Source organism: Rattus norvegicus, chromosome 8, assembly GCF_021556685.1.
Source record: "Rattus norvegicus strain SHRSP/BbbUtx chromosome 8, alternate assembly SHRSP_T2T, whole genome shotgun sequence".
NCBI classification, from domain to species: Eukaryota; Metazoa; Chordata; class Mammalia; order Rodentia; family Muridae; genus Rattus; species Rattus norvegicus.
In genome coordinates, this window is record NC_141541.1 from 45007513 (window position 1) to 45065427 (window position 57915).

Consider the following 57915-nt stretch of genomic DNA (forward strand, 5'->3'; position numbering starts at 1 on the left):
TTCCACAAGTAGATTATTTTTTCTCTGATATGGAGAAGGATGCAAGGGTGGACTTCAGATATGAGGGGGTGCTGGATATCAACGGAGTTGAGCTGCATGATGCGAAATTCACAGAGAACAAATGAGAAGTTTAAAAAAATTAAAATGTGCACATTGGGGATAAAGAATTGAATGCTTAGCATGGAGAGGATTGGCAGTAGACTGGGTATTTGTGGGGGTGGGATGTATTTGGGTGGGGTTCTGGCATGGTAAGAACAGTGTCTGTTCTGGTCCTTCCAGGGAAACTCCTTCTCCCATCCCACCTCTGCCTCTATCTCCACCTCCAACAGCTGAAACTGCCTCCTACTACAGCAGCAGCTTCTGGGCATCTCCCTCTCTGCTCAAGCTCTTCTAAGTGCTCAGGGGTGATACAAGCTTTGAAAAGTCCGGGGCACCAGTCAGGCCATGCACACTCTGTTGTCAACCCGTCGGGGCTCAGGATTTATGGTGCCCGAGCGGTTGTGGCGGCATTTTGATGCTGCAGTGGGTTGTCTGTCGAGCCCCTCATTCTGGACCTCCCATGTCCCCCCTGGTCCTGTCCAGGTTCCTAGTTGTCACATTCCTGTGTGATGGTGAACTCGTTTTCATTTCTGTGTCTCATGACAAGAAAATTTAACAGTAAACTATATAGTCTTCAACTCCATTTGAGACCTGAGAAGGAGAAATGTTGCCTGAAGAAACAGGAAATTCAGAGCAAATAGCTTCCAATTCTAAAGAAATGACAGAAATTGTTGGCTACCGTGACAGACAGTCAGCAAATATTCTTGTGTCATTGTGGCATCCAGTGTCAACTGAATGGGCCAGGGGTGCTGAAAACAATCCTTTGAAGTAGGTCATTTGAAGGACTATCCTCACTTTCTCTCCAAAGCCTGGGACAATAGACTTCCCCATGATCCCCTTCTCCAGAGTCTGGACAGCTTTCTGGCAGCAGTGGAGGTAAGTGGGTAGTATTTCACCCCATGGCCACTTTGCCACATTTGAAGGGAACTCCAGTTAGGGTTCTTTAGTGCCCATCATTTTCTTCAGAATAGCATGAGGACACTGCCCGGACTTGAGGTCTCTCCCACTGTGAAAAGCCTTTGACCACTAGGACATCTGAAATGGCAGATTCTTTAGATCTCTAAAGAAGTAGAGAACCATCTTTTTATGTAAAGTCTATCTCAGTGCACAAATGTGGAATTTTTTCAAAGGATTTACTGTTTAATTTGAATACATATACAAGAAGCTAAATAAAGCTTATTTCTGTACCTAACCTATCAAGTACCTAACATCACTAGAACACTGATTATTTATGGTTGGATAGTACTATTTGCATTCCTTAATTATCAATGGCAGTGTACAGTAGTAATTTTATACAATTAGAATTCTACACCGTATTGTGAATAAGATGCATATACTTATATCTTAAACAAGAGTTTAACCATTTATTCAAATATAATATGAAATTCTATCATCATTCAAATTCCATGTCATCCTAAAATATTTGACACTTGGTGTTGCTTTCTAGTATAAAAAAAGATTGAATAATCTATGCTTTTTGTCATGTTAGCCCCTTTCTCCTGCTTCCCAAAACCCTAGATAGGAGAGAGAAAGGGTTGAGGAGAGAAAGAGAAAGTAAGTAAGATGTCCCTGATTCTATTCTCCTTTACTGTTTCCTCACATTCCATGACCAGTAAAAACTTGCATCCAACCCACTAAATGACAATAAACATCTCTAACCCACTGCTGACAAATGAGCAGCCACCCATCCTTCTTTTGAGAATGAGGATGTCATGTTCTCTAAAGTTGTATCCCTATGAGTGTGGGGTGACAACAAGTTTTGGTGACCTCGCAATAATTGGGATATTTTCCAAATCCTGTGATATCTTACAGTTTCCTATGCTTTCAGGCCCTGAATGTGGAGGGAATAACTGAAGTCTTTGCTACATTAACAATTGAAAATACAAACACACATTCATACAATTTGAGGAAGGTCACTCACTATCTACCTCTTGATGTTTGCTCAAAATAATTGGTCAATTACTATTTTATATAGCTTCATTCATCTTCTTAGTATACAGGCAGAAATAAGATAGATTGTTTGCCAAAATACCCAAAAGATGCCCCAACATATAAAAAAGACACATGCTCCACTATGTTCATTGCAGCCTTATTTATAACAGCCAGAAGCTGGAAAGAACCCAGATGCCCTTCAAAAGAGGAATGGATACAGAAAATGTGGCACATCTACACAATGGAATGTTACTCAGCTATCAAAAACAACGACTTTATGAAATTCGTAGGCAAATGGTTGGAACTGGAAAATATCATCCTGAGTGAGCTAACCCAATCACAGAAAGACATACATGGTATGCACTCATTGATAAGTGGCTATTAGCCCAAATGCTTGAATTACCCTAGATCCCTAGAACAAACGAAACTCAAGACGGATGATCAAAATGTGAATGCTTCACTCCTTCTTTAAAATGGGAACAAGAATACCCTTGGCAGGGAAGAGAGAGGCAAATATTAAAACAGAGACTGAAGGAACACCCATTCAGAGCCTGCCCCACATGTGGCCCATACATATACAGCCACCCAATTAGACAAGATGGATGAAGCAAAGAAGTGCAGACCAACAGGAGCCGGATGTAGATCGCTCCTGAGAGACACAGCCAGAATACAGCAAATACAGAGGCGAATGCCAGTAGCAAACCACGGAACTGAGAATAGGACCCCCGTTGAAGGAATCAGAGAAAGAACTCGAAGATCTTGAAGGGGCTCGAGACCCCATATGTACAACAATGCTAAGCAACAAGAGCTTCCAGGGACTAAGCCACTATCTAAAGACTATACATGGACTCACCCTGGACTCTGACCACATAGGTAGCAATGAATATCCTAGTAAGAGCACCAGTGGAAGGAGAAGCCCTGGGTCCTGCTAAGACTGAACCCCCAGTGAACTAGAACGGTGGGGGGAGGGCGGCAATGGGGGGAGGGTTGGGAGGGGAACACCCATAAGGAAGGGGAGGGGGGGATGTTTGCTGGGATACCGGGAAAGGGCATAACACTCGAAATGTATATAAGAAATACTCAAGTTAATAAAAAAAATAATGTTAATTACTTCTATGCCAGTCACCAATAGAATTCCTGCAATCTTTGAAGTCTTTCAAAGAAGCTCTATTTTGCACAATACTCACAATACTAATGTCTCCCATGTGGCAAACTAAAATGGACTGTTATGATCTGCTTACATATTTCAAAAGTTTTCCCACTCCAAAGTCTTACACCCTCCTCCAAAAAACAAGAGATTCCCCGCAAAAAAAAGTCCACTAGTGCCGGTTCCAGTTTATATATCCGTCACATATCTATTACTGCAAAATCTACCATGACCAAAAACATCTCAAGGAATCCAGTTTTTCACATTGTGGTAACCCACCCCCAATTACAAAATCATGTCATTGCTAAGTCATAAATGTAAGATTACTACTCTTTGGAATTGTAATGTAATTATCCTGTATAAAGTATGTCTCATGAGTGATTGCCCTGAGAAGGGGTTGCAAGAAACAGATTGAAAACTGCATCTCGTGTGTGGAGGTGGTGGTGGTGGTGGGTTTTTTTTTTTGTTTTGTTTGTTAGTTTGGCCTCTTTTTCAAAAACCAGAGGCTGATGAGAACATACACCAATAACTGGGTCTTTTATATAATTCCTATAGACTTTGTGTCTGTTCTCATGACATCAACAGGCTGGGTTTCTTTTTTACTATTCCCCAAAATGAACTTGAAATTATTAAAGGTGATGCATCCTGCAGTGATGTACTATTTTACTATTTAGCAGTGTCTGACTACCCTGCTCATTTGTGCTTTCATTGTTTGAGATTTTTTTTTCATTCCCTGAAAGTCTGCATCATAATTAGGATGGGATGCTTTTAAACTTGTAGATGATTCTGGTAGGATTTGATATAACAATATTAATCATACTGATGCATGAAAATGAAAGGTCTTTTCATTTTCTGGTTTCTTCAATTTTTTTCTTAATTTTTGTAATGTTTTCATTGTAACACGTCTTCACTTTCTTAGATTTATTACAAGATTTTTAAAGCTATTCTGAATGTTTTTGTTTTTTTTGGTATGTTTGTTGATATTTATTGTTGCTATACAGGAATTTTATTGATTTTAATGTGATTTCAGTTAGTGGGTCCATGAGCTGTAGGAGCTTTCTAGTGGAACCGTAGTGTTCTTTACATATAGATCATATCACCTGCAAATGAGAATACTCTGACTGCTTTCCTTCATATGGACATGCCTTTCCATCTTTCTATTTTATGTTTTGGAGAAGACTTCACATACTACTTGGATTAGATGAAAAGATTGAACACCTGTGACTTATTACTTATTTTAGTGAAATGCATTAAGATATTCTCCAGTTAGGATGCTGTTGGCCTTGTATATTGCCATTATATTGTTAAGGTATATCTTCTCCATATCCCAGATTCTCCAGGACTATTTCATGTATCACTGTGAAGTTTTGCCAAAGAAATTGTCTGCCTCTAGTGCAATGATCATGTGTTTCCTGTTCTTGGTTTCATGTGGTGTATTGTTTATTCATCTGTATTTGTTGAAACATTCTTGCTCTCTGGAGTCAAGCCAGCTTGATCATGGTACCTGATATGTTTGGTATATGTCTGAATTTTATTTGCCAGGATTTTATTAAGAAATTTTTTCACTTATGTGTTCCTTCCAATCTTTGTTTGTTTTATAGGCTGCGAAGAGATACCATGAGCAAGGGAACTTTTCGAAGAAAGAGTTTATTGGGGCTTACAGTTTCAAGGATCATGAGTCTGTGATCAGTATGCAGGGGTACATGGCAGCAGGTAGGTCACCGTGTTTCTAGAGAACTAGCTGAGATCTTACATCTTATCTGCAAGTTGGACACTGAGAAAATGAGACTTAAGTGTAAATGGTATTGAATTTGGAAACCTCAAAGGCCAATCCCAGAACAATCCTACAAAAAACAAAACAAAACAAAACAAAACAAAACAAAACAAAACAAAACTATATCTTCTACTTCTTCCCGAACATTTCCTCTAACCAGGAACAAACATTCATACATATGAGTTTATGGAGACCATTATCATTCAAAAGACCACATTCTATTCCCAATTGTCCATAGGATCTTAAACATATCATAATGAAAAATGCACTTAGCTCACTTTGCAAAATCCCTATAGTCTTTACCGTCTACACAGTTTATTCAAAGAACTTCATAAAACTGCAGGCAGTCCCTTAATTATTCCCCCTATGAAATCAAATGGCCAATTACACACATCCAATGTGTAATGCCAAATCACATATGTTATCATTGCAAAGTGAAGGTGGGAAGGATAGCGAGCCAATTCAAGGCATAATCGCAATAGCCCACACTCCACATTCTTTCCTTCTGACAGAAGAGAAAGAGATTAGATGGGTTCACTCCTCTGGCTTTGCTGATTGAAACATAATTCATAAACTTTTGTTGTATCATAAAGATCTGTGGATGGTGGTTGTGTTTTCAATGTCACTCATTTCTCGGAATTTTTCATTTTTCCTTATTTATTTCTCCCCTTACCCTTTCAGTAGTATATTGTTTATGTTACTTACTTTCCATGAGTGTCTGTATTTTCTGTACTTTTAATTGTGTGATACCAGTTTGATTCCTTTGGGCTCAGATAGAACGCACGACATTATTTCAACGCTCTTATATTTTCTGAGGCTTGTTTTTTTCCTACTCTCTGGTCAATTTTGGAGAAATGTCCACAGGCTGATAGAAAATATATGTATAGTACACTGTAGTTTGTTAGTTCCATTTGCCTGATGATGTCACTTAATTCTGCTCCTCCTGTTTTGTTTATTTGCATATGAAATGTTAACTGGTCAGAATGGAGAAGCAAAAGAAATCACAAACACTATTAGAATGAATCTGTAGTTTCATAGCTATCTGATAACTTATATTTTTAAATTTGGGAAGCCTGTGTTAATATGCATATATTTAGGATTGTAGTATGTTTTAGTAATGTCAAAGTATGAAGTGAATTTCCTTACATCTTTGGACAGGATGAGTTTGAAATCTATTCTGTCAGCTAGATAGAGAAACTGCATAGGATTGCTAGAGGGACATGTTTCTTAGTTCTGTTTCTCTAGTATAACCTGTATATCTCTCATGATGGTAATCCTGTTTCAGGCTAAATATATGATTGTTTACTAGGGAATTGAGTTTAGTGACATGAAAATATTATTTAAACCTCTGTGTTAACTGTTGTCAGTTAGTTAATTTATGAGATTTTTGTTGACTACTTTTGATTGATTGTCCTAGTGGTATAAATTTATTTCCTGTGTCCTCTGGTATTTTATCCTTCCCTGCAAATAAAGTATTCCTATTAGGATCCTCTATAGAGCTGGCTTACTGGTTATACATAGTTTTAAAATTATTTATAATATCCCTTAATCAGCACAGTAGCTGGGCAACTGCCTGTCCTGCATGGAAATAGGTCTCATTTCCAAACAATGACTCTGAACTCTTACTTACTATGCAGCATCTTGGCTGCTCTTTGTTCCACCTGGACAGCCCTCAGGATCAGGCTTTCCTCTGCCTTAAACCATGGCTGCTGTCCTGCTTCCTCCTTCCTCACCATCGCATCCATTAGTCCTTTCTTCTTTGGCAGCTATTTCTTCCTTCTTCCCTCCTAGTGACCCTCTCTAGCAAAGCCCTCAAAAACTCACCTCCACAATCTCTCTGCTGTGCTTCTTTATAATCACAATTAACTGGGAGCAGAATCACTTTTTTGGGGGGTTTAACCAGTCTTACATTCTACCAATCAGCATTAAAATACAAGCAGAATTAGGTCAGTCCCCTACAGGGTTTTCTTTTCTTTTCTTTTCTTTTTTTTTATTGGTTTAATTTTTCTTTACCTTTTTACGTTTTATTTGATTTTTGGCTATCTCTTATTAATTGTTTATTTTATTTATTTACATTTCCAATGTTGTTCCTCTCTCCAAAATCCCCTAATGAAGCCTATCATCACATTTCTGTTCAGCTTTCCCTATATAACAGTGCTCCCCACCTCACACATATCCATTCCCACCTCACACCTCTAGGATCTCCATTTGGTGGGGCAACAGGCCTAGCAGAGTGAAGGTCCTACAACCACATTGATACAAATTAAATCAATCCTCTCATACACAGTACGTAGGACCATAGACTCATACTTGTATACAAGTTGGCTAGCAATTAAATCCCTAGGAGATATGGGTTTGGTCACAGAGTGTCTGGTTAGATATTAAAGACCACAGCTCAGAGCCAATGATCATCAGATCCCTCAGTCTCACTGGCTGTGAGTTAGACCCACATCCTTCTCTGTGAAGGGAAGCATTGGGCCTGATGTGGGCTGTGCAAGCTGACTCTCCTGAGATGATCAATGCTATTCTTGAACCTGGGAGAACTGAAGACAAATGAGCACACAGACTTCTGGGATAGATTCTGCCTCTGGGTCCTAGGGTGGGACACAGTATCCCTTGCCATGTGCCTCTCCTCATCTGAGCAGTCTGTTCCCATGTGTCAGCTTCTATGGCAGTGGGTCTCAACACTCCTAGTGCTGCAACTCTGTAATACAGCTCTTCATGCTGTGGTGACCCCAGCCATAAAATATTTTCCATTACTACTTCATAATTAATTTTGCTGTCCTTATAAGTCATAATATGCAAGGTATCTGTTATCAAGGTATCTGATATGCAATCTGTGTGAGAGGTTGTGCCTCACAAGTTGATAAACATTGCTTTATACAATTTATTTTTAAAAGAAAGGCCTTCATATAAGGAGGACCTGAGGCAGTCCTAAGTGCAGAGAGACCGTGAAGTAGTGACAAGTTTTAGCAGGCTCAAGGCTGCTTGCATTATCGACATCAGAGATTTCTGGCTAAAGGCACAATGTGAAATCACGGTCTCCATTACTTTTCTTACCTCAATTTTCTCTGTTACGTCTGTCTGCTTGGACGTTTGTCCAGGAAGCTAGTCTCTGTAGTCTCTGATAAAGGCAGAATGCTAAAGGCAGGAATGGTTTCCCTCTTTCGGCCCACAGTCACTTTTATAGAAGTAAGTTCAAGTCCCCCGTGGGTAACTGCGTGTCTCTCACATAGTGGATGAAAATTGAAATATCACCTGTTTGAGTTGACAAAAACCAACTCCCACTTCAGATTTAGAGCTGACCAACAATTACTTCCAGGAGAATGAAGAAGCTGGCCAGGCCTGGATACTCAGATCCCCTCCCTGCTGGGATAATCCCACCTACAGTAGACTTCAGCTTCACCTAGCAGGTGTTACAGAAAAGTTTGTCCTTAAGATCCCGAAATCCACAATATGCACAAACCCTATATTTGTTAGGTGGCCGATTTGGGGGATTTCTCCAGGTTATAATCATTCTGCCCTCTTCTCTCCCCTTGGATGCACTCTGTTCTCTCTTGTCTGTTGGTCCTAGAAGGACCTGGGTCAACTCATGGGCTTCTAGGGGAGGAACTTTTGTTGTAGGAGTGAACATGGATCAAGAATGCAACCCTATTCTGACTGGGCAACTAAGCTCCAGAAAATTTCCCCAGGCAAAGACTTGGGTCATGTGGGAGCCTACACTGTTTAACAGGGAGATCTGGTTGCTTTCTCCAGGAAGAAGCACTTGGGGGTTGAGTATCACTTCTCAACCTTCTGTTTTAAGTCACTTCTCAGAAGAGACACTTTGTTCTAACTCCTCCATGGGACCTACCCTTCAGTGTGGCTGGAGGATCCTATGGTGTTAGAGCTCTGAGCTGGGAGTAGGAGCACTCAGACTGACTTGGAGAAGCCTATTTTCAAGTTTGTCTAGATGTGAGGAACAGGTGCTTTTAAAGAAGCATGTGAAAGTTTTTCCTGCAGGAAAGCCCACTCTGCTGGCAGAGTCAGGCAGGACAGGGAAAAGCGAGTTCATTTGCTGCCATCACAACCTACCAGACTTTCTATGGGGTGAAGTATTCCCTCACCTTGGTAACAAGAGCATGTAAGAAATGAAGTTTTGCCGCTCTCTGTAGTGGAGCCGATGTCAAAATCTCACTGAGAATCATGCATAGCCTGGATTTAGGCTGTATTAATGTAGGCAACAATTTCAGTGTTATCTGCAAGGTACCATGGGAGAGTAGTAACCCAAGTCTGCATGCACCTTGACAGTTTTCACTGTAGCCTTCTAATTCATTTTATAAAATTTTATAGTGAGTTCATGGAAGAACAGGCTCAAACATAGACATGAACAATCACAGACACCCACATACACACACACACACACACACACACACACACACACACACACACGCCCATACTTTACTGACATGGTGCATAATTTTTGCACACCGCAAATATGGTGAGCATTAATGAAAATACAGTAATTATTAAATCAATGGAGGAAGCTGTTGTAAAGCTGGGGCTTAGAGTTACTTAAAAGGTAGGTCCTATGAAGGCTCTTCTTTTGCTGGAGGCTAAACTTCAATGCAATTGGGGTTCCCTATTTTCTTTTTGCATAGTACATAGGACTAGGGTGGAAACCAGGGTTTTCAGCATGTTTGGCAAGTACTGTAACATTGAATTAAATCCTTAGGCTGGAACATTATTAATGTTACACAAAATTACAGGGCAAGCTGGATGAAGACACCTAGCTGACAGTGTGGACATCTTAAGATTTGTACTGGACAGTGACAGACTTTTCTGAAGACTGGAAATGTTTACAATGTCAGAGAGAATGGAAGGCCCCTCAGACTACAATTTACTCTAAGAACAGTTTATTCAAGTAAGGGATAACTTGAACTATTGTCTCCTGTCACAGATGTCAGTAGAAATTATGCAAGGTATTATATGCCAGTGGTAGCATTAGCAAGACAAAGCACACCTTGTCTTGAAGGCTAATAAATTAGGAATATGTATAGCAAGACGCAAGCTCTTCCAGGTCCTTTCATAGTAACTGAGAACCTCAAATACAGTGGCAATGTGAAAGTGTGGTGGATATCTAGTTACCACTAGCTTCTGTTTTGATACAGACGACCCTTTCTGTGGCATGGTCAGCTTCTAATGAATGACTAAGGGACCTATGCTTGAGAATAAACAAACAATACATTGCTTCTCTAGATGCTGAGCTCTTAAAAGCCTTGGTGTCACAGCAACTGTTTGTGGACATTCTGGATCATTCCTTCTGAACTTTAACTTTCTGAGTAACTCAGACTCTGAGTAAGTCAGTTCAATTCCATAAATTGGAAATCAGTCACCTGGAAAAAAATGCTTTTACAACAGGAACCCAGATTTGCCACGGAAAAAGGGCAGCTTGAACTGGCCCACCTAGGTTCTGGGTTTGCACAGGCTTGCTATCCAAAAGAAATATGTGTTCCCAGCTGTAGGCTGCATTGACTATGGTTGCTCCTGAGGTTCCGTCCTAAACTGCTTAGATTAAGATAGTTTTCGTAATATCTATCAAAAGAATTCGTTATGTGCAGCAGGCCTACAGGAAGATAGTTTCCATTCTGTATTTTATAATGTCATAGTAGATATGGTCATCATTGATACTAGGTGAAGGATCTGCTCTAATATGGAAACTAAGTGATGCTGGAGGAACATCCTTAGTCCTCAATGATCAGTGGGGCCACCTGAGCCCTGTATGGATGCCTGGTAGCCTAACACATTGAGCCTGCACAGCTCAGTAAGAATACACATTTCCTGAGATCTCTCTGTTTAATTTGAGGTACCCTGTCCACCTAAGGGAGCACATGCCCTGGAAAGACAAAAGCCACCTGCAGGATCTGTGGTGATGCCTCACAGTTTAGAACCTGCAGGATCTGTGGTGATGCCTCACAGGTTAGAACCTGCAGGATCTGTGGTGATGACTCACAGGTTAGAACCTCTGCTGCTCTCTCAGAAGAAGCACATGGTTCCCAACAATCATCTACAACAGGGAATGTGATTCCTTCTTTTGGACTATGAGGGAAATTCACCCAGGACAGGCCACAGACATACAGTAGAGAAAAAGACCCATTGACATAAATGATCATTCTACGCCTAATCCACAACAATAAAAACACAGCATATGTATGGTCTAGGACAACAGCATTTATCAAAACCTTTTTCCCAACATGACTTTGGAGGTCATTATCTGTGGGGGTATATTGACAGTGTATTGCAAGAAAGACTGAAGCATATGGTTCTCCATTAGGATTACTTCCATATACCTTTGGAAATGTCAATTTTTCTACAGCTCTACAAATAAGAGTGTTATTAGTCAAAGGTGCTACACAGGATCAATACTGAACGTGTGTTGTAGACTGCTTTATTAAGATTAGCAGAAAACATTACTGCATGGATAAAGTATGGCAGTGATCACATCATAAAATGTGCATCCAAGAAAAGAACACATTATCCACACAAAACGCACTATCACTCTAGGTAACCATTGGTGGCTTTGAATTTACTATTTAGCCTAGGAACTCTGGACCATGCAGAATCCATCATTAGCTGTCAGTTCTAAGAGCACAAGAGGGGACAGAACACTTGAATAAGCAAGATGGTCTCAAGAGTTAAGAGTTACAAATCAAGTTTTATTCATAAGGAATACAATTTAAAACAAAAATGATTAAAATGAATATTAATATAAATATCTAAAAGTATTTTCAGATGTGAAAAATATTAACACGAACATATAACTATGAAATAACAAAACAAAAACTTCATTTAAGATCATAACAAAAATATTTCTAAACAGCATATTCTTAGTGAACATTTAGAAGCACAGTTATATTGCTGTTTCTCCTCTAGCAGGCAAAATGGCAATGCAGTTCCCAAGTGGTCTCTCAAGTGGTGTTATCCTAAACAGAAAGAGAATAAGATATCAATCAGTCAGACTGGCTTAGTGAAAGATAAATTTAGTGTTTCTTAGCAAAAAATGAATTAAACTATGAGGGAGAGTATTCATCCAAAAAAGGTTGGTATTATTCAGGATGGCGGTCAGCAGGGGAATCCTGAGAAAGCAACCTATTCTTCAGGAGGCTCTCTTCCTGCTGTGTGTCCCATTCCAGCTCTTTTGCAATTTCTGAGACCAGGGAGAGGAAGGCAGTTATTCAGAAACTGATGTGTTGGGGACTTGCATGCCAGCTGTCAGGTTGCTGCCTTCTACCCACTCAGCTCTATTTTAGGTCACCATTGATGTGTTAACTGATAACATTGCTGGTGTGTCTGTGGGCAGGGCAAAGTCTACAGTAACCATGACAGTAATGTGGGCTGCCCATCTGGGCCTCAGACTTTAACCAGTGCAAACCAAGAACAGGGCAATGGGAAGAGACCTCATTGGGTTGCAGGATGAAAGGAGAAATCAACCTGTCACCAAGATTAAAGCCAATGACAAAGAATAATTTGCCATTTGCACTCGGTTCTTATCCCTGAAAGGTGCTTCCCAACTTGGAGGTCACATGACCACAGAATATCATTTATCACAGGAACAAAACTTGTTCAAAGCGCTACATAGCATCCATTCTATCACAGGGACATGCAGTAATATGATTGGTTATTCATTTGTCACCATTTCCAGACTGCAGCTTCAAAAAGAGCACCAAAGCATAGTTGTTAATAAGTCAGTTCCTGAAAAGTGGTTGTCTTCCCAGAATACTCGTGCACAGAGGAATGAACATTCCATTGCATGAGGTGGTTGTATTGTTGGAGTGTACATTATTAAGGTGGTAGGGAAAGCAAACATGTATCAAATTGGCAAATGGAATCAGATAATTTTAGGCTGACACAGCTGCTTGTCCCTACCAGATGTTGCTTGGTCTGGAGGTTGCTGGTTTTCTCCTGTTCGTCTTTATCTTTCTTGTTCAAATCAAACAAAAATTTCTGTAGCAGCGGTGCAGAATCAAGCTGTTCTGCTTTGCTCTCCTTTCTGAATGGGAACAACTTCTTCTGCATACATATCTTGTCCATATGGATCCGGCTGGGCAGGTTGCTGGAAACACACACTGCATAGTTAGATCCTGCACCCTCTTCCTCCCATTCCTACTCCCAAGTCCCACATACTCGCTCTGGACCCAGATACCAGTGAAAACTTCATAGAATACATCTTGATACACACAAGGCTGCTGCACAAACATCAAACAGCCAATTCTGGGAAGACTAAATTGTTTCTGTGACCCAAGTACCAAAAAGCGTTCATTTCTCTCCAAAACAACAGGGGATATACATCTATCCATGGAAGCAAAAGGCATGGGGGCAACATTAATAAACAGTGGGCAAATACCCTCAAAGGAGGTCAGTAGAATTAAGGGAAGTTCATGTTATCCATGTGGTCCACACACTGAGTTTTGTTAAACCTGGTGTGACTGCAGAGGCCCAGTTCAGCCTATTAGCCATTTGATGAGCTGAATAAGTACTGGTCTACCTAGAGCCTTCTGAAGATGCCTAGACACTCTGGGTATGAGTAACAGTCTCCTGTGGACCTAAAAACTGAGTCCAAAAGGCCCAGGACACAGTGATGTTTAAAGAGCACAAGACATGGAGCCAGAGCTGCTAGACCTCCAATCAGAACAAAGGATGGCACCTGTGGGCAAAGCAGAGTTAATGGCCTCTCTGACCAGTGCTCACCGATAGAAGTTAATTTCCTTCTGGAGCTCCTGAAATTTCTCACAATGCTCGATGTTCCTCATCTCTAAGTTGTGCAGTAATGACATGACCTCCCTCTCCTTTATCTTCAATTTTTCATAAAATGGATTTGACCTGACATAGCGGCTGGCCCTAGGAGAGTAAAACCCAATGAACATCTGTGTTTAGGAATGTATGAACTCAGGCTGGGTCTTCTAGTACCCCAGCCATGGGAGGACAATTTCTGAGTTCTACATATTGGGAGCTTCTTCAGCTTCAGAAACTTGTTATTCTGGTCCCAGTACCCCATAAGCTCTGCATCGAGATAAAGGGTTCCCAGTTTCCCTTTCTTCTCTCAGAAGTGCTGAATCTGCAGTCAAGCTAATTATGCTAACAAGGGCCTAGGCCACAGCTCTCCCACATCCAAGACCTAGAAAACTGTGATTTCAATTTTCCTGTTTTGACAACAGGAATTCTACATCATGAATAATTAATATTGTAGAGACACACAATTCACACAATTATGGAGTTGAGACCATAAATCGCCACAAAATTATAATCTGCCCAAATGGCACAAATATGCAGACAAATGTGACCACATTGGCAAAGAAGTGTGCAGTTGAAAGAGGGGCTCCCAAAAAAATGCACTCACATCACCATGAAATTGTTATACATGAATATACTCAGGAAAAAACATAGACCCCTAGATTCCAACTGTGGGGGGAAATATAAACATAAAAATTGCGCATATGCATTAGGTGTGTACACACACAGACACAGAAACTGGGACACACACACAGGAAAAGAAAAGTAAACAGTAAAGAATGAAAAAGGGAGCGAAATATGCAAACGGAGAACACAATCAGAATCAGAAAAAATGCATGCCACATTATTGGCTCAGAGGTAAACAAAAAAGAAGGAAAAGCCCTGTGTCTCTGGCCATCTAGTCAAACATTGAGATGAACAATTTGGGATCTGTCACCTCAGGCTACTGCAACAAGAGTCCAGCACTAAGTCACCTTCCTAGCACACACCCAGACTCACAGCACCTAGAAACTTGCAAAGCTACCACCTGTCAAGGGCTTTCCAAATGCACACTGGGAACTCATGCTCCAGTGACGTTATCCCTGAATCCTCACTAAGGCCACAAGTTCAGATTTTCAGCTGGAGGCAGCAGATGAGACCATTTCCCATCTCACTCCTGACCAAGGGTCAGGTTCTGATCTCCTCTATATCAGAAATGAGGTTTAGGACAAGTTCTTTGGGAGGCACAGCTTTCTAGAACCCAACACCTTAATAGAATAAGATGTAGGTGACACTGCAGATCCATGAATGACACAAGGCAGTTTGGAGCAATGCGTACCTGTTGTTCCTGTATCTCTCTGTCACATAAGTCAGGAGATCTCTGAGCTCATTTCTCTCCTCAGTAGCTGACTGCAGCTGTCTAATCAGTCTCTGTTCTTCTGTGTTCTCCGTGTTGGCGTCCTTGTTGATTACCACAGGGCCAGGGGATGATGTCAGTCTCCCATCCTCTGTAGGTAGAAGAACACAAATGAACATTTTTGGGGAAACTGATGAGTGTGCATAGACCATGGCAAGCCCCAAACAGGAGGAGAGCATGTGTAGAACACAGCGTCACCACAACGAGTTTGTTGTTGCCTAAGAGACCTCCTCAGTGGAAGTCAACTCTCCCAGCACTCTATAGAGACCAAGAGATGTCAGATGCCGGGTGTTCCCTATGCCTGCTGACCCATGCTACATGTACCACAGAGATGGCTACTACGGGATTGTTATCAAGTTAACAGGGTACAACTTTCTTTCAGGACCCTCACCGCTGTACTTTCAGAAGTCAGATGATAAATTCAACCTCCAAAAGACTTGAGTGATTGGAGATACTCAGATGTCCTGCACTGATACTCTAGGCCACACCATTTGGAATTTAAAAGCATTGCGGGGGATGTCATGGTCAACGGACTTATCAATTCCCCTAACTGAAACACCAAATGCCACAGAAGTGCCAATTGGTTACAGGCTGAATCTTGGTCTACCTGCTACAAATAGTTTTAGTACTGTAAAAAAATGTTTGTAACACACAAACTCTAATTTATAATGCTAAGGATGTCCCATCTCTGCCAATTAGAAAAAGTCAGAGGAGTTCTAAGAACATAAGGCCAGAAGCATAATTCTCTCCCTGATACTAAAGACAGAGATCTACTTTATTTAAAGAAGCAATGAGAGTGAAGTAGATTGATGCCCTGTCTAAATTCAATAAAGTTGGACACTCAGTGTCTCCTGATCGTGTTATTATATCAATGTAACATATCATATGCATGTTAAAAGTGAAGGCCAGAAGTTCACAGAATAATAGCATTGGCCTTATCATATCCTCCCTTTGGGGATGGGCAAACTAATGTTCTGAAATCCTTGACTTTTAGGAATTGTGATCTTCATGGAAATTCAATTCCTTTGCAGATACTCCAGTTGTTCTGGCCTATTGCTAGACAGGTCAGCATAAGCCTATTCTCCCTCTGACAGAAAGCGCAGCATACAATTCAGAGAACTTACTCAGCATTCCCCAGGCCAGCTTTCGTTGTCCATCTTTTATTTTTGATGAAAGGCGCGATTCCCTCACTCCAGTCTGTCCAAAATCGGCGTTCACTCTCCCAAAATTCTTGCGAAGCCGGGAAAACATGTCTTCCTGTGTATCTGCCAGGGAGGGACTGAGAAAACGTAGGGCACTGGTGGTTACTACAACACTGGTGACATCACAGAGGATGCCAAGAACTCTCTAGGACACAATAGAATGTCCAAGAAGGTCCCTGATGTCATGGTGAACAGACATTTCCTCCCTGCTAATAATCTCCCTGTACAGTGCATAAGCTGAGGTGCCCTTTCCTGGAGACCTTCCCAGGGCATAGCCACTGAGCAACTCCTGCTTGCAAGACCAAATTTTCGTCATGGCTTGATTATAAAAACCTGAGTAATTCCTATGTACTTTAATGAATTTTTCCCTCTAAATCCTGCCCAAAAATATCTCATCTTAAGTCAAATTATCCTTACTCATCAATATCAGCCATTAAAAATTCCTGAGAAATAATACCAGTTGGAATAAGCAGTCAGAAGGTTCTCCTGTCTCCTTATGTACACGTGCTTGAAATCACATCAAGAAATAGCCTGTAGGTTAGGTTGCGACATGGGTGTGCGTTATGGGAACACTCCTGAAGCCTTGTCCTTAGCTTAGCATTCGACAGTTGCCACAAAATTCCTTAGGAGAAAGAGTTGAAATCATTATGTTGTTAGGAACAGTGTGGAGTCCAATTGCCAAAGGAAAGTGAAATGTAGGAGCCACCAATGGAGGCACCCTCATGCTGCTTGGGGGTTCTCCTCTTTTTACTAATGTCACCAAAGGAGCATTGCTCACAGGCCTCTGTAAGCTCTACCATGAGATTCTGTCTGACAGTTTGTGTCTTCGGCCTTTCACAGGGCATGCACTATCTTCTCTAAATTTAACCCCATTCTTCTAGTTTTGAGACCCAACCGGTGATTATCTCTTAACCCCTATGCCCTGTTTTGGTCCATATCACTTCCCTATCATGTCTATTCTGAAGCTCCAACTTCAGCTTTCCTCACCCTATGTTCCTCTGTAAGCCTGGAGTTCTGCCCACATACTTTCTGCAGCATATCTTGGCCTTCAGATCTTTATTATGTCCAATCGGCAGTTAGACAACACCTAAGAGATCTCTCAGTTTGTGTTGAGCTGGTGAGAAGGACAAACATCTACAAAATAGCAAACTTGATGATGGACCGTAGAAATGACAAGACAGTAATCCTGCCAGCACTTATCTCTCTGCCAGTAAAGAACTAACAATTGAAAGTTGACACACCTTAGTACAAAGGGAGCTCACCTCATCATTTCCCCTTTTACACCAAAAAAAAAAAAAAACTTTATCTTTAACACTGATCAGCTAGATAAAATTAGAAAATTTATAGGATGCATCAGAGAAGAATGACTGTCACAACATTTAGTCCATTTGTATTTGGCAAAATTGGAGAAGGTACTTCATGAACTAAATTATATTAGTGTAAAATTTTGTACCTGCATCATTTTCTCTCCCTTTTTAAGCTTTTTTATTCTCTATTTATCATAGCTTGCACTTATTAGCCATAACAACTCTCCTGAAATGAAAAACAATTTTGTTAATTTTAAATAATTTAAGGGTTTATGTCTTTCATCTTTATAATTTTACACCTCTTTTGTGGACATATTGCCATTTTTTTTCTTTTTTCAACTTCCACAAGTAGATTATTTTTTCTCTGATATGGAGAAGGATGCAAGGGTGGACTTCAGATATGAGGTGATGGTGGATGTCAACGGAGTTGAGCTGCATGATGCGAAATTCACAGAGAACAAAAAAGGAGTTTAAAAAAACTAAAATGAGCACAGTGGGGATGAAGAAATGAATGCTTAGCATGGAAATGTTCGGCAGTGGACTCTGCATTTGTGGCCTGGGCTGGGTTTGGGTGGGGTTCTGGAGTAGTCAGAATGTTGTCTGTTCGGGTCCTTCCAGGGAAACTCCTCCCTCTTCTCTCATCCCTCCTCTGCCTCCACCTCAACCTCCAACTGCCATAACTGCCTCCTACTACAGCAGCAGCTTCTGGGCATCTGCCTTTCTGCTCAAGCAGAAGTGCTCGGGGGTGATACAAGCTTTGAAAAGTCCAGGGGAGCAGTCAGGCCATGCACACTCTGTTGTCATCCCTGTTGGGGCTCAGGATTTATGGTGCCAGAGTGGTTGTGGCGGGCATTTTGATGCTCTAGTGGGTTGTCTGTCGAGCCCCTCATTCTGGACCTCCCATGTCCCCCCTGGTCCTGTCAGGTTCCTAGTTGTCACATTCCTGTGTGATGGTGACCTCGTTTTCTTTTCTGAGTCTCATGACAAGAAAAGGTTAAGAGTAAACTATCTAATCATCTCCATCTGAGACCTGAGAAGGAGAAATGTTGCCTGAAGAAACAGGAAATTCAGAGAAAATAGCTTCCAATTCTAAAGAAATGACAGAAATTGTTGGCTACCAGACAGACAAATTTTTCCATGTCATTGTGTCATCCACCCTCAGTTGAACGGGTCATGGGCTCTGACAACAATCCTTTAAAGTAGGTCACTTGAAGGACTATCCTCTTTTTGTTCTCCAAAGCCTGGGACAATAGACTTCCCCATCATCCACTTCTCCACAGTCTGGACAACTTTCTGGCAGCAGTGGAGGTAAGTGGGTGGTATTTCACCCCATGGTCACTTTGCCACATTAAAGGGAACTCCAGTTAGTGTTCTTTAGTTCCCATCATCTTCTTCAGACAGACCTGGGACACTGCCAGGAGTTGAGGTCTCTCCCACTGTGAAAAGCGTTTAACTATTTGGACATCAGAAATGGCAGATTCTTCAGATCTCTAAAGGATTTGAGCACCACCTTTTTATGTAAAGTCTATATCAGTGGACAAACGTGGCTTTTTTTCAAGGGATTTACTTTCTCTGTACCTTTGAATACATTTAAAAAAAGCTAAATAAAGCTCATTTCTGTACCAACTGAACTACTACCTAACATCACTAGAACACTGATTATTTATAGTTGGATAGTACTATTTGCATTCCTTAATTATCCATGGCAGTGTACAGTAGTAATTTTATACAATTAGAATTATACACCACATTGTGAATAAGATGCATATACTTATATCTGAAAGAAGATTTCTATCATTTATGCAAATACAATTTTAAATTCGAAATCCATGACATCCTGAAATATTTGAGACTTGGTGTTGCTTTCTAGTACAAAAAGAGATTGAATAATCTATGTTTTTTTTATCATTTTAGCCCCTTTCTCCTCCTTCCCAAAATTCTAGATAGGAGAGAAAAGGGTTGAGGAGGGAAAGAGAAAATAAGTAAGACATCCCTGATTCCAATCTCCTTTACCCTTTCCTCACTGACCATGACCAGTAAATACTTGGAACCAACCCACTAAATGACAATAAAAATCTATGACCCACTGCAGACAAATAATCAGCTACCCATCCTTCTTTTGAGAATGAGGGTGTCATGTTCTCTAAAGTTGTATCCCTATGAGTGTGGGGTGACAACAAGTTTTGGGGACCTTACAGTAATTGGGATATTTTCCAAATCCTGTGAGATCTTGCAGTTTCATATGCTTCCAAGTCCTGAATGTGGAGGGATTAACTGAAGTCCTGGCTACATTAACAATTGAAAATACAAACACACATTCATACAATTTGAGGAAGGTCACACAATATCTACCTCTTGAAGTTTGCTCAAAACAATTGTTCAGTGACTTTTTTATTTAGCTTCAGGTATCTTCTTAGTTACAGGCAGAAACGAGACAGAATGTTTGCTAAAATAATGTTAATAGCTTCTAAGCCAGTCACGAATAGAGTTCCTGCAATCCTTTGAAGTCTCATTAGAGAGGCTCTATTTTGCACACTACTCACAATTCTTATGTCTCCCGTGTAGCAAACTAAAATGGACTGTTATGATCTGCTTACATATTTCAAAAGTTTTCCCAAACCAAAGTATTCCACCCTCCTCCAAAAAACAAGAGATTCCTCACAAAAACAAGTCCACTCCCTCTGGTACCAGTTTATATATCAGTCACATTTCTGTTACTTCAAAACAAATACCATGACCAAAAGCATGTCAAGGAATACAGTGTTTCACGGTGTGGTAGCCAACCCCCAACTACAAAATTATTTCATTGTTAAGTCATAAATGTAAGGTTACTACTCTTTTGAATGGTAATGTAAATATCCTGTATAAAGTATGTCTCCTATGTGATTGCCCCAGGAAGTAGTTGCAACCAACTGGTTGAAAACTGCACCTTATGTGCGGAGGTGGTGGTTGTGGGTTTTTTGTTTTCTTTTGTTTGTTTCTTTGGCCTCTTTGTCAAAACCGAGTTGCTGATGAGAACATACACCAATATCTGCATCCTTTATTATCTTCCTTTAGACATTGTGTTTGTTCTCATTGTATCAACAGGCTGGGTTTTTTTTTTTTTACTATTCCCCAAAATGAACTTGAAATTATTAAAGATGATACGTCCTGCAGTGTTTTACTGTCTTACTATTTGGCAGTGTCTGACTGCCCTTCATTTATGCTTTCATTGGTTGAGATCTTTTTTTCATTCCCATGAAGCCCTGCATCAAAATTAGGACGGGATGGATTGTAGATGATTCTGGTAGGAATTCGATAAAAAATATCAGTCACATTGATACATGAAAACGAGAGGTGTCTTCATTTTCTTCTTTCTTCAGTTTTTTCTTATTTTTCTTAATGTGTTCTTCGTAGCAAGTCTTCAGTTCCTTAGATTTATTACAAAATTTTTAAGGCTAGTCTGAATGGGTTTCTTTTCTTGGTATGTTTGTTGATATTTATTGTTGGTATACAGGAATTTTATTGACTTTAAAGTGATTTTAGTGAGTGGGTCTATGAGCTGTAGGAGTTTTCTAGTGGAAACATCGTGCTGTTTATATATGGATCATATCACCTGCAAATCAGAAAATTCTGACTGCTTTCCTTCATATGGACATGGCCTTTCCATCTTTCTATATTCTGTTTTGGATAAGACTTCACATACTACTTGGATTAGATGAAAAGATTGAACACCTGTGACTTATTACTTATCTTAGGGAAATGCATTAAGATATTCTCCAGTCAGGATGCTGTTGGCCTTGTATATTTTCTTCATAATGTTAATGTATATCTTCTCCATATCCCAGATTCTCCAGGACTATTTCATGTATCACTGTGAGATTTTGCCAAAGAAATTGTCTGCCTCTAGTCAATGATCATGTTTTTCTTGTTCTTGCTTTCTTTTTTTTTTAAAGATTTTATTTATTTATTATATATCAGTACACTGTAGCTGTCTTCAGACACACCAGAAGAGGGCATCAGATCTCATTACAGATGGTTGTGAGCCACCATGTGGTTGCTGGGATTTGAACTCAGGACCTCTGGACGAGCAACCAGTGCTCTTAACCACTGAGCCATCTCTCCAGCCCCACCAGGACTGTTTCATGTATCACTGTGAGATTTTGCGAAAGAAATTGTCTGCCTCTAGTCAATGATCATGTGTTTCTTGTTCTTGGTTTCATGTGGTGTATTGTTTATTCATTTGTATTTGTTGAAATATTCTTGCCCCTCTGTAGTCAAGCCATCTTGATCATGGTACCTGATATGTTTGTTATACGTCTGAATTTTATTTGCCTGTATTTTATTGAGAAATTTTTCACTTAAGTATTCCTTCCAATCTTTGTTTTATAGGCTGTGAAGAGACACCATGACCAAGGGAACTTATAGAAGAAAGAGTATATTGTTGCTTACAGTTTCAAGGATTCTGAGTTATGACTATTATGCTGAGGTACATGGCAGCAGGTAGGTCACCATGTTTCTAGAGAACTAGCTGAGAGCTTACATCTTATCTGCAAGTTGGAGACAGAGAAAGTGAGCGTTAAGTATAAATGGTATTGAATTTGGAAACCTCCAAGCCCAATCCCATAATACTCCTCCAACCAATACATATCTTATAATTCTTCCTGCACATTTCCTCTCACAAGAAACAAACATTCATACATGTGAGTTTATGTGGGCCATTATCATTCAATTCACCATATCCTACTCACAATTATCCATAGGATTTTAAACATATCAAAATAAAAATGCATTTCCCACATCCTTCAAAAATCCTTGTAGTGTTTCACAGTCTACACAGTTCAGCCAAAGAACTTCATAAAACTCCAGGCAGTCCCATAATTATTTCCCCCCTATGAAATCAAAAGGCAAATTACACACTTCCAATGTGTAATGCCGAATCATATATCTTATCATTGCCAAGGGAAATTGGGAATGTGATGAGCCACTTCAAGGCATAATCCCAAGAGCACACACTACAAATTCTCTCCTTCTGATAGTAGACAAAGAGATTAGACCTATTTTAAATTTTCCTTATTTATTTCTCCCCTGACCCTTTCAGTTGTTGTATTGTTTATGTTACTTACTTTCCATGAGTGTGTGTATTTTCTGTACTTTTAATTGTGTGATACCACTTTGATTCCTTTGTGCTCAGATAGAATGCATGACATTACTTCCACTTTATTATATTTCCTGAGGTTTGTTTTGCATCCTTATATGTGGTCAATTTTCGAGAAAGGTCCACAGGCTGATAGAAAGTATATGTATACTTCAATGTATTTTGTTAGGTTCATTTGCCTGACGATGTACCTTAATTCTGCTCCTCCTGTTTTGTTTATTTGCATGTGATCTGTTAGGTGGTCTGAATAGACAATTTAAACAAATCACAACCACTATTATAACTAATCTGTTGTTTCATATGTATCTGATAATGTATATATATTTTTTTTATTGTTCACACTTTTTTTTTTATTAACTTGAGTATTTCTTATATACATTTCGAGTGTTATTCCCTTTCCCGGTTTCCGGGCAAACATCCCCCTCCCCCATCCCCTTCCTTATGGGTGTTCCCCTCCCAACCCTCCCCCCATTGCCGCCCTCCACCCATAGACTAGTTCACTGGGGGTTCAGTCTTAGCAGGACCCAGGGCTTCTCCTTCCACTGGTGCTCTTACTAGGATATTCATTGCTACCTATGGGGTCAGGGTCCAGGGTCAGTCCATGTATAGTCTTTAGGTAGTGGCTTAATCCCTGGAAGCACTGGTTGCTTGGCATTGTTGTACTTTTGGGGTCTCGAGCCCCTTCAAGCTCTTCCAGTTCTTTCTCTGATTCCTTCAATAGGGGACCTATTCTCAGTTCCGTGGTTTGCTGCTGGCATTCGCCTCTATATTTGCTGTATTCTGGCTGTGTCTCTCAGGAGCTATCTACATCCGGCTCCTGTCGGTCTGCACTTCTTTGCTTCATCCATCTTGTCTAATTGGGTGGCTGTATATGTATGGGCCACCTGTGGGGCAGGCTCTGAATGGGTGTTCCTTCAGTCTCTGTTTTAATCTTTGCCTCTCCCTTCCCTGCCAAGGGTATTCTTTTTCCTCATTTAAAGAAGGAGTGAAGCATTCACATTTTGATCATCCGTCTTGAGTTTCCTTTGTTCTAGAGATCTAGGGTAATTCAAGCATTTGGGCTAATAGCCACTTATCAATGAGTGCATACCATGTATGTCTTTCTGTGATTGGGTTAGCTCACTCAGGATGATATTTTCCAGTTCCAACCATTTGCCTACGAATTTCATAAACTCGTTGTTTTTGATAGCTGAGTAATATTCCATTGTGTAGATGTACCACATTTTCTGTATCCATTCCTCTGTTGAAGGGCATCTGGGTTCTTTCCATTTTCTGGCTATTATAAATAAGGCTGCTATGAACATAGTGGAGCACGTGTCTCTTTTATATGTTGAGGCATCTTTTGGGTATATGCCCAAGAGAGGTATAGCTGGATCCTCAGGCAGTTCAATGTCCAATTTTCTGAGGAACCTCCAGACTGATTTCCAGAATGGTTTTACCAGTCTGCAATCCCACCAACAATGGAGGAGTGTTCCTCTTTCTCCACATCCTCGCCAGCATCTGCTGTCACCTGAGTTTTTGATCTTAGCCAATCGCACTGGTGTGAGGTGAAATCTCAGGGTTGTTTTGATTTGCATTTCCCTTATGACTAAAGATGTTGAACATTTCTTTAGGTGTTTCTCTGCCATTCGGCATTCCTCAGCTGTGAATTCTTTGTTTAGCTCTGAACCCCATTTTTTAATAGGGTTATTTGTTTCCCTGCGGTCTAACTTCTTGAGTTCTTTGTATATTTTGGATATAAGGCCTCTATCTGTTGTAGGATTGGTAAAGATCTTTTCCCAATCTGTTGGTTGCCGTTTTGTCCTAACCACAGTGTCCTTTGCCTTACAGAAGCTTTGCAGTTTTATGAGATCCCATTTGTCGATTCTTGATCTTAGAGCATAAGCCATTGGTGTTTTGTTCAGGAAATTTTTTCCAGTGCCCATGTGTTCCAGATGCTTCCCTAGTTTTTCTTCTATTACTTTGAGTGTGTCTGGTTTGATGAGGAGGTCCTTGATCCACTTGGACTTAAGCTTTGTACAGGGTGATAAGCATGGATCGATCTGCATTCTTCTACATGTTGACCTCCAGTTGAACCAGCACCATTTGCTGAAAATGCTATCTTTTTTCCATTGGATGGTTTTGGCTCCTTTGTCAAAAATCAAGTGACCATAGGTGTGTGGGTTCATTTCTGGGTTTTCAATTCTATTCCATTGGTCTATCTGTCTGTCTCTGTACCAATACCATGCAGTTTTTATCACTATTGCTCTGTAATACTGCTTGAATTCAGGGATAGTGATTCCCCCTGAAGTCCTTTTATTGTTGAGGATAGCTTTAGCTATCCTGGGTTTTTTGTTATTCCAGATGAATTTGCAAATTGTTCTGTCTAACTCTTTGAAGAATTGGATTGGTTTTTTGATGGGGATTGCATTGAATCTGTAGATTGCTTTTGGTAAAATGGCCATTTTTACTATATTAATCCTGCCAATCCATGAGCATGGGAGATCTTTCCATCTTCTGAGGTCTTCTTCAATTTCTTTCCTCAGTGTCTTGAAGTTCTTATTGTACAGATCTTTTACTTGCTTGGTTAAAGTCACACCGAGGTACTTTATATTATTTGGGTCTATTATGAAGGGTGTCGTTTCCCTAATTTCTTTCTCGGCTTGTTTCTCTTTTGTATAGAGGAAGGCAACTGATTTATTTGAGTTAATTTTATACCCAGCCACTTTGCTGAAGTTGTTTATCAGCTTTAGTAGTTCTCTGGTGGAACTTTTGGGATCACTTAAATATACTATCATGTCATCTGCAAATAGTGATATTTTGACCTCTTCTTTTCCGATCTGTATCCCTTTGATCTCCTTTTGTTGTCTGATTGCTCTGGCTAGAACTTCAAGAACTATATTGAATAAGTAGGGAGAGAGTGGGCAGCCTTGTCTAGTCCCTGATTTTAGTGGGATTGCTTCAAGTTTCTCTTCATTTAGTTTAATGTTAGTAACTGGTTTGATGTATATGGCTTTTACTATGTTTAGGTATGGGCCTTGAATTCCTATTCTTTCCAGGACTTTTATCATGAAGGGGTGTTGAATTTTGTCAAATGCTTTCTCAGCATCTAATGAAATGATCATGTGGTTCTGTTCTTTCAGTTTGTTTATATAATGGATCACGTTGATGGTTTTCCGTATATTAAACCATCCCTGCATGCCTGGGATGAAGCCTACTTGATCATGGTGGATGATTGTTTTGATGTGCTCTTGAATTCGGTTTGCCAGAATTTTATTGAGTATTTTTACGTCGATACTCATAAGGGAAATTGGTCTGAAGTTCTCTTTCTTTGTTGTGTCTTTGTGTGGTTTAGGTGTAAGAGTAATTGTGGCTTCGTAGAAGGAATTTGGTAGGGCTCCATCTGTTTCAATTTTGTGGAATAGTTTGGATAATATTGGTATGAGGTCTTCTATGAAGGTTTGATAGAATTCTGCACTAAACTCGTCTGGACCTGGGCTCTTTTTGGTTGGGAGACCTTTAATGACTGCTTCTATTTCCGTAGGAGTTATGGGGTTGTTTAACTGGTTTATCTGTTTCTGATTTAACTTCGATACCTGGTATCTGTCTAGGAAATTGTCCATTTCCAGAAGATTTTCAAATTTTGTTGAATATAGGTTTTTATAGTAAGAAATGATGATTTTTTGAATTTCCTCTGAATCTGTAGTTATGTCTCCCTTTTCATTTCTGATTTTGTTAATTTGGACGCACTCTCTGTGTCCTCTCGTTAGTCTGGATAAGGGTTTATCTACCTTGTTGATTTTCTCAAAGAACCAACTTTTGGTTCTGTTGATTCTTTCTATGGTCCTTTTGTTTCTACTTGGTTGATTTCAGCTCTGAGTTTGATTATTTCCTGCCTTCTACTCCTCCTGGGTGTATTTGCTTCTTTTTGTTCTAGAGCTTTTAGGTGTGCTGTCAAGCTGCTGACATATGCTCTTTCCTGTTTCTTTCTGCAGGCACTCAGCGCTATGAATTTTCCTCTTAGCACAGCTTTCATTGTGTCCCATAAGTTTGGGTATGTTGTACCTTCATTTTCATTAAATTCTAAAAAGTTTTTAATTTCTTTCTTTATTTCTGCCTTGACCAGGTTATCATTGAGTAGAGCATTGTTCAATTTCCACGTATATGTGGGCATTCTTCCCTTATTGTTATTGAAGACCAGTTTTAGGCTGTGGTGGTCCGATAGCACGCATGGGATTATTTCTATCTTTCTGTACCTGTTGAGGCCCGTTTTTTGACCAATTATATGGTCAATTTTGGAGAAAGTACCATGAGGAGCTGAGAAGAAGGTATATCCTTTTGCTTTAGGATAGAATGTTCTATAAATATCCGTTAAGTCCATTTGGCTCATGACTTCTCTTAGTCTGTCGACATCACTGTTTAATTTCTGTTTCCATGATCTGTCCATTGATGAGAGTGGGGTGTTGAAATCTCCCACTATTATTGTGTGAGGTGCAATGTGTGTTTTGAGCTTTAGTAAGGTTTCTTTTACGTATGTAGGTGCCCTTGTATGGGGCATAGATATTTAGGATTGAGAGTTCATCTTGGTGGATTTTTCCTTTGATGAATATGAAGTGTCCTTCCTTATATTTTTTGATGACTTTTAGTTGGAAATTGATTTTATTTGATATTAGAATGGCTACTCCAGCTTGCTTCTTCTGACCATTTTCTTGGAAAGTTGTTTTCCAGCCTTTCACTCTGAGGTAGTGTCTGTCTTTGTCTCTGAGGTGTGTTTCCTGTAGGCAGCAGAATGCAGGGTCCTCATTGCGTATCCAGTTTGTTAATCTATGTCTTTTTATTGGGGAGTTGAGGCCATTGATATTGAGAGATATTAAGGAATAGTGATTATTGTTTCCCTTTATATTCATATTTGGATGTGAGGTTATGTTTGTGTGCTTTCATTCTCTTTGTTTTGTTGCCAAGACGATTAGTTTCTTGCTTCCTGAGGCTCAAGTTCGCTCGTGGGGTGCTGCCCAGGGGCTGTCTGCAGCGGCAGCAACCAGGAAGACCTGTGCCGCCCCTTCCGGGAGCTTCAGTGCACCAGGGTTCCAGATGGTCTTTGGCTTTTTCCTCTGGTGTCCGAGATCTGTGTGCAGGGAGCAGTCTCTTCTGGTTTCCCAGGCTTGTCTGCCTCTCTGAAGGTTTAGCTCTCCCTCCCACGGGATTTGGGTGCAGAGAACTGTTTATCCGGTCTGTTTCCTTCTGGTTCTGGTGGTGTCTCAGGCAGAGGGGTCCTGCCGCTCCTGGGCCCCCCCCACGGGAGCCCAGAGGCCTTATACAGTTTCCTCTTGGGCCAGGGATGTGGGCAGGGGTGAGCAGTGTTGGTGGTCTCTTCCGCTCTGCAGCCTCAGGAGTGCCCACCTGACCAGGCGGTGGAGTCTCTCTCTCACCGGGTCTGGGAGCAGAGAGCTGCTGATAATGTATATTTTTAAATTTGAGAAGCTTGTGTTTAATATGTGTATATTTAGAATTGTAGTATCTTTTTGTCATTGCAAAGTATGAAATGAATTTCCTTACATCTTCTGGACAGGATGAGTTTGAAATCTATTCTGTCAGCTACATAGACAAACTGAATAGGGACATGGTTCTTAGTTCGGTTTCACTAGTATACCTTCTATATCTCTCAGGATGGTAATCCTGTTTCTGGCTTAATATATGTCTGTTTACTGGGGAATTGAGTTTAGTGATATGTAAATATTTTTCAAACCTCTGTGTTAATTTTGTCATTTTTTTAAATTTTTGACTTTTTCATCCATTTCATTTGATTGACTGTCCTAGTGGTGTTAATTTATTTCCTGCGACCTCTGGTATTTTATCCTTCCCTGCAAACTATAGTATTACTATTAGGATCCTCTATAGAGCTGGCTTACTGATTATACATAGTTTTTAATTTATTTATAATATCCCTTAATCAGCACAGTAGCTGGGCAGCTGCCTGTCCTGCATGGAATTAGGTCTAATTTCCAAACAATGTCTCTGAACTCCTACTTACTATGCAGCATCTTGGCTGCTCTTTGTTCCACTTGGTCAGCCCTCAGGACCAGGCTTTCCTCTGTCTTAACCCATGGCTGCTGTCCTCCTTCCTCTCTCCTCTCCATCACATCCATTCTTCCTTTCTTCTTGGCAGCTCCTTCCTTCTTCCCCCCTCATGATCCTCTCTAGCAAAGCCCTCAAAAACGCACCTCCACCATCTGTCTGCTGTGCTTCTTTATAATCACAATTAATGGGAGAAGGGTCACTTTTCTGCGGGTTAAACAGTCTTACATTCTACAAATTAGCATTAAAATACAAGCTGAATTTTATCAATACACCACAGGATTTTCTTTCGCTTTGTTTTGGTTTAATTTTTCTTTTAACTTTTAACTTTTCATTTCATTTTTGGCTATCTTTTATTAATTGGTTATTTTATTAATTTACATTTCACATGTTATCCCGCTTTCCAGACTCCCCTCATCAAGCCTCATCATCATATTTCTTCTCAGCATTTTCTATATAACAGCCTTCCCCGAACTACACATATCCATTCCCACCTCACACATCTAGGATCTCCATTTGGTGGGGCCTCATTCCTACCAGAGTCAAGGTGCTACCACCACATTGATACCAGATAAGTCAATCCTCTTCTACCCAGTACCTAGGACAATAGACCCATACTTGTATACACATTGCCTAGTTATTTACTCCCTAGGACCAAGGAAGATTGGTGAGAGAGGGTCTGGTTAGATATTTAAAACCAATGATTGCTGCTTTCTCTTCTTTTTTTGGTTATTGGTAAAAATATGTTTGTATACTTCTCTTTTTTGTAATTATTGTGAGATGATTAATTTCTTGGATTTTCTTGGATAATATTTAGTTCATTGTCTTGGAGTTTTCTTCCTATTATCCTCTGGTGTGCTTTATAGAGAAAAATATAGTTTAAATTTGATTTTGTCATGTAATATCCTGGTTTCTCCATTTATAGCGATTGGGAATTACTCAGTGTATAGGAGCTTGGGTCTGCATTACATCAGCCCAAGATTTTCTGGCTTTTAGAGTCTCTCTTGAGAAGTCTGGTGTAATTCAAATTGGTCTGAATTAATTTGGTACTGGATATTTGTACCTTACCCCTTTTAATGTACTTTCTTGTATCTGTGCATTTAGCGTTTAATTTTTATTTGAAGGGAGGAATTTTTCTGGTATAATTAATTTGGCGTTCTGTAGGCTTGTTGAATGTTTTGGCCTTTTCTTTCTTCAGCTTACGGAAGTATTCTGCGATGATGAAGATATTTACTGAACCTATGAGCTGGAACTCTTAATTCTCTTCAATATCTATTATCCTTAGGTTTGGACTTACATTGAGTCCTGAAATTCATGGATATTTTGGATTCAACAAACCGTACATGTTTATCTGAGATGGATTTTTTGTGCTTTGTGGGGTGACCTCCTTGACCCCTACGCTTCCATTTATTATCTTGTTGGATAATGAGACATGGTCAGGAATGGTGACCTCTTGCCATAAACTATATGAAAATAGTGAGGTCAATTTATGTGTGTCAATATCCGTAGTCTTCTGGGTGGTTTTGGATCCTGGTTGGACATATGCAACTATTTCAAAAGCCCAGGATTGATATTCCTTGGGGTCCCATGATGATGCAATCAGACATGACAGAAAAAGACCAGAATACACATCAGAGAATGTGATTTGTATAATAGAGAGAACATTATTAATGTTCTAACTTATTAAGTTAGGATACAGAATATCTGATCACACTGTGATCTCCAAGAATGTATTATTTAACGAAAAACTATGGTTTGGTATAGCATTGCAAGGGCAAGGACATTTACGTAAGATCTGTTTGTTTCCTGTAAACATGGACTTTATTACTGTATGGTTCACCTACCACACACCTTTATTGCAAAGGTAAAAAGTGCACTTAGGTCCAGAGAAGATCGAGGCATGACTTGACAGAAAATGAAGATAACTAAGGCAATGGAAAGTCTTAGAGTTGAAGGATTACTAAGAAAGTGCTCAGAGGGAACAAGAATCACCTCTCTGGGAGGTCAGTGAATTAGGAAGGACAGTTGGGAGCTTTACTTGACGTCAGCATCTAAGTCTGGAAACGTCATTGGTAAAATTAATGTCTGGAATTTTGTGTTGTGAAACAGCACATTGGCTCTGCAGCATTTGGCAAGGTCCATGGACAGAGAGATTACACCAGCTGGAAACAATCTGAAAAGAAATCAGGTTTTATTCAGTTACCTGTGAAATCCTCAAGGAGAGGGGAATGGATGGGTAGCACCTTAATAGAAGGATTTATGATCTCAATAGTGCTACTCTAGATGCCTTCAAGATAGATGCAGAAAAAGAAAAACTAAATAACTTCACAGGAATTAGAACAATTCTGACCATGATTATTTCACATTGGCAGTTTATACTTGATTCGTCTTTTTAAATTTAAAACAAGAGCCTAGGGTGTAAATTCGAGGTAGCATTAGAATCACAGTATGTTCACACCACCTTTAAGGTGCCCAGCATCTAACACTCCGTGGCTAGAGATTCTACTTTTAACTGGATCACCAGAGAAAATCTACAATCAACCATGCTAGGGAGGCCCTGATCAGTGTGTATACTTTGTCCATCTCCACGACAACCCACTTCAGCAGAAACGCCTCCATTTTACAGGTGAAGAAACCACAGCTCAGAGCCAATTATCATCAGATCCCTCAGTCTCACTGGCTGTCAGTTACACCCACATCCTTCTCTGTGAAGGGAAGCTTTGGGCCTGATGTGGGCTGTGCAAGCTGACTCTCCTGAGATGATCAATGCTCTTCTTGAACCTGGGAGAACTGAAGACAAGATGAGCACACAGACTCCTGGGATAGATCCTGCCTCTGGGACCTAGGATGGGACACAGTATCCCTTGCCATGTGCCTCTCCTCATCTGAGGAATCTGTTCCCATGTGTCAGCTTCTACGGCAGTGGGTCTCAACACTCCTAGTGCTGCAACTCTGTAATACAGCTCTTCATGCTGTGGTGACCCCAAGTATAAAATTTTTTCATTGCTACTTCCTAATGAAGTTTGCAGTACTTATAAGTCATAATATGCAAGGTATCTGATATGCAATCTGTGTGTGAAGTTGTGCCTCACAGTCTGAGAAACATTGCTTTATATAATTTTTTTTAAAAGAAAGGCCTTCCTATGAGGAGGACCCGGAGCAGACATAAAGGCAGAGACACCGTGAAGTAGTGACAAGTGTCAGCAGGCCCAAGGCTGCTTGCCTTAATGCCAACAGAGATTTTCTAGCTAAAGGTACAATCTGGAATCACTGGCCCCATGACAATCTTACCTCAATTTTCCCACTTACAATGTCTGTCTGCTTGGACATGTCTGTCCAGGAAGCTAGTCCCTGTAGTCTCTGATAAAGGCAGAATGCTAAAGGCAGGTATGGTTTCCCTCTTTTGGCCCACAGTCACTTGTATAGAAGTAAGTTCAAATCCCCTGTGGGTAAATGTGTGTCTCTCACATAGTGTATTAGAATTGAAATATCTGTTTGAGTTGAGAAAAACCAACTCCCACTTCAGATTTAGAGCTGACCAACATTTTCTTTCAGGAGAATGAAGAAGCTGGCCAGGCCTGGAGACCCAGATCCCCTCCGTGCCTGGGATAATCCCACCTACAGTAGACTTCAGCTTCACCTAGCAGGTGTTATCAGAAAAATCTGACCTTAAGATTCTGAAATCCACAATATGCACAAACCCTAGAGTTGTTAGGTGGCCGATTTGGGAGATTTCTCCAGGTTATAATCATTCTGGCCTCTTCTCTTCCCTTGGATGCACTCTGTTCTCTCTTGTCTGTTGGTCCTAAAAGGACTTGGGTCAACTCAAGGACTTCTAGGGGAGGAGCTTTTGTTGTGGGAGTGAGCATGGATCAAGAATGTAACCCCATTCTGACTGGGCAACTAATCTCCAGAAAAATCTTCTGCAGGCAAAGAACTGGGTCCTGTGATAGACTACACTGTTTAACAGGGAGATCTGGTTGCTTTCTCCAGGAAGAAGCACTTGGGTGTTGACTCTCACTTCTCAACCTTCTGTTCTAAATCACTTCTGAGAAGGGGCACTTTCGTCTAACTCCTCAAAGGGACCTACCCTTCATTGTGGCTGGAGGATCCTATGGTGTTGCAGCTCTGAGCTGGGAGTGGGAGCACTCAGACTGACTTGGAGAAGCCTCTTTTCACAGCTGATCTAGATGTGAGGAACAGGTGCTTTTAAAGAAGCATGGGAAAGTATTTCCTGCAGGAGAGACCTCTGCAGGCAAAGACACACAGGACAGGGAAAAGCGAGTTTATGTACTGCCATCACATCCTAGCAGTCTCTATATGGGGCAAGGCTTTGCCTCACCTTAGTAACAACAGCATGTAATAAATGAACCTTTTGCTGATTTCTGTCATGGTTCCGACGTCAAAATGTCAATGAGCACCATGCAGACCCCGGACTTAGGCTGTATTAAAGTAGTCCACAGTATCAGTGTTATCTGCAAGGTACCATGGGACAGTAGTAATGCTTATTTGCATGAACCTGGACAGTTTTCACTACAGTCTTCTAAGTCATTTTATAAAATTTTATAGTGAGTTCATGGAAGAACAGGCTCAAACATAGACAGGAACATGCACACACACACACACACACACACACACACATACATACATACATATACATATACTTTACTGAAATGGTGCATATTCTTTGTACACCAAAAAAAGGTGAGCATTAATGAAAATATACTAATAATTGAATAAGTGGTGGAAGCTGTGTAGAGACTGTGGCTTATAGTTACTTAAAAGGTCCTCACCAGGCTCTCTTCTTGTTGGTGGGTAAACGTCAAGTGCAATTGGGGTTCGTTATTTTCTTTCTCCATAGCACGCCGGACTAGGGTGGAAGCTAGGGTTTTCAGAATATTTGGTAAGTACTGTAACATTGAATGAAATCCTAAGGCTGGAACACTATTAATGTTCTAAAATATTACAGGGCAAGCTAAAGTCATATATCTACTGTATTTAAAGAAGCAATGAGAGCGAGGTAGATTGATGCCCTGTCTAAATTCAGAAATGTTGGAGACCGAATGTCTCCTGATGGTGTTATTTTATCAATGTAACATAACATATGTAACATATGCTCTTTAAAAGTAAAGGCCAGAAGTCCACAGAATAACAGCATTGGCCTTACCATATCCTCCCTTTGGGGATGGGAAAACTAATGTTCTGAAATCTTTGACTCTCAGGAAATGTGATCTTCATGGAAATTCAATTCCGTTGCAGATGGTCCAGTTGTTGTGGCCCATTGTTAGAAATATCAGCCTAAACCTATACTCCATCTGACAGAAAGCTCAGAATACAATTCACAGAACTTACTCCACATTCCCCAGACTTGTTTCTTTTTTCCATTATTTTTTTTTTTTTTTGATGAAAGGCCAGATTGCCTCACACTACTCTGTCGAAAATCGCCATTCATACTCCCAAAATTCTTGGGAAGATCGGAAAATGTGTCTTCCTATGTATCTGCCAGGCAGGGACTGAGAAAAAGTAGGGCACTGGTTGTTACTACAACACTGGTGACATCACAGAGGATGCCAAGAACTCTCTAGGAAACCATAGAATTTCCAAGAAGGGACATCTGATATCATAGAGAACAGAATTTGCCTCCCTGCTAATAACCTCCCTGTACAGTGCATAAGCTGAGGTGCCCTTTCCAGGAGACTTTCCTAGGGCATAGACACTGAGCACCTCCTGATTCCAAGGCCAAATATTCCTCAAGGCTTGATTATGGAAACCTTAGTAATTCCTATGCGTTTTAATGAATATTTCCCTGCTATTCCTGCCCAAAAATGTCTCATCTCAACTCAAATTATCCTCATTCAGCAATATTAGCCATTAAAAATTCCTGAAAAATAACACCAGTTTGAATATGCAGTCAAAAGATTCTCTTGTCTCGTTATGTACATGTGCTTGAGATCACATCAAGAAATAGCCTGCATGGTAGGTTGCGACATGGGTGTGTGTTATGGGAACTCTCATGAAGCCTTGTACTTAGCATTCCACAGTTGCCACAAAATCCCTTAGGAGAAAGAGTTGAAATCATTATTGTGCTAGGAACAGTTTGGAGTCCAATTGACAGAGGAAAAGTCAAATGTTGGAGCCACCAATGAAGGCACCCTCATGCTGCTTGTGGGGTTCTCCTCCTTGCACCAATTTCACCAAAGGACCATTGCTCACAGGCCTCTGTAAGCTATACCATGAGATCCTATCTGACAGTTTTTACCTTGGGCCTTTCACTGGGCATGCCCTCACCTTCTGTAAATTTAACCCCATTCTTCTAGTTTTAAGACCAAATGGTGATTATCTCTTTACAAGTACGTACTGTTTTGGTCCATATCGCTTCCCTACCATGTCTATTCTGAATCTCCAGCTTCAGCTTGCCTCACCCTATGTTCCTCTGTTTGCCTGGAGTTCTGCCCACATACATTCTGAGGTAGCTCTTGGCCATAAGATCTTCATTACGTACAATCGGCAGTGAGACAAGACCTGATAGAACTCTCAGCTTGTGTTGAGCTGGTGAGAAGGACAAACATCTACAAAGTAGCAAACCTGATGATGGATCATAAAATGATTAGAAAGAAATCCTGCTATCACTTAGCTCTCTGCCAGTAAAGAACTAAGACTTGAAGTTGACACACCTTAGTACAAAGAGACGTCACCTCAGCATTTCCTCTTTTACACCAAGAAATACCCTTATCTTTACATTGATAAGCTAGATAAAGTAAGATAAATTTTGAGATGCATCACATAAGAATGACAGTCCCAATATTCAGTCCATTTCTATTTGGCAAAATTGGAGAAGGTACTTCATTAACTAAATTATATTAGTGTAAAATTTTGTACCTGAATCACTTTCTCTCAGTTCTTAAACTTTTTTATCCTCTGTCTATCATAACTTTCATTTATTAACCATAATAACTTCCCCGAATCAAAAAGTACTATATTTCATTGTAAACAATTTAAGGGTCTATGTCCTTCATCTTTTTAATTTTATACCTCTTTTGTGGACATATTGCCATTTTTTATTTTTTCTTTTTTCATCTTCCACAAGTAGATCATTTTTTCTCTGATATGGAGAAGGATGCAAGGGTGGACTACAGATATGAGGGGGTGGTGGATATCAACGGAGTTGAGCTGCATGTTGCGAAATTCACAGAGAACAAATGAGAAGTTTAAAAAAATTAAAATGTGCACATTGGGGATAAAGAAGTGAATGCTTAACATGGAGAGGTTTGGCAGTGGACTGGGTATTTGTGGGGGTGGGGTGTATTTGGGTGGGGTTCTGACATGGTAAGAACACTGTCTGTTCTGGTCCTTCCAGGGAAACTCCTCCCATCCCACCTCTGCCTCTATCTCCACCTCCAACAGCTGAAACTGCCTCCTACTACAGCAGCAGCTTCTGGGCATCTGCCTTTCTGCTCAAGCTCTTCTAAGTGCTCGGGGGTGATACAAGCTTTGAAAAGTCCGGGGCAGCAGTCAGGCCATGCACACTCTGTTGTCATCCCCGTCGGGGCTCAGGATTTATGGTGCCAGAGCAGTTGTGGCGGGCATTTTGATGCTGCAGTGGGTTGTCTGTCGAGCCCCTCATTCTGGACCTCCCATGTCCCCCCTGGTCCTGTCAGGTTCCTAGTTGTCACACTCCTGTGTGATGGTGAACTCGTTTTCTTTTCTGAGTCTCATGACAAGAAAAGGTTAAGAGTAAACTATCTAATCATCTCCATCTGAGACCTGAGAAGGAGAAATGTTGCCTGAAGAAACAGGAAATTCAGAGCAAATAGCTTCCAATTCTAAAGAAATGACAGAAATTGTTGGCTACCGTGACAGACAGTCAGCAAATATTCTTGTGTCAGTGTGGCATCCAGTGTCAACTGAATGGGCCAGGGGCTCTGACAACAATGCTTTGAAGTAGGTCACTTGAAGGACTATCCTCACTTTCTCTCCAAAGCCTGGGACAATAGACTTCCCCATGATCCCCTTCTCCACAGTCTGTACAGCTTTCTGGCAGCAGTGGAGGTAAGTGGGTAGTGTTTCACCCCATGGCCAATTCGCCACATTTGAAGGACACTCCAGTTAGGGTTCTTTAGTGCCCATCATTTTCTTCAGAATAGCATGAGGACACTGCCCGGACTTGAGGTCTCTCCCACTGTGAAAAGCCTTTGACTACAAGGACATCTGAAATGGCAGATTCTTCAGATCTATAAAGAATTACAGAACCATCTTTTTATGTAAAGTCTATCTCAGTGCACAAATGTGGAATTTTTTCAAAGGATTTACTGTTTAATTTGAATACATATAAAAGAAGCTAAATAAAGCTTATTTCTGTACCTAACTAAACAAGTACCTAACATCACTAGAACACTGATTATTTATACTTGGATAGTACTATTTGCATTCCTTAATTATCCATGGCAGTGTACAGTAGTAATTTTATACAATTAGAATTTTACACCGTATTGTGAATAAGATGCATATACTTATATCTTAAACAAGAGTTTAATCATTTATTCAAGTATAATATGAAATTCTATCATCATTCAAATTCCATGTCATCCTAAAATATTTGACACTTGGTGTTGCTTCCTAGTATAAAAAAAGATTGAATATTCTATGCTTTTTGTCATGTTAGCCCCTTTCTCCTGCTTCCCAAAACCCTAGATAGGAGAGATAAATGGTTGAGGAGAGAAAGAGAAAGTAAGTAAGATGTCCCTGATTCTATTCTCTTTAACTGTTTCCTCACATTCCATGACCAGTAAAAACTTGCATCCAACCCACTAAATGACAATAAACATCTCTAACCCACTGCAGACAAATAAGCAGCCACCCATCCTTCTTTTGAGAATGAGGGTGTCATGTTCTCTAAAGTTGTATCCCTATGAATGTGGGGTGACAAGTTTTGGGGACCTTGCAATAATTGGGATATTTTCCAAATCCTGTGATTTCTTACAGTTTCCTATGCTTTCAGGCCCTGAATGTGGAGGGAATAACTGAAGTCTTTGCTACATTAACAACTGAAAATACAAACACACATTCATACTATTTGAGGAAGGTCACACACTATCTACCTCTTGATGTTTGCTCAAAATAATTGGTCAATTACTATTTTATATAGCTTCATTTATCTTCTTAGTATGCAGGCAGAAAAGAGACAGATTGTTTGCCAAAATAATGTTAATTACTTCTATGCCAGTCACCAATAGAATTCCTGCAATCCTTTGAAGTCTTTCAGAGAAGCTCTATTTTGCACAATACTCACAATACTTATGTCTCCCATGTGGCAAACTAAAATGGACTGTTATGATCTGCTTACATATTTCAAAAGTTTTCCCACTCCAAAGTCTTACACCCTCCTCCAAAATACAAGAGATTCCCCGCAAAAAAAAGTCCACTAGTGCTGGTTCCAGTTTATATATCCGTCACATATCTATTACTGCAAAATCTACCATGAGCAAAAACATCTCAAGGAATCCAGTTTTTCACATTGTGGTAACCAACCCCCAATTACAAAATCATGTCATTCCTAAGTCATAAATGTAAGATTACTACTCTTTGGAAGTGTAATGTAATTATCCTGTATAAAGTATGTCTCATGAGTGATTGCCCTGAGAAGGGGTTGCAAGAAAAAGATTGAAAACTGCATCTTGTGTGTGGAGGTGGTGGTGGTGGTGGGTTTTTTGTTTTGTTTTGTTTGTTAGTTTGGCCTCTTTTTCAAAAACCAGAGGCTGATGAGAACATACACCAATAACTGGGTCTTTTATATAATTCCTATAGACTTTGTGTCTGTTCTCATGACATCAACAGGCTGGGTTTCTTTTTTACTATTCCCCAAAATGAACTTGAACTTATTAAAGGTGACGCATCCTGCAGTGATGAACTGTCTTACTATTTAGCAGTGTCTGACTGCCCTGCTCATTTGTGCTTTCATGGATTTTGAGATCTTTTTTTCATTCCCATAAAGCCCTGCATCCTAATTAGGACAGGATGGATGTTAACTAGTAAATGATTCTGCTAGGATTTGATATAACAATATTAATCATACTGATGCATGAAAATGAAAGGTCTTTTCATTTTCTAGTTTCTTCAATTTTTTTCTTAATTTTTGTAATGTTTTCATTGTAACAAGTCTTCACTTTCTTAGATTTATTACAAGATTTTAAAGCTATTCTGAATGTTTTTGTTTTTTTGGTATGTTTGTTGATATTTATTGTTGCTATACAGGAATTTTATTGATTTTAATGTGATTTCAGTTAGTGGGTCCATGAGCTGTAGTTTTCTAGTGGAACCGTAGTGTTCTTTACATATAGATCATATCACCTGCAAATGAGAATACTCTGACTGCTTTCCTTCATATGGACATGCCTTTCCATCTTTCTATTTTCTGTTTTGGAGAAGACTTCACATACTACTTGGATTAGATGAAAAGATTGAACACCTGTGACTTATTATTATTTTAGTGAAATGCATTAAGATATTCTCCAGTTAGGATGCTGTTGGCCTTGTATATTGCCATTATTTTGTTAAGGTGTATCTTCTCCATATCCCAGATTCTCCAGGACTATTTTGTGTATCACTGTGAGACTTTGCCAAAGAAATTGTCTGCCTCTAGTGCAATGATCATGTGTTTCCTGTTCTTGGTTTCATGTGGTGTATTGTTTATTCATCTGTATTTGTTGAAACATTCTCGGTCCCTGGAGTCAAGCCAGCTTGATCATGGTACCTGATATGTTTGGTATATGTCTGAATTTTATTTGCCAGGATTCTATTGAGAAATTTTTCACTTATGTGTTCCTTCCAATCTTTATTTGTTTTATAGGCTGCAAAGAGATACCATGAGCAAGGGAACTTTTCGAAGAAAGAGTTTATTGGGGCTTACAGTTTCAAGGATCATGAGTCTGATATCAGGGGTACATGGCAGCAGGTAGGTCAACGTGTTTCTAGAGAACTAGCTGAGATCTTACATCTTATCTGCAAGTTGGACACTGAGAAAATGAGACTTAAGTGTAAATGGTATTGAATTTGGAAACCTCAAAGGCCAATCCCAGAACAATCCTACAAAAAAACAAAACAAAACGAAACAAAACAAAACAAAACTATATCTTCTATTGCTTCCCGAACATTTCCTCTAACCAGAAACAAACATTCATACATGTGAGTTTATGGAGACCATTATCATTCAAAAGACCACATTCTACTCCTAATTGTCCATAGGATCTTAAACATATCATAATGAAAAATGCACTTAGCTTGCTTTGCAAAAGCCCTATAGTCTTTACTGTCTACACAGTTTATCCAAAGAGCTTCATAAAACTGCAGGCAGTCCCTTAATTATTCCCCCTATGAAATCAAATGGCCAATTACACACATCCAATGTGTAATGCCAAATCACATATGTTATCATTGCAAAGTGAAGTTGGGAAGGATGGCCCGCCAATTCAAGGCATAATCGCAATAGCCCACACTCCACATTCTCTCCTTCTGACATAAGAGAAAGAGATTAGATGGGTTCACTCCTCTGCCTTTGCTGACTGAAACGTAATTCATAAACATTTGTTGTATCATATAGAACTGTGGATGGTGGTTGTGTTTTCAATGTCACTCATTTCTAGGAATTTTTCCTTTTTCCTTATTTATTTCTCCCCTTACCCTTTCAGTAGTATATTGTTTATGTTACTTACTTTCCATGAGTGTCTGTATTTTCTGTACTTTTAATTGTGTGATACCAGTTTGATTCCTTTGGGCTCAGATAGAACGCACGACATTATTTCAACGCTCTTATATTTTCTGAGGCTTGTTTTTTTCCTACTCTCTGGTCAATTTTGGAGAAATGTCCACAGGCTGATAGAAAATATATGTATAGTTCACTGTAGTTTGTTAGTTCCATTTGCCTGATGATGTCACTTAATTCTCACCTCCTGTTTTGTTTATTTGCATATGATCTGTTAAGTGGTCAGAATGGAGAAGCAAAAGATGTCACAAACACTATTAGAACGAATCTGTAGTTTCATACCTATCTGATAACATATATTTTTAAATTTGGGAAGCCTGTGTTAATATGTATATATTTAGAATCGTAGTATGTTTTAGTAATTGCAAAGTATGAAGTGAATTTCCTTACATCTCTGGACAGGATGAGTTTGAAATCTATTCTGTCAGGTAGATAGAGAAACTGCATAGGATTGCTAGAGGGACATGTTTCTTAGTTCTGTTTCTCTAGTATAACCTGTATATCTCTCATGATGGTAATCCTGTTTCAGGCTAAATATATGATTGTTTACTAGGGAATTGAGTTTAGTGACATGAAAATATTATTTAAACCTCTGTTAACTGTTGTCATTTGGTTAATTTATGAGATTTTTGTAGGCTGCTTTTGATTTACTGTCCTAGTGGTGTAAATTTATTTCCTGTGTCCTCTGGTATTATATCCTTGCAAATAAAGTATTCCTATTAGGATCCTCTATAGAGCTGGCTTACTGGTTATACATAGTTTTTAAATTATTAATAATATCCCTTAATCAGCACAGTAGCTGGGCAACTGCCTGTCCTGCATGGAAATAGGTCTCATTTCCAAACAATGACTCTGAACTCTTACTTATTATGCAGCATCTTGGCTGCTCTTTATTCCACTTGGACAGCCCTCAGGTTCAGGCTATCCTCTGCCTTAAACCGTGGCTGCTGTCCTGCTTCCTCCTTCCTCACCATCGCATCCATTAGTCCTTTCTTCTTTGGCAGCTACTTCTTCCTTCTTCCCTCCTAGTGATCCTCTCTAGCAAAGCCCTCAAAAACTCACCTCCACAATCTCTCTGCTGTGCTTCTTTATAATCACAATTAACTGGGAGCAGAATCACTTTTTTGGGGGGTTTAACCAGTCTTACATTCTACCAATCAGCATTAAAATACAAGCAGAATTAGGTCAATCCTCTACAGGGTTTTCTTTTCTTTCTTTCTTTCTTTCTTTCTTTCTTTCTTTTTTTTTTTGGTTGGTTTAATTTTTCCTTTACCTTTTTACTTTTTATTTGATTTTTGGCTATTTCTTATTAAATGTTTATTTTATTTATTTACTTTTCCAATGTTGTTCCTCTCTCCAAAATCCCCTAATGAAGCCTATCATCACATTTCTGCTCAGCTTTCCCTATATAACAGTGCTCCCCACCTCACACATATCCATTCCCACCTCACACCTCTAGGATCTCCATTTGGTGGGGCAACAGGCCTAGCAGAGTCAAGGTCCTACAACCACATTGATACAAAATAAATCAATCCTCTTATACACAGTACCTAGGACCATAGACCCATACTTGTATACACGTTGGCTTGCAGTTAAATCCCTAGGAGCTGGGGAATTGGTCACAGAGGGTCTGGTTAGATATTAAAGACCAATGATTACTGCTTTCTCTTCTTTTTCTGGTTATAGTCGAAATTATGTTTGTGTCCTTTCTTTCTTGAAATTTTTGTGAGATGATTAATTTCTTGGCTTTTCTTGGGTAAAATTTAATTCATTGTCTTGGATTTTACCTCCTATCATCCTCTTTTGTGCTTTCTTAGAGAAAAATATTGTTTAAATTTGATTTTGTCATGTAATATCTTGGTTTCTCCATTTATGGTGATTGGGAATTACACAGTGTATAGGAGCTTGGGTCTGCATTACATCTGCCCAAGATTTTCTGGCTATTAGAGTCTCTGTTGAGAAATGTGGTGTAATTCAAATAGGTCTGAATTCATTTGGTACTGGATATTTATACCTTACCCCTTTTTAATGTTCTTTCTTGGATCTGTGCATTTAATGTTTTAATTTTTATGTGAAGGAAGGAATTTTTCTCCTAAAATTAATTTGATTTTTTTGTAGGCTTGTTGGGGTTTTTTTTCTTTTTTTCTTTTTCTTTTTTCTTTTTTTCTTTTTTTGGCCTCTCAATTCTCTTCTATATCTGTTATCCTTAGGTTTAGACTTAAATTGTGTCCTGAAATTCATGGATATTTTGGATTCAATACATTGTAAATGTTTATCTGAGATGGATTTTTGTGCTTTCTTGGGTGACCTCCTTGACCCCAACTCTTCAATTTATTATCCTGTTGGATAATGAGACATGGTCAGGAATGGTGACCTCTTGCCATAAAGTATATGAAAATAGGGAGGTGAACTTGTGTGTCAAGTATCAGTAGTCTCCTAGATGGGTTTCTTTCCTGGTTGGCCAAATACAACATTTTCTAAAGCCCAGGATTTATGTTCCCTGGGATTCCTACGATGATGCAATCAGACATGACAGAGAGAGACCAGAATACACATGAGGGAACTTGATTTATATAATAGAGAGAACATTTGTAAGTTAGGATACAAAATAACTGATCAGACTGTGATCTCAAAGAATGTATTATTTAATGAAAAACTACTTTGTGTGTTAGCATTGCCAGGGCACAGACATTTATACAAGAGCCGTTTGTTTGCTGTAAACATGGACTGTATTATTTATTACTGTATGGCTCACCTACCACACACCTTTCTTGCAAAGGTAAAAAGTGCACTTAGGTCCAGAGCAGTTCAAGGCAGGACTTGACAGAAAATGAAGATAACTAAGGCAATGGAAAGTCTTTGATTTGAAGGATATTTAAGAAAGTGTTCAGAGGGACCAAGCATGCCCTTCGTCTGGGAGGTCAGTGATTTAGGAAGGACACTTGGGAGCTTTACTTGACGTCAGCATCTGAGTCCAGGAACTTCATTGGTAAAATTAATGTCTGAAATTTTGTGTTGTAAAACAGTACATTGGCTCTGCAGCGTTTGGCAAGGTCCATGGACAGAGAGATCACACCAGCTGGGAACAATCTGACAAGAAATCAGGTTTCCTTTAGTCACCTGAGAGGTCCTCAAGGAGAGAGGAATGGATGGGTAGCACTTTAATAGAAGGCTTTAGGATCTCATTTAGTGCTACTCTAGATGCCTTCAATATAGATGCAGAAAAAGAAAAACTAAATGACTTCACAGGAATTCGCTTAATTCTAATCATGAGTATTTCACATTGGCAGTTTATACTTGATTCGTCTTTTTAAATTCAAAACAAGAGCCTAGGGTGTAAATTCGAGGTAGCATTACAGTCACAGTATGTTTACACCACCTGTATGGCACCCGGCATCTCACCCCACGTGGCTGGAGTTTCTACTTTTAAATGCATCACCAGAGAAAATTTCCAATTAACCATGCCAGGGAGGCCCTGACAAGTGTGTATGTTCTGTTCATCTCCACAACAACCCAATTCAGCAGAAAGGCCTCCATTTTACAGGTGAAGAAATCACAGCTCAGAACCAATGATCACCAGATCCCTCAGTCTCACTGGCTGTCAGTTAGACCCACATCCTTCTCTGTGAAGGGAAGCATTGGGCCTGATGTGGGCTGTGCAAGCTGACACTCCTGAGATGATCAATGCTCTTCTTGAACCTGGGAGAACTGAAGACAAGATGAGCACACAGACTCCTGGGATAGATTCTACCTCTGGGTCCTAGGGTGGGACACAGTATCCCTTGCCATGTGCCTCTACTCATGTGAGGAGTCTGTTCCCATGTGTCAGCTTCTATGGCAGTGGGTCTCAACACTCCTAGTGCTGCAACTCTTTAATACAGCTCTTCATGCTGTGGTGACCCCAACCATAAAATTTTCATTGCTACTTCATACTTGATATTGCTGTTCTTATAAGTCATAATATGCAAGGTATCTTATATGCAACGTATCTGATATGCTGTCAATGTGAGAGGTTGTGCCTCACAGGCTGAGAAACATTGGTTTGTATAATTTTTTTAAAAGAAAGCCTTTATACAAGGAGGACCTGGAGTAGTCATAATGGCAGAGACACGGAGAAGTGGTAACAAGTGTCAGCAGGCTCAAGGCTGCTTGCCTTAATGACAACAGAGTTTTCTTGCTAAAGGCACAATCTGAAATCACTGTCCCCAGCACATTTCTTACCTCAATTTTCCCCCTTACAATGTCTGTCTGCTTGTACATGTCTGTCCAGGAAGCTAGTCCCTGTAGTCTCTGAAAAAGGCAGAATGCTAAAGGCAGGAATGGTTTCCCTCTTTCGGCCCACAGTCACTTGTATAGAAATAAGTTCAAATCCCCTGTGGGTAACTGTGTGTCTCTCACATAGTGTATGAGTATTGAAATATCATCTGTTTGAGTTGAGGAAAACCAACTCCCACTTCAGATTTAGAGCTGACCAACATTTACTTTCAGGAGAATGAAGAAGCTGGCCAGGCCTGGAGACCCAGATCCCCTCCCTGCCTGGGATAATCCCACCTACAGTAGACTTCAGCTTCACCTAGCAGGTGTTATCAGAAAAATCTGACCTTAAGATTCTGAAATCCACAATATGCACAAACCCTAGAGTTGTTAGGTGGCTGATTTGGGGGATTTCTCCAGGTTATAATCATTCTGGCCTCTTCTCTTCCCTTGGATGCACTCTGTTCTCTCTTGTCTGTTGGTCCTAAAAGGACTTGGGTCAACTCAAGGACTTCTAGGGGAGGAGCTTTTGTTGTGGGAGTGAGCATGGATCAAGAATGTAACCCCATTCTGACTGGGCAACTAATCTCCAGAAAAATCTTCTGCAGGCAAAGAACTGGGTCCTGTGATAGACTACACTGTTTAACAGTGTGATCTGGTTCCTTTCTCTACAAGAAACACTTGGGTGTTGACTATAATTTCTTAACCTTCTTTTCTATGTCACTTCTCAGAAGGGGCACTTTGCTCTAACTCCTCCATGGGACCTATCCTTCATTGTGGCTGGAGGACCCTATGGTGGTGCAGCTCTGAGCTGGGAGTGGGAACACTCAGACTTACCTGGAAAAGTCTATATTCACAGCTGATCTAGATGTAAGGAACAAGTGCTTTTAAAGAAGCATGTGAAAGTATTTCCTGCAGGAGAGACCTCTGTGGATGGAAAGACACACAGGACAGGGAAAAGCCTGTTTATTTGCTGCCATCACATCCTACCAGTTTCTCTATGGGGCGAGGCTTTGCCTCACCTTGGTACCAACAGCATGTCTTAAATGAAGCTTTTGCTGCTCTCTATAGTGGTGCCGATGTCAAAATGTTACTGAGAACCATGCAGAGGCCGGATTCAGGTTGTATTAAAGAAGGCCATAGTTTCAGTGTTTCCTGCAAGGTACCATGGGACAGTAGTAACACAAGTCTGCATGCACCTCGACAGTTTTCACTAGAGTATTCTAAGTCATTTTATAAAATTTTATAGTGAGTTCATGGAAGAACAGGCACAAACCTAGACATGAACACACACACACATACACACACACACACACACACACACACACACTTTACTGATATGGTGCATATTCTTTGTACACCAAAACAAGGTGAGCATTAATGAAAATATACTAGTAATTGAATAAATGGAGGAAGGTGTGGGGAAATGGTGGCTTAGTGTTACTTAAAAGGTTATATGCAGCCTCTCCTTTTGTTGGAGGTTATCCTTCAAGTGCAATTGGGGTTCGTTATTTTCTTTTGCCATAGCACACAGGACTAGGGTGGAAAGTAGGGTTTTCAGCAGGTTGGCAAGTACTGTAACACTGAATGAAATCCTAAGGCTGGAACACTATTAATGTTCTAGAAAATTACAGGCCAAGCTGGATGAAGACACCTAGCTGACAATGTGGACATCTCAAGACATGTACTGGACAATGACAGAAATGTCTGAAGACTTGAAATGTTTGGGAATCACAGAGAGAATGGAAGGCCCCTGAGATTACACTTTACACTAAGGACAGTTTGTTCAGAAAGGGATGACATGAAATTTTGTTTCCTGTTACAGAAGTCAGTTGAATTTATCCAAGGTATTGTATGCCAATGGTAGCATTAACAGGACAAAGCCCATATGGTCTTGAAGTCTTATAAATTATGAGTATGTGTAGCAAGAACCAGGTCTTTACCTAGTAACTGAGGACGTCAAATACAGTAACAATGTTATAGTGTGGTGGATATCTAGTTACCACTAGCTTCTGTTTTGATACAGATGACTCTTTCTGTGGCATGGTTAGCTCATAATGAATGACTAGAGGACCTATGTTTGAGAATAAACAAACACTACATTGCTTCTGTAACTGCTGAGCTTTAAAGCCCTGGTGGGACAGCAACTGTTTGTGGACATTCTGGATTATTACTTCTGTATTTTTACGTTTTGAGTAACTCAGACTCTGAGTAAATCAGTTCAATTCCATAAATCGGAAATCAGTCACCTGGAAAAAATACTTGTTACAACAGGGACCTAGATTTGTCATGGAAAAAAGGCAGCTTTTACTGGCCCACCTAGGTTCTGGGTTTGCACAGGCTTGCTATCCAAATGAAACGTGCTCACAGCTGTAGGCTGCATTCACTATTTTTGCTCTTAGGTTCCTCCCTATACTGCTTAGATTAAGATAATTTTCTTGCTGTCTATCAAAAGAATTCATTATGTGCAGCTGGCCTACAGGAAGATAGTTTCCATTCTGTATTTTATAAAATGTGCATAGTAGATACGGTCATCACTGATACTAGGTGAAGGATCTGCTCTAATATGGAAACTAAGTGATGCTGGAATAACATCCTGAATCCACAATGACAGAGGGCCCTGTATGGATTCTTGGTAGCCTAACACATTGAGCCTGCACAGCTCAGTAAGGTAAATGTGAATACACATTTCCTGAGATCTTTCTATTTAATTGGAGGTGACCTTGTCCACCTAAGAGAGCACATGCTCTCAAAATACAAAGGCATCCTGCGGGAGCTGTGGTCTTGCCTCACAGGTTAGAGCATCTGCTGCTCTCTCAGAAGAAGCACATGGTTCCTAACAATCATCTACAACAGGGGATGTGATTTCTTCTTTTGGACTATGAGGGAATTTCACCCAGGACAAGCCACAGACATTCAGTAGAGAAAAAGACCCATTGACATAAATGAGCATTCTATGCCTAATCCGCAACAATAACAACACAGCATATGTATGGTCTAGGACAACAGCATTTATCAAAACCTATTTCCCAAGATGATTTTGAAGGTCATTATCTGTGTGGATATATTGACCGCGTACTGCAAGAAAGCACGAAGCACATGGTTCTCCATTATGATTACTTCTATATTTCTTTGGAATCATTGTCAATTTTTCTGCAGCTCTACAACTATGAGTGTATATTAGTCAATATGTGGTACACAGGATCAATGATGAATGTGTGTTGTAGACTATTATATACTAAGATTAGCAGAACACATGACCGCATGGATAAAGAATGGCAGTGATCACATCATAAAATGTGCATCCAAGAAAAGAACACATTATCCAGCCAATATACGCTATCACACTTAGTACCCCTTGGTGACTTTGAATTCACTGTTTAGGCCAGAAACTCTGGACCATGCAGAATCCATCTCTAGCCGTCAGTTTTAAGAGCACAGGAGGGGACAGAACACTTGAATAAGAAAGATGGTTTCAGAGTCAAGACTTACAAATCAAATTTTATTCATAAGGAATGCAATTTAAAACAAAAAAGGATTAAAATGAATATTAATATAAATATTTAAAAGTATTTTCAAACGTGAAAAATATTAACAAGAACATATAACTATGAAATAACAAAAAGAAAACTTCATTTAAAATCATAACAAAAATATTTCTAAACAGGGTATTCTTAGTGAACATTTTGAAGCACAGTTATATTGCTGTTTCTCCTCTAGCAGGCAAATGGCATTGCAGTCCCCAAGTCTTCTCTCAAATGGTGTTATCCTAAAAAGAAAGGGAGTAAGACCTCAATCAGTCCGGCTGGCTTAGTGAAAGATAAATTTAGGGTTTCTTAGCAATTAATAAATTAACTGTGAGGGATATTATTCATCCAAAATATGTTGTTACTATTCAGGATGGTAGTCAGCAGGGCACTCCTGAGAAAGCAACCCATACATCAGGATGCTCCCTTCCTGCTGTGTGTCCCATTCCCACTCTCTTGCACTTTCTAAGACCAGGGAGAGGAAGGCAGTTATTCAGACACTGATTTGTTGGAGACCTGCATGCCAGCTGTCAGGTTTCTGCCTTGTACCACCTCAGCTCTATTGGATGTCACCATTGATGTGTTATCTGATAACATTGCTGGTGTGTCGGTGGGCAGGGCAAAGTCTACAGCAACCCTGACAGTAATGTGGGCTGCCCATCTGGGACTCAGACTTAAACCAGTGCAAACCAAGAACAGGGCAATGGGAAGAGACCTCATTGGTTTACAGGAAGAAATGTGAAGGCCATGTGTCTCCAAGATTAAAGACAATGACAAGGATTAATTTGCCATTTGCACTCAGTAATTATCACTGAAAGGTGCTTCCCAACTTGGAGGTCACATGACCAAAAAATGTCATTTATCACAGGACCAAAACTTGTTCAAAGTGCTACATAGCATCCATTCTATCACTGGGGCAGGAAATGTTATGATATCAATTGTCTGTCACCATTTCTAGACTGCAGCTTCAAAAAGAGCAGCAAAGCATACTTGTTAATCATTCAGTTTCTGAAAAGTGCTGGACTTCCGTGAATACTTGTGCATAGACAGAGCAATGAACAGTTCAATTGCATGAGGTGGTTGGCTTGTTGGGAGTGTAAATTAGTAAGGTGGTAGGGGAAAGCAAACAGGTATGAAATTAGCAAATGGAATGAGATGTTGTTAAGCTGACACAGCTGCTTGTCCCTACCAGATGTTGCTGGGTCTGGAGGTTGCTCTTCTTCTCCTGTTCATCCTTATCGTTCTTGTGCAAGTCAATCAAATATTTCTGTACCAGCGGTGCACAATCTAGATGTTCTGCTTTGCTCGCCTTCTTGAATGGGAACAACTTCTTCTGCACACATATCTTGTCCATATGGATCCGGCTGGGGAGGTAGCTGGAAACACACTCTGCATAGTTAGATCCTGCAGCTTCTTCCTCCCATTTCTACCCACAAACTTGCCCTGGACCCAGATACCAGTGAAAACTTCATATAGTACCTCTCTATGCACACAAGGCTGCTGCACAAACATCAAGCAGCCAATTCAGGGAAGAATAAATTGATTCTGTGACCCAAGTACCGATAAGTACCCAAGTACCATGTCTCTCCAAAACAACAGGGGATCTACATCTATCCATGGAAAGAAAAGGCATGGGGGCAACATTAATGAATAGTGGGCAAATACCCTCAAAGGAGGTCAGTAGAATTAAGGGAAGGTCATGTTATCCAGTTGGTCCACACATTGAGTTTTGTTAAACCTGGTGTGACCCCAGAGGCCCAGTTCAGCCCATTAGCCATTTGGTGAGCTGAATCAGTACTGGTCTACCTAGAGCCTTCTGAAGATGCCTAGACACTCTGGGTATGAGTAACAGTCTCCTGTGGACCTAAAAACTGAGTCCAAAAGACCCAGGGCACCGTGATGTTTAAAGAGCACAAGACATGAAACAGAGCTGCAGACCTCCAATCAGAACAAAGGAAGGCAGGTGTGGGCAAAGCACAGTTAATGGCCTTTCTGACCAGTGCTCACCGATAGAAGTTAATCTCCTTCTGGAGCTCCTGAAATTTCTCACAATGCTCGATGTTCCTCATCTCTAAGTTGTGCAGTAATGACATGACCTCCCTTTCCTTTATCTTCAATTTTTCATAAAATGGATTTGACCTGATGAAACGGCTGGCCCTAGGAGAGTAAAACCCAATGAACATCTGCGTTTAGGAATATATGAACTCAGGCTGGGGCTTCTAGTACCCCAGTCCTGGGAGGACAATTTCTGAGTTCTACATATTGGGAGCTTCTTCAGCTTCAGAAACCTGTTATTCTGGGCCCAGGACCCCATAAGCTCGGCATCGAGATAAAGGGTTCCCAGGTTCCCTTTCTTCACTAAGAAGGGCTGGATCTGCAGTCAAGCTAGTTATGGTAACAAGGGCCTAGGCCACAGCTCTCCCACATCCAGGACCTAGAAAACTGTGATTTCAATTTTCCTGTTTTGACAATAGGAATTCTACATCCTGAATAATTAATATTGTAGAGACACACAATTCACACAATTATGGAGTTGAGACCATAAATCGCCACAAAATTATAATCTGCCCAAATGGCACAAATATACAGACAAATGTGACCACATTGGCAAAGCAGTTTGCAGTTGAAAGAGGGACTCCCAAAACAAAGCACTCACATCACCATGAAATTGTTATACATGAATATACTCAGGAAAAAACATAGACCCCTAGATTCCAAGTGTGGGGGGAAATATAAACATATAAAAATTGTGCATATGCATGTAGTTGTGTACACACAGAGACACAGAAACTGGGACACACACACAGGAAAAGAAAAGTAAACAGTAAGAGAATGAAAAAGGGAGCGAAATATGCAAACGGGGAACACAATCAGAATCAGAAAAAATGCAAGCCACATTATTGGCTCAGAGGTAAACAAAAAAGAAGGAAAAGCCCTGTGTCTCTGGCCATCTAGTCAAACATTGAGATGAACAATTTGAGATCTGTCACCTCAGGCTACTGCAACAAGAGTCCAGCACTCAGTCACCTTCCTAGCACACACCCAAACTCACAGCACCTAGAACCTTGCAAAGCTACCACCTGTCAAGGGCTTTCCAAATGCACACTGGGAACTCATGCTCCAGGAACGTTATCCCTGAATCCTCACTAAGGCCACAAGTTCAGATTTTCAGCTGGAGGCAGCAGATGAGACCATTTCCCATCTCACTCCTGACCAAGGGTCAGGTTCTGAATCTCCTCTATATCAGAAATGAGGTTTAGGACGAGTATTTTGGGAGGCACAGCTTTCTAGACCCCAACACCTTAATAGAATAAGATGTAGGTGACATTGCAGGTCCATGAGTGACACAAGGCAGTTTGGAGCAATGCATACCTGTTGTTCCTGTATCTCTCTGTCACGTAAGTCAGGAGATCTCTTAGCTCATTTCTCTCCTCAGTAGCTGACTGCAGCTGTCTAATCAGTCTCTGCTCTTCTGTGTTCTCCATGTTGGCCTCCTTGTTGATTACCACAGGGCCAGGGGATGATGTCAGTCTCCCATCCTCTGTAGGTAGAAGAACACAAGTGAACATTTTTGGGGAAACTGATGAGTGTGCATAGACCATGGCAAGCCCCAAACAGGAGGAGAACATGTGTAGACCACAGTGTCACCACAAAGAGTTTGTTGTTGCCTAAGAGACCTCCTCAGTGGAAGTCAACACTCCCAGTACTCTATAGAGACCAAGAGATGTCAGATGCCGGGTGTTTCCTATGCCTGCTGACCCATGCTACATGTACCGCAGAGATGGCTTCTACGGGATTGTTATCAAGTTAACAGGGTACAACTGACTTTCAGGACCCTCACCGCTGTACTTTCAGAAGTCAGATGATAAATTCAACCTCCAAAAGATTTGAGTGATTGGAGATACTCAGATGTCCTGCACTGATACTCTAGGCCACACCATTTGGAATTTAAAAGCATTGGGGGGGATGTCATGGTCAACGGACTTATCAATTCCCCTAACTGAAACACCAAATGCCACAGAAGTGCCAATTGGTTACAGGCTGAATCTTGGTCTACCTGCTACAAATAGTTTTTGTACTGTAAAAAAATGTTTGTAACACACAAACTCTAATTTATAATGCTAAGGATGTCCCATCTCTGCCAATTAGAAAAAGTCAGAGGAGTTCTAAGAACATAAGGCCAGAAGCATAATTCTCTCCCTGATAGGAAAGACAGAGATCTACTTTATTTAAAGAAGCAATGAGAGTGAAGTAGATTGATGCCCTGTTTAAATTCAATAAAGTTGGACACTCAGTGTCTCCTGATCGGTTATTATATCAATGTAACGTATCATATGCATGTTAAAAGTGAAGGCCAGAAGTTCACAGAATAATAGCATTGGCCTTACCATATCCTCCCTTTGGGGATGGGCAAACTAATGTTCTGAAATCCTTGACTTTTAGGAATTGTGATCTTCATGGAAATTCAATTCCTTTGCAGATACTCCAGTTGTTCTGGCCTATTGCTAGACAGGTCAGCATAAGCCTATTCTCCCTCTGACAGAAAGCTCAGCATACAATTCACAGAACTTACTCAGCATTCCCCAGGCCAGCTTTCGTTGTCCACCATTTATTTTTGATGAAAGGCAAGATTCCCTCACTCCAGTCTGTCCAAAATCGGCATTCACTCTCCCAAAATTCTTGCGAAGCCGGGAAAACATGTCTTCCTGTGTATCTGCCAGGCAGGGACTGAGAAAAAGTAGGGCACTGGTGGTTTCTACAACACTGGTGACATCACAGAGGATGCCAAGAACTCTCTAGGACACAATAGAATGTCCAAGAAGGGACCGCTGATGTCATGGTGAACAGGCATTGCCTCCCTGCTAATAATCTCCCTGTACAGTGCATAAGCTGAGGTGCCCTTTCCTGGAGTCCTTCCCAGGGCATAGCCACTGAGCAACTCCTGCTTGCAAGACCAAATTTTCTTCAAGGCTTGATTATAAAAACCTGAGTAATTCCTATGCATTTTAATGAATTTTTCCCTCTAAATGCTGCCCAAAAATATCTCATCTTAAGTCAAATTATCCTTACTCATAAATATCAGCCATTAAAACTTCCTGAGAAGTAATACCAGTTTGAATAAGCAGTCAGAAGGTTCTCCTGTCCCCTTATGTACACGTGCTTGAAATCACATCAAGAAATAGCCTGTAGGTTAGGTTGCGACATGGGTGTGTGTTATGGGAACACTCATGAAGCCTTGTCCTTAGCTTAGCATTCGACAGTTGCCACAAAATTCCTTAGGAGAAAGAGTTGAAATCATTATCTTGTTAGGAACAGTGTGGAGTCCAATTGCCAAAGGAAAGTGAAATGTAGGAGCCACCAATGGAGGCACCCTCATGCTGCTTGGGGGTTCTCCTCTTTTTACTAATGTCACCAAAGGAGCATTGCTCACAGGCCTCTGTAAGCTCTACCATGAGATTCTGTCTGACAGTTTGTGTCTTAGGCCTTTCACAGGGCATGCACTATCTTCTCTAAATTTAACCCCATTCTTCTAGTTTTGAGACCCAACCGGTGATTATCTCTTAACCCCTATGCCCTGTTTTGGTCCATATCACTTCCCTACCATGTCTATTCTGAAGCTCCAGCTTCAGCTTTCCTCACCCTATGTTCCTCTGTAAGCCTGGAGTTCTGCCCACATACTTTCTGCAGCATATCTTGGCCTTCAGACCTTTATTCTGTGCAATCGGCAGTTAGACAACACCTAAGAGATCTCTCAGTTTGTGTTGAGCTGGTGAGAAGGACAAACATCTACAAAATAACAAACTTGATGATGGACCGTAGAAATGACAAGACAGTAATCCTGCCAGCACTTAGCCCTCTGCCAGTAAAGAACTAACAATTGAAAGTTGACACACCTTAGTACAAAGGGAGCTCACCTCATCATTTCCCCTTTTACACCAAAAAAAAAAAATAACTTTATCTTTAACACTGATCAGCTAGATAAAATTAGAAAATTTATAGGATGCATCAGATAAGAATGACTGTCACAACATTTAGTCCATTTGTATTTGGCAAAATTGGAGAAGGTACTTCATGAACTAAATTATATTAGTGTAAAATTTTGTACCTGAATCATTTTCTCTCACTTTTTAAGCTTTTGTATTCTCTATTTATGATAGCTTGCACTTATTAGCCAAAACAACACTCCTGAAATGAAAAACAATTTTGTTAATTTTAAATAATTTAAGGGTTTATGTCCTTCATCTTTATCATTTTACACCTCTTTTGTGGACATATTGCCATTTTTTTTCTTTTTTCAACTTCCACAAGTAGATTATTTTTTCTCTGATATGGAGAAGGATGCAAGGGTGGACTTCAGATATGAGGTGATGGTGGATATCAACAGAGTTGAGCTTCATGATGCGAAATTCACAGAGAACAAAAAAGGAGTTTAAAAAAACTAAAATGAGCACAGTGGGGATGAAGAAATGAATGCTTAGCATGGAAATGTTCGGCAGTGGACTCTGCATTTGTGGTGTGGGCTGGGTTTGGGTGGGGTTCTGGAGTAGTCAGAATGTTGTCTGTTCTGGTCCTTCCAGGGAAACTCCTCCCTCATCTCTCATCCCTCCTCTGCCTCCACCTCCACCTCCAACTGCCATAACTGCCTCCTACTACAGCAGCAGCTTCTGGGCATCTGCCTTTCTGCTCAAGCAGAAGTGCTCGGGAGTGATCCAAGATTTGAAAAGTCCAGGGGAGCAGTCAGGCCATGCACACTCTGTTGTCAAACCCGTAGGGGCTCAGGATTTATGGTGCCAGAGCGGTTGTGGCGGGCATTTTGATGCTGCAGTGGGTTGTCTGTCGAGCCCCTCATTCTGGACCTCCCATGTCCACCCTGGTCCTGTCAGGTACCTAGTTGTCACATTCCTGTGTGACGGTGAACTCGTTTTTTTTTCTGAGTCTCACGACAAGAAAAGATTAAGAGTAAACTCTCTAATCATCTCCATCTGAGACCTGAGGAGGAGAAATGTTGCCTGAAGAAACAGGAAATTCAGAGCTAATAGGTTCCAATTCTAAAAAAATGACAGAAATTGTTGGCTACTGTGACAGACAGTCAGCAAATTTTTCCATGTCATTGTGTCATCCACCCTCAGTTGAACAGGTCAGGGGCTCTGACAACAATCCTTTGAAGTAGGTCACTTGAAGGACTATCCTCTTTTTTTTCTGCAAAGTCTGGGACAATGACTTCCCCATCATCCACTTCTCCACAGTCTGGACAACTTTCTGGCAGCAGTCGAGGTAAGTGTGTGTTATTTCACCCCATGGCCACTTGAAGGGAACTCCAGTTAGGGTTCTTTAGTTCCCATCATCTTCTTCAGACAGACTGGGGACACTCCCAGGAGTTGAGGTCTCTCCCACTGTGAAAAGCCTTTAACTATTCGGACATCAGAAATGGCAGATTCTTCAGATCTCTAAAGGATTTGAGCACCACCTTTTTATGTAAAGTCTACATCAGTGGACAAACTGTGGCTTTTTTTCAAGGGATTTACTTTCTCTGTACCTTTGAATCCATATAAAAGAAGCTAAATGAAGCTCATTTCTGTACCAACTGAACTAGTACCTAACATCAGTAGAACACTGATTATTTATAGTTGGATAGTACTATTTGCATTCCTTAATTATCCATGGCAGTGTACAGTAGTAATTTCATACAATTAGAATTATACACCACATTGTGAATAAGATGCAGATACTTATATCTGAAACAAGATTTCAATCATTTATGCAAATACAATTTTAAATTCGAAATCCATGACATCCTGAAATATTTGAGACTTGGTGTTGCTTTCTAGTACAAAAAGAGATTGAATAACCTATGCTTTTTTATCATTTTAGCCCCTTTCTCCTCCTTCCCAAAACTTCTAGATAGGAGAGAAAAGGGTTGAGGAGGGAAAGAGAAAATAAGTAAGACATCCCTGATTCTAATCCCCTTTACCCTTTCCTCACTGACCATGACCAGTAAAAACTTGGAACCAACCCACTAAATGACAATAAAAATCTATGACCCACTGCAGACAAATAATCAGCTACCCATCCTTCTTTTGAGAATGAGGGTGTCATGTTCTCTAAAGTTGTATCCCTATGAGTGTGGGGTGACAACAAGTTTTGGGGACCTTACAATAATTGGGATATTTTCCAAATCCTGTGAGATCTTGCAGTTTCATATGCTTCCAAGTCCTGAATGTGGAGGGATTAACTGAAGTCCTGGCTACATTAACAATTGAAAATACAAACACACATTCATACAATTTGAGGAAGGTCACACAATATCTACCTCTTGAAGTTTGCTCAAAACAATTGTTCAGTGACTTTTTTATTTAGCTTCAGGTATCTTCTTAGTTACAGGCAGAAACGAGACAGAATGTTTGCTAAAATAATGTTAATAGCTTCTAAGCCAGTCACGAATAGAGTTCCTGCAATCCTTTGAAGTCTCATTAGAGAGGCTCTATTTTGCACACTACTCACAATTCTTATGTCTCCCGTGTAGCAAACTAAAATGGACTGTTATGATCTGCTTACATATTTCAAAAGTTTTCCCAAACCAAAGTATTCCACCCTCCTCCAAAAAACAAGAGATTCCTCACAAAAACAAGTCCACTCCCTCTGGTACCAGTTTATATATCAGTCACATTTCTGTTACTTCAAAAAAATACCATGACCAAAAGCATGTCAAGGAATACAGTGTTTCACGTTGTGGTAGCCAACCCCCAACTACAAAATTATTTCATTGTTAAGTCATAAATGTAAGGTTACTACTCTTTTGAATGGTAATGTAAATATCCTGTATAAAGTATGTCTCCTATGTGATTGCCCCAGGAAGTAGTTGCAACCAACTGGTTGAAAACTGCACCTTATGTGTGGAGGTGGTGGTTGTGGGTTTTTGTTTTCTTTTGTTTGTTACTTTGGCCTCTTTGTCAAAACCGAGATGCTGATGAGAACATACACCAATATCTGCATCCTTTATTATCTTCCTTTAGACATTGTGTTTGTTCTCATTGTATCAATAGGCTGGGTTTCTTTTTTACTATTCCCCAAAATGAACTAGAATTTATTAAAGATTATGCGTCCTGCAGTGTTTTACTGTCTTACTATTTGGCAGTGTCTGACTGCCCTTCATTTATGCTTTCATTGGTTGAGATCTTTTTTTCATTCCCATGAAGCCCTGCATCACAATTAGGACAGGATGGATTTAAACTTGCAGACGATTCTGGTAGGAATTCGATAAAAAATATCAGTCACATTGATTCATGAAAACGAGAGGTGTCTTCATTTTCTGCTTTCTTCAGTTTTTTCTTCTTTTTCTTAATGTGTTCTTTGTAGCAAGTCTTCAGTTCCTTAGATTTATTATAAAATTTTTAAGGCTATTCTGAATGGGTTTCTTTTCTTGGTATGTTTGTTGATATTTATTGTTGGTATACAGGAATTTTATTGACTTTAATGTGATTTTAGTGAGTGGGTCTATGAGCTGTAGGAGTTTTCTAGTGGAAACATCATGCTTTTTATATATGGATCATATCACCTG

General features: G+C 40.2%; 1 protein-coding gene and 1 long non-coding RNA gene across 5 annotated transcripts; both read right to left on the reverse strand.

Annotated features, from left to right (window-relative positions):
* Positions 1–11622: 11622 nt before the first annotated feature.
* LOC134480025 (disks large homolog 5-like) lies at positions 11623–53128 on the reverse strand. 4 transcript variants are annotated; one of them, NM_001430114.1, is given in 5 exon segments: positions 11623–11914; positions 12858–13044; positions 13680–13829; positions 51729–51897; positions 52930–53128. In NM_001430114.1, coding segments are annotated over 5 exon segments (648 nt in total). In that variant the 5' UTR covers positions 53057–53128; the 3' UTR covers positions 11623–11899.
* On the reverse strand, positions 30616–34365 carry LOC148004065 (uncharacterized). The gene is made up of 4 exons (XR_015628189.1): positions 34170–34365; positions 33611–33699; positions 33160–33292; positions 30616–30990 (listed from the first exon to the last, which is right to left on the reverse strand). It is a non-coding gene; the product is annotated as an uncharacterized LOC148004065 (long non-coding RNA).
* Positions 53129–57915: the final 4787 nt, after the last annotated feature.

Excerpts from the sequence above, each read along its gene's own strand:
- LOC134480025 (XM_087560212.1), bottom strand. The coding sequence starts at position 16,368 with ATGTTTTCCCGGCTTCGCAAGAATTTTGGGAGAGTGAACGCCGATTTT. Across the intron at positions 15,209-16,241 it reads GCTGGCCTGGGGAATGCTGA|AGGATGGGAGACTGACATCA; the intron begins GTAAGTTCTCTG and ends TTCTACCTACAG. Across the intron at positions 13,045-13,679 it reads AAGGAAATTAACTTCTATCG|CAACCTGCCCAGCCGGATCC; the intron begins GTGAGCACTGGT and ends GTGTGTTTCCAG.